Source organism: Camelus ferus, chromosome 18 (assembly GCF_009834535.1).
Source record: "Camelus ferus isolate YT-003-E chromosome 18, BCGSAC_Cfer_1.0, whole genome shotgun sequence".
Classification (NCBI taxonomy): domain Eukaryota; kingdom Metazoa; phylum Chordata; class Mammalia; order Artiodactyla; family Camelidae; genus Camelus; species Camelus ferus.
Genome location: NC_045713.1, coordinates 31,173,481 through 31,234,428, shown reverse-complemented (window position 1 = coordinate 31,234,428; position 60,948 = coordinate 31,173,481). Strand labels below are relative to the sequence as shown.

General features: G+C 44.8%; 1 protein-coding gene across 2 annotated transcripts; it reads left to right on the top strand.

The window, feature by feature from the left end:
• The first annotated feature begins 13,220 nt into the window (after window positions 1-13,220).
• SCNN1G (sodium channel epithelial 1 subunit gamma) lies at window positions 13,221-39,664 on the top strand. Of its 2 annotated transcripts, none has more exons than XR_004312771.1 (13): window positions 13,221-13,353; window positions 16,735-17,071; window positions 18,962-19,271; window positions 20,705-20,895; window positions 21,898-22,001; window positions 24,518-24,681; window positions 32,385-32,483; window positions 34,068-34,185; window positions 34,762-34,840; window positions 34,926-34,983; window positions 35,171-35,232; window positions 37,146-37,367; window positions 37,506-37,630. XR_004312771.1 is itself a non-coding variant. In XM_006193121.3 (13 exons), exons 2-13 carry the CDS (start codon window positions 16,755-16,757, stop codon window positions 37,896-37,898), a joined length of 1,971 nt encoding a protein of 656 aa, XP_006193183.1. In that variant the 5' UTR covers window positions 13,221-13,353; window positions 16,735-16,754; the 3' UTR covers window positions 37,899-39,664. The 2 variants fall into 2 exon arrangements, 1 of the variants encoding a protein (XP_006193183.1); XM_006193121.3 differs by having other exon boundaries at window positions 37,146-37,221; window positions 37,506-39,664.
• Window positions 39,665-60,948: the final 21,284 nt, after the last annotated feature.

Here is a 60,948-nt window from a genome sequence, read left to right as displayed (position 1 = left end):
AAGGTACACACCTTCCATTTCTCTCTCTCCCTCTCTCTCTCTCTTTCTCTCTCTCTCAGTATTCACCCTTGGGACCCAGCCACCGTACTGTGAGGAAGCCCAAGCCACACTGGCAGGGCCACGTGGAAAAGAATTAAGCCTGAGGACCCCAACCCTAGGCCCTAGCTGAGCTCCTGCTGACAATCAGCACCAACTCATTAGCCATACAGGTGAGCAATCTTGGAAGTGGGTCCCCTAGCCTTCTGTCAGTCCACCCCAGTGATGCCCACGGAGCAGGGACAAGCCTTCCTTGCCAAGCCCTGCCCAGGCTGCAGATTCAGACAAAGCAAACTGTTGCATGATTTTAACCCATTAAGTTGTGGGGTAATTTGTTACAACTGGATAACAGAACAAGTATCTAGATTGATTTTAATCACATTATTTTGATTTCCTCTATTCATTTTTACATTCCCCCTCTATTTAGAGCAAGACAGATTTTCTACTTGCTGCTATGATACAAACTTTCATTTTTAAATGCCCCTTGAGTGTGGTCTCCACTTGTTTCTAAAGAACAAAAAGTATGGGAGGGGAAAAATAGTTTGTGATGGAGAGACCTGCCTTAACCAACTGATAGAAGTTAACACCACTCAGAGATAAGTCATGTTGAGGTCAAGTGATGCCTTGTGTTAGTGAGGGTTCTACAGAGAAACAGAACCAATAGGTTGGGGGGGTGTATGATGAGCATAAAAGAAAAAAAAGATATAAATCTGAAAAACAGATATCAAGAAAGGGGACTACAGTCGATGAAAGACTATATAAACGATCAGAAAAACGGAAGCCACTGTGTATTTGGAGTTACAAAGGGGGGAATTTGGGACTTACCCCACCAATGTAAGGTTGGGGCATGCAGGGCAGACAAGCCACTATCACCAATCTCAGCCTGTAGCGCCAAAGTGAATGAATTTCCAGGAGCAACCTAGGAGCTCTGTGCATCCCAAGGGCAGGGCCAGGTCTAGGTTAGCAAGGCAGTCGCTTTGGACACGAACTTTAAGAGGGTACCAAAACACTCAGGTATTAAGGGGTCTCCAGAGAAAGAGAACCAACAGAATTGATATATACATAAAAGGAGGTTTATTATAGGACTTGCCTCACATGGTTGCGGAGACTGAGAAGTCCTGCAACCTGCTGTCTGTGAGCCAGAGATCTAGGAAAGCTGCTGGTATAATTCCGAAGGCCTGAGAATCGCAGGGCCAGTGGTGTCTGAATCAGAACCCAGGTGCTGATGTCCAAGAGCAGTAGACAAATGGCCCAGCTTAAGCAAAAAAAGGAAAAAGAAAAAAAACCAAATTCACCCTTCCTCTGCCTTTTTGCTCCATTCAGGTCCTCAGTGGAATGAGTGATGCCCATCTGCACTGGCAAAGGACATCTTCATTACTTAGTCTGATTCAAATGCTAATCTCTTCCAGAAACATCTTCACAGACACACCCAGAAATCCTGTTTTACCAGTTTTCTGGGCATTCCTTAGCCCAGTCAAGTTGACACATAAAATTTACCATCACAACTCACTTATCGAAATGAAGACAATTTTAATACAATACTTAAAAAAAAAAAAACTGAATACAAGAAAAAAATTCACAATGAATAAAATGTCAACATTTTAAAACAGAATTTTTTTAACTTAAATTTTTTTTAATTTAAAAAATTAAAGCAGTCTGATCCTGCATTTGAATGACCTTGCCTGCCTCACTTCGCCCCAATCCCAGCACTGCTCAATAGCTCTGGGGGAACCCCGTGATCTTCTCAGATACCCATAGAACTAAAAGGTGTGACTTATAGCCTTTGCCTGGAAGCTACTGAGAACTTCAGGTTTGCTGTCTGCTCACCAGTCTGCCCACAAATGCCCCCAGAGAGTAACAATTTCTCTTTTATCTTTCAAATTATTTGCCAGTGTCTCTCATTAGCAAACACAAAGAAAGATTCTTGGCTTCTTCCCTGTGATGCAGAGGGAGCTACAAGACGGAGGTAATGCTGTCAAGTTAATAGCAGAAAATCCTTCAGAGAGATGTCAAGATGTTCCAAAAGCTGGAAATCAGGTAAAAATGTGAGCAGCACTGAGAAATACAAATATCAAATAGTTGCAGAGAAGAAGAAAATCACAGGCAAACCAAGTGTAGCATCTCTAAAAGGCCCACGTTTTGAGTTGAAGTGTATCCTCCTCCTCCCCCCAAATTCCTGGGATGAAGTCCTAAACCCAGTACTTTGAATGTGATTGTATTTGGAGACAGAGTCTTTTAGAAGGTAATCAAGTTAAAATGAGGTCATTAGGGTGGGCCCTAGTCCAATACAGTAGTAGCTGATGTCCTTGTAAGAAGAGATTAGGACACAGACGCGCACAAAGGGAAGACTATGTGAAGACACAGGGAGAAGACAGCCATCTATAAGCCAAGGAAAGAGGTCACAGAAGAAACCAACTCTGCCAATAGCTTGTTCTTGGACTTCTAATCTCCAGAACTGTGATAAAATAAGTTTCTGTTTTTCAAGCCCACCAGTCGGTGGTAATTTGTTATGGCAGCCCCAGCAACTAATACAGTCAGGAATTAGAGACATCAGATGCAGCAAAAGATGGGGTAAAACATGGGGCTTATAATAACACATTTACACCTTCGGGTGCCCTCACTTAGCACACACATTCACGGAAATGACACTTCTAGCTCCAACTTCCATCAGGAAGTATAGTCGACAAAGACATTAAACTAGAGAGATTCCAAGCTCTGAGAAACAAGGCCGAGGAAAGGGCAGGCAAGAGTAACTAATCTGAAAACTGGGGAACCAAGTCAGAGACCTAGAGTGAGACACCTTTCCTGACCCAACCCACTTTTGCCATTTTGTCCCACACTGGTATGAACGACCGTCAGCGGGAAATTGGCGTTATTTTCTAGAGAAGTAGGGCTCTGAAAAAATCCGCAGACAGTGACATTTGGCAGTCTGACAAATGGTTGGATTCCTCCTGAACGTCCTACATTGAAGTCCTCTGAGTTAAAAAATCCCATGTCACATCTACAGCTTTTTGTTACCTCACTGTTAAAGCTGGTTAGCTCAGGATCATCAGACATTTGAGAAAAACCCCAAACTTTGAAAGACAAGCAAAGCAAGCAATCAGAAAAGAAGAAAAAGAAGAAGAAGGAGGAGGAGAAGTTTGGAGGAAATTGAGACAAAGCAGAGAGATGAAGAAAACTTTTTTAAAAATTGTACCTAACTTGCTCAAAGAGATAAGAAAAGATATTGCATCTATGAAACAATAACATGATTTAAAAACAAGAGTATAAATAACTTTTGGGAATTAAAGTTTTGATAGAAGAAATTTAAAATTGAACTCAAGAGTAGGACAATCAGTGTTAGCCACTGCATACAAAAATAGATTTTTAAAAAAGTTTCTTTTGTATAGCACAGGGAACAATGCTCAATATCTTGTAATAACCTTTAATGGAAAAAATATGAAAACAAACATATGTATGTATATGCAAGACTGGGACATTGTGCTGCACACCAGAAATTGACACATTGTAATTGACTGTACTTCAATAAATAAAAAAAATGTTGGACAATCAAGTTGAAGAAATCTCAACTTAGAGCAAAATTTAAAAGATAGCAGATGAGAAAAAGGAAAGAAAAGATAATGAAATTAGAGAATTAATTCATTGAAGTTCAATATTCAACTGATAGAAATTCTACAAAGAGAACAGTAATTTCCAGCAAGAAGTAATAGAAGACAATGTCTAGTATTGAAGAACATGAAGGTCCAGATTAAAGGTACACAACACTATCTGAAAAAGATCCCCACCAAGGCATGTAATTGGGAAATTTTAGAACACCAAGTACAAAAATATCATGAAAACTTTCATAGTGAAAAAAAAGTCATGAAAGGAAAACAAAAAGGAAAAAGGGGGGAACAAGTGGAAATCAGAATCCCATCAGACTTCCACAAACAGTACAAGAAACTGAACACAATGAAGTAATGCCTTCAAATTAATGAGAGAATCTTACTTCCAATCTAGAATTCTATTCCCAGGCTAACTATATTAATCACGTGTGAGGATGGGATTAAAGGCAATGCCTCAAAAAATGTACTTCCCATGACTTCTTTATCAAGAGGCTATCAGAAAATATAGTCAGCCTAAATAAGAGATTAAACCATAAAGACTGAAAGCCAGGACACAGAAAACCCAGCACAAAGAGAGGCTGGAGAAAACTCCAGAATGCTAGTGAACAACAAGTGCAGAATGAGTAAGATTACAGAAGACGCCAAAGATGCAAAAAAGGAAAACATGATGTGTCTAACTACATAAAAAAGAATTTTTTTAGTGACATTTTGCAATTCTGTTGAAGGTTTAGGAAGACTTGGAGATATATAAAGCTAAGCAAACAAAGACAAGAAGCCATAACTACAAGGAAAACAAACAAGTTGACCAATGGAGGATACTTAATTACAATGTATGACCCAGATCAGTATGGAATGATATGTACCTCAGTCAAATAACACAAAACACTAAATAAGAACTGTGCTTTAGTCACATTGAGAGGTTGGTAGGAATATGTGGTACTAAGAAAGTGCTAAATCTTTTTATGCACTGTGGCCGTCAGTGCTGGTTACCCACCTAATATCTATTCTCCCTTTATGATTTACCAACAGAACTCTGATTTTCTTTGGGGGCAGCAATGAACCCAGTTTAAAACTTCCATTTTCACTTCCCCTGCATCTAGGAGTAGCCAGACAGAGTTCTAATGTCTGATATGTCTGTAGAGATTTCTTGGAAAGTTTTTCTTTCCCAGTCTAGGTGCTATCCATTTTACCTTGTCACTTGCTTCTTCCTCCCAGGAAAGCATATTCCAGACCAAGTAATGAAGCAGTCATCTTGTGATCCTCAAATGCTAAGGATGCTGCAGCCAAAGAAAACAGGAGACTGGACCTTGACGTCCTTGAACAGCTGCATTAACTTCTAGGGACTGGTAACACCAGCAGAATGTGAAATGTAAGACAAAATCATTTATGATCAACACCAAAACTCATCAGATATCTGGGAATAAATCTGATAAGAAACATGAGACCTCTACACTAAAAACTACAAAATATTGCTGAAAGAAATTAAGAAAATCTCAGTAAATGAAAGGATATACCGTATTCATAGTTAGAAGACTCAATATTGTAAAGACAATATTGTAATGTCAGTTCTAGTAAAATTGGTCTATAGATTCAACATATCCCCTATCAAAACCACAGCAAGCTTTTTTTGTGGAATTTGACAAGCTAATTCTAAACTTTACAAGGACGTGCAAAAGACCTAGAATAGTCTTGAAGAATGAGGACTTGCACTACCAGAGATCAAGACCTTACATAATTAACTTATCTGTATGTCTTTGCTGTTACCGCCTCTTTATCATTGCCTTTCTTCTACTTTCTTTATGTTTTATTTTGACGTTCTTGTTCCAAATTCTTGATACGGCAGCTTAGAGTACTGGTCTTCAAATATTCTTTAAAAAATTCTTTTAATTTTTTATTTTGAAATAATAATATAAGACACACAAGGAGCTGCAAAACTTCTACTTAGAGTTTCCTTGAACCCTTCACCCAGCTTCTGCCTATGATGACGTCTTATACAACTGATGTGCAATGTCAAAACCAGGAAACCAACATTAGTACAATATTGTTAAGTAGGCTACAAACCTTATTCGGTTATCACCAGTTTCAAATGCATTCATCTATCTGTGTATGTGGGAGGAGGAGATTCTGTGCAGTTTGGTCCCATGGATAGATTTACGTAACCACACTACAATCAAAATACGGAATTGATCTATCACCACAAAGCAAGTCCCTCCTGATACCTATCTCTGTTCCCACTCACCCTCTCTTACCTCCATCCCTGTCCCATAGCAACCATCAATCTGTTCTCCATCTCCATAGTTTTGTCTATTTGATAATGTTATATAAATGGCCTCATACAGTGTGTGACCTTTTGAAATTAGCTTTTTGCACTAAACATAATGCCCTTGAGATCCATCCATGTTGTTAAATTTATCAATATTCATTCTTTTTTTTTTTATTGCTGAACTGTATTCCCTTGTACAGATGTATCAGTTCGTTTAACCATTCGCCTACTGAAGAACTTTTGGGTTACTCCCAGTTTTTTACTATTACAAATAAAACTGTTCAGAACATTCACACAGAGGTATTTGTCTAGACATAAATTTTTATTTCTCTGGGAAAAATGCCCAAGGATGTGATTGCTAAGTTTTATGGTAAATGCATGTTTGGTTTTACAAGGAACTGCCAAACTGTTTTCCATAGTACCAGTTTGTACTCTGAATGTACCAGTACATTCCAACCAGAAGCAGTATGAGACATCAAGTTTCTCTGCATCTTTGCCAAGAATTATTCTTTTTTTGGGTGGGGGAGTGTGGTAATTAGGTTGGTTGGTTGGTTTGTTTATTTATCTATCTATCTATCCATCTATTTATTTATTTTAATGGACATACTGGGAATTGAACTCAGGACCTTGTGCATACTAAGCACACACTCTACCACTGAGCTAGACCCTTCCCCCAAGAAATATTCTTTTTAAATGTGTGCATTAGAGTTATAAATTTCCATCTGACGTGCTGTCCTGTGTTCCTAAGCACAAGAAAGCTGCCACGTGCTTTTCAGACAAAGTATGTGTATTAGATAAGCTTCATTCATGCATGAGTCATAATGCCATTGGCCATGAGTTCAATGCTGATGAGCCAAAAATATACATTAAATAAGGTATTTTTAAGCAGAAACACATTTTTAAAAGTTATTTGTTGATCAGTTAACGAATATGTTGTAACCAGAGGCTTGCAGGAACCTAACTCTATAGTTCTTCTAAGAGCAATGGTTCAGTATTTGCTAACTCAGTGTTTGTGGTGACTTCATAGAACGTAACAACCACAAGTGCAAATATCAAGAATCAACTGGTACATTTTGAGTTTTAAAGGTAAATCAACTGTGACATCTCTCATTTGTGCCAACTGAATAACCTGGCTGGAGGGGTTTACTTTCACGACTTCATCCTTCTTAATGTATCCAAAGCTGAAGTGGCGTTCTGTGGGAGAGGAACATACCATTGGAGACCTCCTGCATATAGGAAGAACCCACAGCTGTATCCGTGGCTGCTGTCCGTGGTGCTGATCATCTAAAGCAAGCTTCCTGCAAAAGAAGCACCACAAAGAAAGAAAGAAATTCACACGAGTGAATCTAAGAATCCTGTCTCCTACTCCCCAGGTGATCAAAGAGAGTAGGTTTCCAAAACTGTTTTAATGAGCATGCGTGAAGAGAGAGACTTGACCCCATCCTTGTGGGGCAAGGTAACATCCACAAGAACTGAAGGATATCATTCTAGATCCACAGGAATCCTCCTGGAAAGAGCCAAACTTGGGAGCAAGCTTACTCATTACCACTGGGTTCCCACAATTAGCCAATCCTGTGCCACTGAAGCCAAAGCCCTAGTATCGGTTTAATCAAGCTTTCTAAACTACTTTAGATCTCCTCTGACTTTCCAGAAGATTTAAGATTTCCTGGTATTTTTCATGACTGGCTTCCTGAGTCTCTGAGCTCTGATCCTCTAAAGCCCAGTCTCTACAGACTCTACATTACAAAAAGTTTCAAAAAGCAAAAATAAATTTTAGATAAAGTGATACACCAGAGAAATCAAGGGAAGACAGTGTTTCACTGAGACAACTATCAATTGCAAGTGCCAAAGAAGGCAAAATTGGGGAAATTATGGAAGATTAGCTGTTTTGCAACCCAAAATTTACTCTGATTTTACTTTGGGGGAACGACCCCCTTCTCACTCTCAGACCATGTGTTTTGGGTGATTAATTCCAAACCTAAGCATGTAATCCAAACCTAAGCCAATCAGTGCATTCCTTATTTTAATCACAGCATTCAGTTAGTGGTTTGGACGTGCTTCAGGCAAGGTAATAAAGCCTAATCAGGATCATTCAGAACTCATCTTACAACCTATGCTGGAGTCACCAGTCCTGCTAGACTCAGTTATGTACATATAGGGCCTGGAGCTAATGCAGCCATCTTATGATTGCACTGGATAGAGAATGGCATGAACACTGAGAAAGTAGAGTCAAGACTTAAAGGCAGAGAAAACAAGTCCTGGTAACATCTTTTCAATCTGGGCTTATGCTAGGCTGAAACCAAACTCCTCAGTACACGAGATAATTTGTTCCATTTTAAACCTAAACTAGTTCAGAGTTGTTTGTTTCTGACACTTGCGAAATGTAGAGTTCTACTTGGATTACAAAAAAAAAAAATACTAGAAGTGGAGTGTTTTAGGTGATGCATGGTAAAATGTGGAATTGACAAGGGCCAAGTAGGTTGGATATAAGGCAGTGAAAACCCTTCTGACATAGCTAGGAAGTTGGCAAGACTTTTCATCTGCCTTTTATCAGGGGCACGTATGTCCCTTGGAGAGAAAAGTGTCCTAGAAAATGAACATAACCAAATTTGCATTTCTCTAATATTACAACAATTAATGCTATTGCCCCAAGCTAAGTCTATAGGTAGAAATAATATCCATGTTGTTTGGAGCTAGGGTCTCACTAAGAATAAGAATGATCTTCTGTCATGCCATCACCTCTCATGTGTCTAGCACATCCTGGAAGAAAGCCCTCACTGGTGTCATCTGGCATAGAAAAGTGTTCCCCAGAAAGTTTGTAGGTCTTACATCTGGGACTGGATATAGAAAACACTTACTTTAAGGAGAAGACGATGGCATCACCCTATCCAAGTAGATTGTTATCCTCTATATTATTTTGGACTTTTTAGCCTTCTAGTGAGAGAAACTGAACTCAAAATATCTTAATCACAATAGTAAATTTATTGGCTCACATGACTGAAAAATCCAGGAAGTAGACCCAGCTCTGGGTATTGTTGGGTCCAGAGATTCACTGGGCTGGAACCCTCACTATCTCTCAGTCCTGCTTGTCTTTGTTTTGGCTTTACTCCCAGGTCCTGTGTGATATTATCCACAGCTCTCAGATTACACAGTGCTTTCTACTAGTAGCCCCAACAGTAAGAGAGGTTCTCCTTTGAATCTTTCAGAAAATGTCTTGGGTGGGCCTGAGTCTCATTGGATTGAACTGGAGACTATGCCCAGCCCTAAACAAAACACCTGAATGATAAGATAAGTTAAGACCTAGAACTTGGCTAGACCTAGAGCCAGAGGTGAGGTCAACCCAGCCTGAACCACAGTTCAAGTACTAGGAAAGGAGGATGAATGGTTCTCCAAAGGAAATTCAGGATGTTTCCAGAATAAGAGGAAAAGGATGTTGATAGGAAGGAAGAAAGAAAGAAAACAGATGACCACTACACCATTGCTTTCGGCAAGCTAATCTGTAAAATCTGTGCATTTAGGGGACAGTGTCTCATCTAATATTTTTTCCTAAGTAGCCTAGAAGTAGTCCTGTTAACACAAAAGGATGTGTTGGTTCACTTCATTTTAAGGTTTATTCTTCACTCATAACCACATTTCCTGAGAATTGCCCATCCACCCACAGTGGTGGGCCTCTACCACCATATTTGATCCTACCGTTGTAAGTGCTAGCTGATTGGACCAGCGACAAAAACACCTGACCCCAAAAATCTAGCTCATTGGCAGACTAGTGCCTAATTGAATTTTTCATAGGGATCCACTGAGACGGAGGCAGGGTTTGGGAACTCAAGAAAGTCCACAAAATCCTCCTCCTGAGAGCTCCAGAACGTTCCTGTTTCTCATTCTTCTGAGGCCTTTTTTATGTTTCTTTGGATCCTGTAAAAGACTTCTGTCTGCATCCGTTTAATAATTTCTTGGTTTTGCTTATGCTAATTTGAGTCTATTTCTGTTAATTGAAACCAAATAACTTTACCAAGACTAATTTCATTCCCAAGGTTCCAGTAGTATTGAAGAAGGAGTAGCTGATTTTTAGTGTAAGTGATTTTAATTATCGCAGAACTTGGCCCCTGTGGTTGCATGTCCTAAGCTCTGAGCTCTTGCTTCTCAGTCTGTCACTAGTCCCAATAGTCCTGAAATGCTTGGGTCTTTTAAGGTTTCTGTTTGAGTGAAGTTGTGTCTGTTATCAATTGCCACAGCAATGCTGCATTACTGGTACACCTGTAATCTTGACTGGGCCTGCCGTACAGAAAAATAACATAGGAAGGAGGGAAGGAAGCATTTGAGATGATAGGAAGCACTGTGATTGTAAATACAACCCGGGTAGTTTTAGCTTAAGAATAGCAATGACTTGAAGGAGGCAAGGGGATGTGATCCATGGGATTATCTGAGTGTGTGTGTGTGTGTGTGTGTGTGTGTGTGTCTGTGTGTGCATGTAGAGAGCAGTCCAGATAGAGTGAACACCTGTAGCAAGCCCTGAAGCCGGAATGTGTTGGTCCTATTCAAGGAAAAACTTGGAGGACAATGAGGAAGAAGCAGAATGAGCCAGAGTAGGAGCAGAAGGAGATAAGGGAAGGGTGATAACAGGGATCAGGTCATAAAAGGCCTTATAGGTGACATAAAGACTTTGGCTTTTACTCTAAATGAGGTAAAAAGCCACTGAATGAGTTTAAATGGAAGGACATGATCCAACTAATTTAACAGGATCCCTTTGGCTAGTGTATCGACAACAGGTTGCAGAGGACAGACTCAGTGAGACTAGCGGGAAGCTATGGCAATGATCCAGGTGAGAGAGAGGGTGAATTGGAGCCCGGTGGTGGCCCCAGAGGTAATGAGAAATAGATTGTAGGTGTATTTCATAAATATGGACCTGATGCTTCCAGAAGGAAAAGAAGTTGTCTATGGTTGAATGATGACAGGGATGGTTCTGAGACAACACCACTCTGTACCAAAGACAGTTTTTACAACTTTGATCGATCATGCCTTATGCAAGCACCTTGATAGAAGGCTTGCTGCCCCATGGCCTAGGAAATGAAGGGCTTCTCTCCATCTGAGCCATTCCAAGGATTTTTTGTCATGCTTCATGTGGGACCTGGGAGGGTAAGTGTTGGTCCCACTCTCAGCAAGATTCTTACGCAGCTTTGTGGATAAGTGTGTAGGCTCTTCTACAGAGCAGGCTTGGATGCAAATCTTGGCTTTATCACCTAATTACAAGAGGTAAACTTAAGCTTTCTGTGTCTCAGTCCCTTCATCTGTAAAACTTGGGCAATAATAACTCAATAACCAGAGGCAGTGATGGCATAGTAGAAAAACAAAAGTCAGAACTGAATTCATGAAAGAAAATAGACACAAAAGAGTACATACATTTACATGAGGTTTAAGAACCAAGAAAATGAATCTGTTGTTGCCAAAGGCAATGGTGGTTGCCTATGTGGGTAGTGAAAAGGGGCTGAGGGAACTTTCTGGGGCAATGATCTATATGTTGATTAGGGTGATGGTTATACAGTGTATACATTTACCAAACCTCTTTAAACCCATAAAAAATCTGTACATTTCACTGTATATAAATTTTAATTGAATTTTAAACAAGAAGCCAATCCAACACAGATTCACTATATCCTATAGTGACATAGATCTGATTTTAAGTCTTATTCCTGACTTCAACTAGGTTGCCATTTGTAAACACATTCTTATTTTTATGGCACAGGTGATATATACATTTATATTTATGGAAATCAAGAAAACACAAATAAGTAAAAATTATTTGTAAGCCTAGCCCAAGAGATAATCTCTCTCTCTCTCTCTCTTTTTTTTTTTTTTTTTTTTTTTGGTGGTGGGGGCAGGTAATTAGGTGTCTTGGAAGAGGTACTGGGGGTTGAACCCAGGAACTTGTGCATGCTAAGCATGTGCTCAACCACTTGTGCTATACCTCCCCAAGATAACATCTCTTTAAACATGTTTGTATATATTCAATTATTCTGTATATTGTTTCATAGCCTGCTCTTTTCTCTTAACTGTTCTTTTGTTGTGCCAATTAAACTGGATAATTACATTGACAGAAAAAAAAAATCACTAGTAGGAATTTATCCAAATGAAATAATCAGAGATGGACATAAAGATATTTTACAGAATAATTTACATTTGAAAAACTAGAGACAATCTTAAAATATATCAATAGATTGATTAAATAAGCTATGTGAATGAAATACTTAGGTAAATGTAGTTATTGTCAAGGAAAGTTACACATAATATATCACGAAGTGAAAAGGCTGGCTCTATTTTACAATGAGAATCTAACTGCATATTGTATTGTCATTAAAACAAACCTTAAGAACAGTGTGTATGTGATTACATATATGTACAGTTAACTATGCTTATTTAGTGGTGGTCACAGATTATGGAAAGACTTCCATTTTCTCTTTAGCTTTTGAATTCTTTACTATGAGCATGTATTGTTAGAAAAAACAGTTGAAATTTTTAAAGAGGATTTTTCTTAAATTGCCCTCCCCAAATACTGAACTTGTTTCCACTTACTAGGGCAAGTAAGCCTTGTTACTCAAAGTGTGGTCCTTGGACCAGCAGCAAAGGCATCAACTGAGAAGTTAGAAATGCCAATTCCCAAGCCCCATCCCACCCCTACTGAATTAGAATCTGCATTTGAACGTGAAATTCTGAGAAACTGAACGAGAGCAGAGGGCTTCCCCTCTCTGCGCCTTTTCCTTCCCTAATCAACGAGGCTGCGACAGAGGTGTCCCTACGGCCCCTCCCAGTTGCAATTTTCTAAGCTCATTTCTTGTAGTATTCAACGTGAGTTCCTATAAAAAGGAGGCAGAAGATACTAAAGGATGAGCGGCCTGCCTGAATAGCCCTATTGCCCACAGCCTGATGAACATGGGCACTGAAGCTGCCTCAGGCTCCATCCAGGTCAGGAAGAGGCGGAGGGCAGGAGGCTGCTTGGGATTTCTCTTGGTGCTGGAGGCCGAGGGGTACCCAACTGAACGAGAGTGTAAGGCGCCTGGCAGTAACAGGGTGGCAGGAGGCACTGCAAGGTTCTTGGAAGAGATGTCACACAGACCCAACAGGAATGCAGAGTGCAGGGTGGCCTCAGGGCGGCAGCAGGCACTGCGCGGTGCCACCTGAAGGCACAATGCAGGACAGGCTAGGAGGCAGAGCGGCCTTAGCGTGGCAGGGGGCGCTGCTGAGTCGTGGCCCGCTTTGGGCTGCCGCACATCCAGGGAAATACACCTGGGCAGGTGAGGGCGGGGCCCGAGGGGGCGGGGCTCCAGGGGGCGGGGCCCGGCCCACAAGAGCCTTGGCCGCTGGGGCTGCGGGATGCTCGCGCTGTGTACGAGGAGCCGAGCAGAGCGTACCGGGATCGCGCAGAAGCGAGCTGCAAACCCATCCAAACTGAGTGAGGTGAGCCCAGACATGTCGGTTCGCACCAGCTTGGGGGTTTCAGGCACCGGAGCGGCTGCTGGGTCCCAGGCTTCCCGGACGCTGGACGCACGGTCGGTGGCCGTGCCAGTATCAGCCCGGGGCTGCCTCCCGGTACCTGAGATGCTGGGACACCTTCCCAAGTCCCCCAGTCCAGCTCTCTGGCATCTGTCCACTCTGTGGCCCAGGACGCAGAGCTGGCGCGAGAGGCGTTGCCGCGTTACTCAGAAACGGGGTCCGGGGGTCCCGGGAGGCGCCCCGCCTAGTCTCTCCACCCAGCACCTGTTCAGTTCTCTTCCTGGCTTTGGTGAGACGCGTGGACCTGACCGCGATTGTTCATTTTCTTCTCTGGAATGTTTTCTCTGGGGTGACTGTGGTTGCAGAAAGTAGCAAACACTTGAAGAGGGTTGGCTGGATTCTCTCCTGCGGCTTCAGCCTGGGCTGCCCTGGGGCAGACGTGGCTTGGGCCGCAGGACAGCACCCGGTCGCTCTGCACGGGGAGAGCAGGGGCTGCGCAGTCGCCCGGGAGGAACTCGGGTTGGGATCCCTCACTGAGGTTTGAGGGATAGGCGAGGTCAAGAATGGGCGATCGTGAAGGACCCCGGAATTCCAGAGAACTATTTTAATCCTTCCTACCTGTGTGGCCTCGGGCAAGTTGCCTTATCTCTGCACCTCAGTTTTCTCCTCTGTGAAATGGGGATAGTACTAGTACCTCATATGATTATACTGAGAATTAAACAAGGTGATGTGTGAAAAGAGCTGAGTAGGAAGCCTGGGAGTAAAGTGTCAATAAATGATAGCTGCTATTATTACTGTTGGTATTATTATTATTATCATTATTATTAGAGGAGCAGCATAGTTTGTAGTTAAAGGCATGGACTCCCAGTTTAAAATCCCAATTCAACCGCTTTCTAGTGTGACCTTGGGCAAGCTACTTAATCTCTCAGTGTCTCAATTTCGTTTGTATAATGGGGACATTATGTACTCTCTCAGAAGATTGTTGTAGAAATTAAATGAGTTAATACCTGTAGAGTGAGTGCTGTGTGTCAGCTGCTAATTCTTCCATAGAGGCACCATGTTTGATTAAGCAGTCTAACCTCGAGGTAGATTTGCTTTGCTTATAAGTTGAAATATTATTTGTGCAAACTTGTATGTTTTGTGATGAGCAAGGTGGATTCCTTTCTTTCACCTGTGGCTTCACTGACATTGGTGGCTGATCCACTGGGCTCCAGGTCAGTCCTGGGGAAGAGGCTGATGGGGCAGAGGAACCCCAGGAGTCATGTTCAGTGAGAAAAAGAAAGGTTGATGACAAGGAGGTTCCAGAATCAGTTTCTACTGAACATTTACAGAAGAGAAAATCTTCCCTGGGTTGTAGTTTTATTTGACAGGAAATTGTACTTGGACCTAGGTTTTATTTTATTTTATTTTATTTTTTATCATTCTTTTTTAAAATTATTTATTTTTTAGAGGAAGTACTGGAAATTGAACCCAGGACCTTGTGTATGCTAAGCATGCACTCTACCCCTTGAGCTATACCCTCTCCCCTGGACCTAGGTTTTTAAAACAAATGCTTGCTAATTTTTGCTATTGGATTGTAGTGAGTGAGGAAGTGGGGATGGGCAATATTTTAAATGATAAACACAATAAATTACATTCCTCTTGCCAAGAGGCTAATAGCATAATTTTGAGGGTCAGAGATCCCAGCAAGATCATACACATCTGTGGAGGGTTAGAGTGGTCTGGCTGCCTCTGGGTGTCTTACCCCACCCCCAACACTCTGTATCCTTGCCATTATAAACCTGAAACCCACCAGCATCGTGAACTTGAAAGCCTCCCAGCTTTGCCCCAGCTCCCGATTTTGGACAGTACCCCACAGGTTCAGGGTGGAGAAAAAATAATTCCTCAAGTCCAAAATTCTGCCTGAAGAACTTGATGGGGCAAACTAAAGTCTTTGTCCCTCTGGGGGAGCTTGGGGACTGCCCTGTAAATCCTCCTCCAAATTAGAGAATATGCTCATTTGCCTCCGTCACCTATGGTAGGCACAGGAGGCAGTTTCTATGTCCCCTCCTCCCTCAATAGCAGTGCTCACCTAACCAGTGTTGGGAAGTTGTCATGTTACCTACTTAGAGTTTGGAAATTAAATAGCTCAAGATCCCATCTCTTTCCACCACCCCCACCACTTTAGTCCAGATACTGTTAATTAATTAATTAACCATGGCATATCCCATGGTGGTGAAGGCTGCAAGGTTCCAATCCAGCACCTCCACTTACTAGCTGTGTGATTTTTTGCACAAGTTATTCCACCTCTCTGAGCTCATTTTCCTCCTTTGTAACATGGAGACAATAATCGTATGCCTATCTTATAGGGTTGTTGACACATGAACTGAAATATATAGAGATTATACATATTTGGAGAGAGATAAATTATATATGGAGAGAGAGATTGTATATATTTGAGACTAATAAGACTGTATATTATTTTAGCTCATTTCTTAAAAGATTTATTATTTCACATTGTAAAGTTTCAGTAATTCAGATGTATCACGTACATGGATGAATGTGGTCATTTGCTTTCCGACGCTCTTCCCTGGACAAAGCTGTTATTAAGTCAAAGTGTATTCTCCAAGTTAGTGGTATCTTAGAATCAAGGAAATATGGCACAGTGCCTGGCAAATATTAAGTGGCCAGTATCTGTAGGCTATTATTATGCTAGATGCTCTAGAAACACTAAAGGCTTGATTGTAAAGAGAAGTGGAACAGAAACAATTCACTTTCAGTCAGACAGCTGAGAAAAGGCCGGGAAAGGACCGAGCATTATCTAGGGTGGCCGCCCGGAAATTCTCTCGGCAGATTTTAGCTGTTGGAATTGATTTGCAAGGTGCTTCCTCTGTACCAGAGACGCAGCGAGGCAGCAGGGGGCAGGACCAGATAGGAATGCTGCCCTCCAGGAGGGCAGGCTAATGGAGATGATGAGATCAGGCCGAGGCGGCAATGTCCTAATCACCGCAGAGTTTGCTAAGAGGGGTGTGGAGGCTGATGGGGTCGGGGTTGCTCAGAGGTCCCCTGCTCCAAGCACCAAGGGGAGCCGTCCTTCAAACCCGTCTGGGGAGTCACAGGTGATAACCTCACCCAACCCCGACACGGCCTGGCCTGGGGGCTGCAAGAGAAAGAGGCAGCTCTTTGGCAGCTGTGGTGGCCAAAAAGCAAATATCCTGGAGGAAGGGCCAAGGCGTCAGAAAGCAGACGGGCCAGCCCACAGCGGGAAAGAGGGAGGCAGCGTCTGAGGGCTCGTGGGCTGGTGCTTCTCAGTGTTCGGCCTCTGGGATGTGCCTGCTCACCTGCTTTTCTTCTCTGCCCCTGCAGCGGGCAGCCCTCGCCTCACCATGGCTCCTGGAGAGAAGATCAAAGCCAAAATCAAGAAGAATCTGCCCGTGAAGGGGCCTCAGGCACCTACCATTAAAGAGCTGATGCGGTGGTACTGTCTCAACACCAACACGCACGGCTGCCGGCGCATCGTGGTGTCCCGGGGCCGCCTCCGGCGCCTGCTCTGGATTCTGTTTACACTGACGGCCGTGGCCCTTATTTTCTGGCAGTGTGCCCTCCTCATCTTATCCTTCTACACCGTCTCTGTCTCCATCAAAGTCCACTTCCAGAAGCTGGATTTTCCTGCAGTCACCATCTGCAACATCAATCCTTACAAGTAAGAGGCAGGACCAGGGACGTGGAGGAGGGGTCACGTCCCCCTTCCGGTGCCAACGCCCCTCCTGAAGGTGACACACTCCAGCCTGCAGACACGCTTTTTAGAAATTTAAATTCGTTGCCAATATTAGTAAACTGCCCTCTCTCAGGTTTTAAATCTGTACCAAGGATTCAGTCCATCAGCTACTTCTGAGGATGGGCTTGCTCAGGCAAGGCAGGAGAGGGTGGCTGTAAGGATCAATTTTGCTTGGAAGTTGGGCCTGGAATGACCTAGCATAACCCCTACCCTGGACACACACACACACACACACACACACACACACACAGAGCCCAGCTTAGCCATTTACTCTGAGCTCTCCAAGCTCACACCCTCACTCTCCCCTGAATGCGAGCTGGAGGCTGACTCAGACATGACACAGGGATGACTTCCAGAAGCATCTCAGCTGCCCCAAGCCCTCACCTGAGTGAACCCAGCCCCACTAATTGAGCACAGCCCTTGGTACTGCCCAGTTGTCTGCTGCAGGACCTGTTCTAAATGGGTCATCGGAGTCCTGCTCAGGTTTATTGAAAACTGATCTGTGAGGCAAATCAGAATCTGGCAGAATTTCTCAGAGCAGGGGTGGGGGTGGGGAGAAGGGAAGAGCCGGGGAGGAGGACCATCAAAGGGAACTAACTGGTCCAGAGTCATAAGTGAGTTGATGGCGAAGCTCAGAATCAAAACCAGGTCTCAACTCCTCCTCCACCTCCAAGTCTTTCTTTCTTCTTTCCTCTCTCCCTGTTTTCCTCCCTCCACCTCTCCCTCCCTCCTTCTACCCTTCTCCTTTCTTCTTTCCATCCATTGTTTGTTCCATTATCTTTTATTCAGCATCTACAAATTGTCATTCACTGTGCTAGGCTCTGAGGCATGGAAGTGAATGACCCAACACATTCTTTGTTCTAGCGCAGCTGATATTGTAGTGGAGGAGTGAAATATTAACAAATACAGTTACACTAATAAAACTAGTAACAGTGACCATTTAACTACACACACACATATAATACATACACACAGAAATATAGATAGATAGATAGATAGATAGATAGATAGATAGATAGATAGATAGATAGAAAGAATAAACTCATCGACTCTTGCCAGTAACCCCACTTTACAAATGGGGAAACTGAGACCCAGAAAGGCTAAATGGCTTGTGTAGGGTCACACATCCAGATCCAGAATGGGGAACTGGAACCCTGACAGCTTGGCCCTGGAGTTTCTATGCTCAATCACGATGCCGTGTGGCCTATGCACAGAGCATGGGGGGCAGAGAGTGGGGAGTGTTCACAGGGAGGCCAGGACCTTTCAGTACTGTGAAAATTAAAAGACGGTGTTGTTATGCTTCCTGTAGCCAACTCCTGGGTCATTCTTCTGTATTCTTGGGGGTTGTCAAGGTAACAGTTCTGCCTCTTCCCTCCCAGCCCAGATTGGAGGAGAATCTGTGCGCTGGGACAAATATGCTAGGTGGAGACAGAGCCTGTCCCCTGGGAAGACTCCCAGTTAGCAGTTATTTACTTGTCTTCACTGTGGCTGGTTTATGGGAAGCACCTGACAGTCACCACTCCAGAAATGCTGGTTGGGGCAAAGTCATCAACACACCCCGAGAGCAAGCAGACAGTTGTGGCAAAGGTGAAGGCGCAGCAAGTCGCACAACGGTGATACGGGAGCCTCTCTCCATTTACCTGAGCCAGTGGTCACACTGGAGAGGGCAAAGTGTAAAAGGCCTGATCTTCTTGGCCAAGAGGGCTGGGGTGATGGGCACAAGGCTGACACCCATGTGGATGGAAGCAGCGCAGGGAAGTGCCAGCTTTCTGCCAGAGGGGTTTCCCCCTTCCTGACTCCTTCCTGCCTTGGCAGGTACAGCGCCGTGCGAGACCTTCTAGCCGACTTGGAACAGGAGACCAGAGAAGCCTTGAAGACGCTGTACGGCTTTCCAGAGATTACGTCTCGGAAACGTCGGGAGTCCGAGTCCTGGAGATCAGCCTCAGAGGGCACTGGGTCGAAATTCCTCAACCTGGTCCCGCTGCTGGCCTTCAATCAGAGTGAGAGGAACAAGGCCAGGGACTTCCTCACAGGGCGGAAGCGGAAAGTCAGCGGGAGCATCATTCACAAGGCATCAGATGTCATGCACGGCCACGAGTCCAAGGAGGTGGTGGGATTCCAGCTGGTGAGATGCATGTCCTTACGGTCCTGGGGCATGGGATGGGCTGGAGATAGAGGGTCCAGGAAAGTTTCTCCTTTGCCATTAGCCCTATAGTCCCACAGGAAGAAACACACTCAGGGTAAATCAGCTACAAGCAACTGAAATGGACCCAGACAAGCCTAAGCAGAAAAAAATGTCTTAGAAGGTGACTGCAGGTCATGGAAGCCTCCCAAAGGACAGAAATTAGGGACGATCCAGGGATCCTGGTGGCAAGAAATGATGGACAGTCATTTCAGATGCTGCTACTGGATTAAATAAGCATCAAGTATTTTCAGTCTTTTTGTTAATCCAACCATAAAGATGGATTCAAGTCCCATGTTGAGACTATCTGATTGGCCAAGTTTGGGTCACATAATGGCTCACAGAGAGTGGGGCATCTTTATGGACAGACTCAGCAGACTGTATCCAAGGGGGAAAGGAAATTCAACCAAAGCAAAATTAGGGTGCAGATACTGGAAGGAAGAGAATAGATAACCCAGTGTTCTCAGCAGTACTTGTTTTTGTGAGATGCTATAGCCTGACTTCTCATCTCTCCTTCTTGGTCCCACTTGAGGCCAGTACCAATGGAAAAATGAGTTCCATTGTCTTCCTAGCCACACTCAATCATTACCCTCGTCTCCCTGCCCACCACCTCTGCAGGACAAGAGCTACTGATACCTTATCTTGGTTGCTGATTATGAGATCTCATGGCTCCAGTCACAAACCAGGGGGGAAAATGACCCTTTTTCTAAATCACTGAGCTTTTTAAAAGTCTTCCTGGGTCCTTACAGAAGATACCCACAAGGTTCTTCTTGATACCAAAGACAGTCCTTTGATGTCTATCTTTTAGGAGAGTTTTCCAGCCCTGCATGATGAGAACATCTAGAATATACCACAATTTCCCTATAAAACTCTCATTATTATATATTTTAAATGCTGGTCCTCCCAACTACCATATGAGGTAGAGAAGGATGGTATTCTGATCGACATTTTGTAGGTGGAATAATGGATGTGTAATGCCTTGCTCATGATCCTGCAAAGAGGTAATGGCAGAGTCTGGGCTAGAACCTAGATTTCTAGACTGTTGATCCAGTAGGAAATGATGAGGATTGTGTGGGAACTCAGTAGCAATAATCGGCCGAAGTCTGGATGTCTGGGGACCCTGAAGAAGCTGGTTTTGCTTCTCACTTAGTAGGGAGTCATGAGAGTGAGACTGTGTCCTTCCTCGCTCAGCCGCCTTTGGTCCTTGAAGCTTGAGGATGGTGTCCCACACCCCAGAAGTGAGAAGAAGCCCATCTTTGCCCCAGAGATGCCTCCTGTCCCCCTGAGCATTTAGTCTAGAGTCTCATCCTTACAGTCCTTCTGAAGGCCTCTGGTAGGACCAATGGCTTCACCCTGGTGTCTCTTCTTATTTATAGTGTTCCAATGACACATCCGACTGTGCCGTCTACACCTTCAGCTCGGGGGTCAATGCCATCCGGGAGTGGTACAAGCTACACTACATGAACATCATGGCACAGGTGTCTCTGGAGAAGAAAATCAACATGAGCTACTCTGCTGAGGAGCTGCTGGTTAACTGCTTCTTTGATGGCGTGTCCTGCGATGCCAGGTCAGTAGAGGAAGGCTGCTCTCTCAGCAACCAAGGACCGGCAGCTCTGAGCACCAGGCTCCTTGCATGCACCTGCAGCTCAGTTATAGGTGAACTCTGCCTTTTGGAAAATGGCTTATACGGGAGCTAGGCTCTGGAGTCAGTGAGGAAGGCGGACATGGCACAGAGTCAAAATATCTTTAAATTCACTAAATTACTCATAAAAACAGAGGAGTTGATGGTGTACACATATAACTTTGTATATTACTGTTAGACATACTAGTGAGAACCACTGATCTAGTACAAGGGAAGGAAGGGAGGAAGAAAGGAAAGGAGGGAGGGAGGAAGGGAGGAAGAAAGACAGGAAGGAGGGAAGGCAGGGAGAGGAAGGGAAGAAAAGTCTATGTTCATACATGTGAGCTTTCAGAACTGTCCACCTTTAAGATAACACTCAGATTCCTGGTGGTGACTGGGCAGTCATGGGACATTCTAAAGTGTGCCTGCTTAACTGAAGGGATTTCTTCATTCTTTTAAAATACCAAGCCTTTCTATATGCTAGTAGATCTATTAATCTTTAAAAAAAAAACTGAGTGATTGGAACCATGTCTCCCTGAAGGCTGGGTTCTAAAGTCAGTGTAAGGGCACCTATGATGTGATTCCTTCTCGGGGATAATTTCTAGGAACTGGAATGGAAAAGCTTCAAGTGTTGGATGAGAAATTCAAGAACAGAGGAATTTGGGGCAGGTTTATTGGCACAGGGAGTGCTAAGTCAGGATGGAGGCAGAGGTGAGGGGATGAAGAGAACAGAAAGCAGAGAGCAGTTCTGCATCAGTGTGTGTCAGCTGAATGAGGGGCCTTGAGGGGCATTTATCGGAGGAAAGATGGAGAAAGTTAAGTCATGGTTAACATCCACTGTCCACAAAAGAGAGCTGGCCCTGTTAGCGCTGTCCAGCCAGACCAAGCTCAGGTGCCTGAGGGGAGTTCCCAGCACAGCCCTCTGTGACCCGTGTTCTTCTCCCATAGGAACTTCACACTTTTCCATCATCCAATGTATGGGAATTGCTACACGTTCAACAACAGACAAAATGAGACCGTCCTCAGCACCTCCATGGGGGGCAGTGAATATGGTAAGGAACTCTGCACTGGGGAGATCCTGGGGTGCTCTAATCATAAGCATGCTTGCAGCAGGACAACTGGGGATGCTTTAAGCCTCCCAGAAATGTGGGTTCTCCCTGCTTGGCCAGAAACTTGACACCACTTTTCCTCTTGCAGTGTTTCTATCAGCATCCATGTCAGCTCCTTCCTTCTTTATCAGAGTCTGTTTTCCTCTTTGACATCTTCTCTTTCCTTCTGAGGGAGCCAGTGGGACATTCCTGGGGTTTCTTCTCCTGGGGAAACCAGTCTGGCTTAAGCTTGTAGCTGGAGTGAGTAATGCTGGACAGGCAGCTTCCAGATGGACTTAAATCCGAACGTGCTGAACAGGAGATTAGGGAGGCAAACACACCTTTATCTTGGTTAAAGTGACAGTTTCTGTATCCAGAACTGAGCTCTGCTACTCACTGTGTGACCCTGTGCCAGTGACTGGCCTTCATCTATAAAGTGGAAATAGTAACAGTATCGATGACACATGCTAATTGAGAAGATGTAAGATATGAAAAGCACTTAGAATAAAACCTGATATGCACTGTCCTGGTTTAGTTGGGCTGCCAGAGCAAAATACGACAGACAGGTGGCTTAAACAACAGACATTTATGTTTTTTACAGTTCTGGAGGCTGGAAATTCATGATCAAGGTGCTGGCAAATTCAGTTTCCGGTGAGGACTCTCTTGCTGGCTTGCAGTCGGCCACCTTCTCTCTGTGTCCTCACATGGCCTTCTGTGGTGTTCAGAGAGAGAGCTCTGTTGTCTCTTCCTCTTCTCATAAGGACACCAGTCCTGTGGGATTAGGGCCCACCCTTATGACCTCATTTAACCTTAATTACTTCCCTAAAGGCTGTATCTCTGCATACAATCACATTGGGTATTAGGACTTCAACATAGGAATAAGGTTGTGGGGGGTGGGGGAGGGCAGAGAGACCCACAGTTCAGCCCATAAGACACACTGAGCACACAATAAATGCTAGTTGTGGTTGTCATGAATATTACTACCATTACTACCTCCAGTATTATTACTGCTACTTCTCTACTGCCATGACTTTTGTAGAGAAGGCAGGAACTCAGCAGAGTGGCCTGGCTTACCCACAGAAGGGACCCTTGAAAGGTACTAGGCAACTTGAACATGATTTGATATACAGATGTGCTCCCACAAGGAAAGGCCAGGTCTCGTCGTGGTGGAAAACCACACTCGGTCTCCTCACCTTTGTTACTAAGCAAACTGTGTTCTTACCAGATCTGCGAGAAACCGTAACTCAGGGTATACACATCCGTGGGAAGAAGTAATCTGGGAACTGGAAATGAAGCATTACACAGTCAGTCCTGGCTCTGTGGCTTGTGCGCTGTGTGACGTTGAGCAAATCACTTCCCTACTCTGGGCTTTGATTCCTTTATTTACAAACAGGAGGAGTCAGAATAATTCTCAAAGTTCTCTTCTTTCAGCTCTTGCTCATTTGCTCATTCAGTTTACCAAGTGTTTATTGAGTATCTGCTGCATGCCAGGCCCTCTTCCAAGTCTTAGGGACACAGCGGTGAACAAAACGGGTGCCATGTCTGCTTTCTGGGAACTTGCATTTTGGTGGAGAGAGACAGATAACAAATGAGCGAACAAGCCCATAGACGTTATCCAGGTAGCAATGCTCATGAGCGCTGTGAGCAGAACAAAGCAGCACAAAGGTAGAGAGAGTGGTTGGGGCCAAGATGGGAGGTCCAGAAAGACCCCTGTGAGGAGGGTTACTTAGACATGAGAAGACACGTGTTAAGGTCCACAGAAGTGCATTATGGGCACCAGCGAGCACAAAGAGCTCCAAGAAGGAAATGGAGGTGGTGTGCTCTAGAAACGGACAGAAGCCCAGAGTACTTGGAGCTTCTTGAGGGGCAGGGACAGTGGGATGAGGAAGGAGGCATCGTCAGCGCCCTGACAGCCACAGTCAGGTTTCTGGACTTTGTTGTATGGCACCCCCGGGTGTGCAGTGAGATACCACTGAAGGGTTTCAGGCAAAGGAGTGATATGACCTAAGTCCCAATTTTAAAAGGTCCCTCTGGCTGTGGGGCACAGATTAGACCGCAGGGGCAAGAATGGGAGAGGGGAGAGAAGTCAGGCCGGTGATCAGATAATGCCCCCACCTCGGGCTGAAGCAGTCACAGCTCCGCACATCCCTCTGGATGCTCAGCAGAACTCTCCATCTCAAAGAACCACACGGAGATTCATATCTGGGGCAGGGGAGCGTTGTTCTCTATGCTTAGCAAAACTGCAGTGGGGACACTTATTTTTTGAGCCCTTGCTTTGGGCGAAGCCCTGAGGACAGAGCAGTGAACAAGTCAGGCATAGCTCCTCCCCTCACAGAGCTTCTAGCCTGCACTGTCCACTTTTCTGTTGTGGGAAATGCCGGGGTCTTGGCTCTGAGATTCCCAAAGCAGTGGGAGAGGGAGGCTACCAGCGGGGAACGTGTTCCCAGCGTTTGACTGCAGTGGGCTGCCTTATCCTCCAGGGCTGCAGGTCATCTTGCACATAAATGAAGAGGAGTATAACCCCTTCCTGGTGTCTTCTACTGGAGCTAAGGTGATTGTCCATCGGCAGGATGAATACCCCTTCATCGAGGACGTGGGAACAGAGATTGAGACAGCCATGGCCACCTCCATAGGGATGCACCTGGTAAGAGAATATTCTGATTTCTGTAGGCTTGGCAAGGAAGACAGATTTTTTTTTTCAAGGCTAACCAGTGAGGTGCAGCTTATGGAAAAGGGTGTTGGTTTCAAAAGGAAATATGGTCTTATATTTTCCAATGGTTACCCCAATGGTCATTTTAGTACTTACACTAAAGGCTGTCTTTGTACCTTCTGTATGGTTGAACAAGGACAGGATGCCATTTTGGATAAGAATTGAAGGGATTTTCCTTGTTCCAGAGACAGACATCAGTGTTTATGGAACCTGTGCTGGTAACAAGGCATCAGATGCTAACTGTGTCTTTGTCAGCAAAATAAATAGAGCAGATTAACACCTTTCTTTCTGGACCACCCAGAGGCCTGTGGGGCATGTAAACCACTATTTAAAGGCTACTGGAAATTCATTGGGCCATCAAAGGTCTATTTAGTCCCAGGCTTCCATCAGTTTCACCCCATTTATTGAGAACCCCCTTCTCTCTCTCGAGTCTTTGACTTTCTCTGACCTCACTCGGTGCTGACAACACTCACACCTGTCAACAGAAGCACATCTGGGCTGCAGACTCCAATCCCTGAGTCAGCCATGCCCAGTGGAGGCAGAAGGGCACAGTGAAGGGTGTGCTGTGACGCCCTTGGCCATGCCACTGCTGATGTGGTTCTTTTGTTCGCAGGACAGGAGATTTTTTATGCCAGTCTCTCTCTCCCTCCCTCACTCTCTCACTCTCTCTCTCTGTCTCTCCCTCTGTCTAGTAGAATAACTATTAAGTACTTATTTAAAGGTGTACATGCACAAAGTAAAAATTCTAAACCATACCAGGGAGCCTACCATGGAGATTTATCTCTCTTCTCTCCCTGGCCTCTCGTCCCCTTCTTCTTCTACATGGAGACCATCGCTGTTGCTTCTGTGTCTCGGCAGGGATCTTATGGTCTTTTTCAATCATATGTGTGTAGGTATAAGCATTTCTCCTTTTACACGAATAAAAATATTGTTCTGCTCTATTTTCCATTTGACACTATAGCTTAGAAATAGTTCCAGATCAATACACACAGATTCTGCCTCATTCTTCCTAAAGACTCATCATATTCCATCATGTGGATAAGTTATTGGTGTAATGCCCTGTTGACAGACTGAGGTTGTTTCCAGGTTCAGCTAAAAGCATTGGTGCAATGCGATGTGTAGAACTTCCTAGAGTATGTGTATGAGCCGAATTGCCCTCCAGTGAGGTTGTAGAATTTTATAACCTCACCAGCAATACGTGAGAGTAGCTGTTTCCTCACGCTCTCATTAACACGGCTAGTAACCAATCTTTACTCTTTGCTGATCTGTCAAGAGAAAAACTGTCTATTATCATTTTAGTTGACAGTCGTTCATAGTGGCGTTTTTTCACCTGTTTTGTGGAGGGAAAAAAAAATCTCCTTGTGGACTCCTTGTTCATGCCTTTGTTTGTATCCATCCTTCATGTTCCAAATTAAACTTAGTCTTCATCCCTCGCAAATCTGTCCTCCAGAACAGTGAGTTCCAAACTTCATTGATCAGTAGACTCAGATCTACTGAATCAATATCTCTGAGAGATGAGCCTAAGGGTCTGTATTTTTTACCAAACTCCAGCAGTCATTCCAAGAGGCAGCTCAATGGAGGAATCTTAGCTTTAGAAACTTGAGTCATTCAGAATGAGAGGAGAAGAAACATATATCTTCCCAAGAGAAAGTAAAGCTAGAATTACACAAAAGCTTGAGCACAGCCATAAATGATGGCTTCGTAACGGGTTATAAAGTGATATGATCAGCCTTGGGGCCTGTGTATCCATCCATTATCTATTCATTCAACGAGCATTTGCAGAGCGACTCCTATGTGCTAGATACTGGGGCTATATCAACGTGGAAGACACGTCCCTATCTTGTTGGAACTTAGGGTCTAGCAGAAAGTATCAATGCAAACAAAAAATTATGCAGATGATTAATTATAATTGTAATAAGTGCTAAGAAGGAGAAATACAGGATGCATGAGAACATATCACAAGGACGCCTAACTGAGGGCTTTTATTGGGGGAAGTGGAGGGTTCAAGGATTGCTTTCCTGAGGAAGTGATTTTAAGTTGAGACAGCAGAGATGGTGAAATGGAGAGGTGGTACTCCAGAGGAAATCTACAGCTTTGATGTCTCCCTGTGTCCCATCGAAGGGCAACCCTGGACAAGAGAAACCATCAGAATTGTCGTCTGGGAAGCCAGGGACTCTAGGGGTGTGTCATTTAGGGGCCTTGTTCAATGTGGGAAGTTTGTTCCAACATGTGAACTATTGTGTACCAGCTTAGGCTGTGTGAATGCTGATTGCCCAAGGGGGAAAAAAAACCAAACCTTGAGCTCCAACCTGCTCAAACTTCAGGGTATCACCTAAGGAGCTGGGTCTCTGATTCCTCTGTTCACTGGGAACTCCCAGATCAGAAGAGTGATCAATTTGATCCAACATTTCCCATGCAGTTTTGTACCAGGAAGAAGGACCTGGAATTTATAGACATCCTTTCATCCTCTCCTTCCCTCCTGCCTCTCCCAATGTCTGTAGACTTAGAGCTTGGGAAGGTAAAGGAACTAAGGAATTACCCTCTGATTTTCTTCTCTGAGCTTAGAAATACTCATCGTATTGTTAAGCAAACGCTCTCTTTAGCAATGTGGGTAAACAAAGACATGGGTGGGTTTTCGGCTACACCTAATTTGAGACATACAAAATCAAAGCCACAGAGCGGGGTCAGTCAGCTCTAGTTATGATTTATGAGCATTTAAAACAACAGAAAACCAGGGATTACTGACAGGTCACCAGGGGGTCACTAAAATAAGTCCAAACAAACTAGACTTCCTTCCTTTCTTATTTATTTTTTATTTAGTTATTTATTTACTTTTGATAGACATGTTAAACTGGTAGACTCAGTCAGTTGGTTAACAAATCTTCCTCCATTCATTGAGGAACCATGTGTCCAAAGCACTGGATATTCAGAGACAGATACAACAGAACACCCTCTTTCAAAAATTTACCTTTAAAAGGAGAAGGTAACACACCTTTGCAATACAGATCCAACCTCTCTGGGAATGGGGACCTTCCCTGTCTTGTTCCCAGTCTCAGTTCTTAGAACATAGTAGATCCTTGGTAAATATTGTTGGATGGGTGGATGAATGGATAGATGGATGGACTGATGGATGGTTGGAAGCCTATACAGAGGCTGTTGGTGAAGGCTTTGTCAAGAAGGCTGGTCCAGACAAAAGGAATAGCGATTATAAAGGAGTCACAGAAAGGGTTTCACCCATATAGTGAATCATTTTGAAAAACCACTTTGGCAGAAGTGCAGTCCAGATACTGAAGGCAGCATGTTTACAGTAATACTAGGAAGAAATGGTGAGGCTGTAGCGGAAGCAGTGGCTGTGGGGATGAGCAGATGTGAATGGATTTGAGAGATATTACAATGTGGAAGCAACTGGGCTTGACAACTGAGGTCAGCCAGGAAAGGCCAGGGGAAGTTCAATTGATCTTTAGATTCTAACTTAGGTAGTGGGGTGGATGGACGTGCCAGGCTCAGAGTTAGGAATATAAGAGGAGGGGGAGGTTTGGGGGAGAAGATGACCACTTCAGGGTGGAAGTTATGTCTTGGGGAAATCAAGGTGAAAACATCCAGTCAATAGATGCTATGTACCTGGAGCTCAGGAGAAAAACTGGGGGGTAGGGGAAGGATTTGCAATTAGTGTAATTCTATACTTAGAAATAAATGCCATCATTCAAGACCTGAGACAGAATGCAAATGCTTAAGGGCTGAGGAGAAAGGAAACGGAGAAATAGAGGCAGAGAAGCAACAGTAGAAGCCAGACATGGTTGGTGTCAGATACATGAAGGAAGAAAGTTTCAAGGAAGATATTAACTAGAGTGCCAAATGCAGGTGAAAGGTCAAGCAAGATAAAGGGCAAAAGCTGTTCTCTGGGTTTAGCAGCCAACAGGTCACCAGTTCTTTGCCAGAGCAGTTTTCAGTAGAAGGAGTGGAACAGAAACCAAAGTGCAATGGGTTGGATCATGAATGGGAGACGAGGAAGCAGGCATGGGCGGACAGTTCACCCAGGAGAGTATGGACCCAGGCCCTGAGAGGGGCGAGACTTCACTGTCATTGCAAACACTACTGTACATTTTTATCTTAAAGCATACACACAATTCTTTTCACAAGCATATGTATAATAGGGATTAAGGGCTCAGACTTGGGAGCCAGACAACTGAGGTCCAAACCCCAGCTTTGCACTTTGGTTTTGTGATCGCTGTGTCTCAGGTTACCTCATCTGTAAAATAGGTGTGATAATAATGTTACTTCTTAGGCTGGTTAGAATTCAGAGGGTTGATTCATGTGAAGCACTGAAAACAGAGCTTGACATATAATAAGTGCTCCAAAAATATCGGCTATTTTACATTTTTTTAAAGAAAAGAGATGTGAAGGGAAGGAAAAATAAGTTGGAAGCAAAACGAGGGGTGAAGGCAGGATTTTCTTGTTCTTTGTGACACCCCCCCTTTATAAGTGAGACATCAATTTCTTCCATATAATATAAAGAATGAGTACGTATTATTTGCCGTACATATTTGCAAATATCTTTCCCAGTTTGTGCTTTCATTTTAGTTTTCATTGTGCTACTTTTTCGCACGCAAAGCCATCAAATATTTACATAGTCAAAATCTTTGTTTTCCTCTTTAGTCATTCTGTTTATTGAGGATTTTTCCCTCCTTTAGATCAGACATGAGCTGAGTTTCCTTCCAGTTATTTTATTATCTCATTTCATACTTTACTCCACTAGACGTTTTTTCCTGCAGGATGTGAAGTAGAGATAGAATGTATTACTTCCTCTAATAGTTAACAAGTACTTCTAACTTCATATATTGAGCAATTCTTTTGTTCCTCCATTGATTAGAAATGTAAGCGTTATCATATACAAATACTTTTATAATTTATTACAATATGAAAGCAGAACAAAAGGAAAAAGAGTTAAACTGCCTGTAATTCCATCTAGGGCCTCATTCTGACACCTGGGCTTTTCCCTGACACAGTTCATACCTTTAAAGAGGTGAGCTAAGAGGAGGGGAGGGTCGAGCTCAGTGATTGAGTGTGTGCTTAGCATGCACCAGGTCCTGGGTTCAATCCCCAGTACCTCCATTTAAATAAATAAATAAATAAACAAACCTAGTTACCTCCCACCCCATCCCCCCCAAAAAAGAGGCACACTGAAGACCCCAGAACAACTGCTGTTCTTCCTTAGGATTCTCAAGGAAGCAGGTAGGACCTGGTTTGATAAAGATGAGTCCTGTTTCCCACACAGACACATGTGCATTCACACACTTAATCACAACTACATATAACTGTGCGTGCACACACACCACACACATATCCCTCTAACTTGCACATACACATATATACATACATATACCCATTCCTATCTTTGTGTCCCTAGGGGTCAGGACAGAAGCCAAAATATTTCCCCACCCTGCACAGATCAGCAGTTCTGGAATGCTGCCAGTGAAGATGGAGAGTGAAAGCGGGGACAGAGTGGCGAAGAGAGAAAGCAAGCACTCTGTTCATCCAGCTGAGGCTTTGAGAAGTTAAAGACCTCTATCCCACTCTAAAAAGGCCATTTGTCCCTACTACCCCAGCCCTAGCTGCCTCAGGAGGCAACCTGAAATAACCCAGCTCTGAGTTTGATAAGCATCGTTGCAGAATAAAGGGCCATCAAGGAATCAAAAAGCATAAAAAGTGAAATATGATTTCTCACAATCAGTTTCCTGAAAGTGGCCCATGGGCTGGTCCTCAAAGGAGAAGGACCCCCAGCCACCTTTGCCGGCTGCACGGGGCTTACCCGTGCGGCCAGACCCTCTTACCTAGACACCAGGGTGTTGTACTGTCTCCCCAGGCAGGTAGCGCCTGTAGCTGACACTCTAGTCTCTGTGGCCAGCTTAGCAGATCCTAGGGGCTCAAAAGGACCCCTGACCAGGGAGCCTGCTGCCTGGAGAAGCTTAGAAGGAAGCACTGAGTTGAGGTGCCCTCCAGGGGAGCCACTGGCATCTTTGTGCCCAGTTGCCAGCCCGGCCCTGGAATGTAGTGGAAGCTTTAAATCTGTCTGCTATGCAGCTATTAGAGGAATGAAGTAAGTCTGTTTATCCTGTCCTGACACGGAAAGACACTATTGTTAGTGAGAAGGGGAGGTTGCAGGGCAAAGGGAATGTGTGAGTCTGTGTGTGACTGTCTGAGATGCAGATCTGACCTGTTGGAGTGGGACCCCTGGGGAAGAGAGGAAACCAGACAGCCGCTTTCCTCTTTGCTTCTTCTGTTTATATGTTTCACGGTGAGCACTGTCTATTGCCCTGGAGGCACTAACAGTTAATTGAGGGAGACTAATGGGGCAGCAGTTGAATTACAAGACAAACAGAAAGAGATTATACCACTTGCGTCGTCTGCAGTTTCTACCTGTGCCAACTTCTTGATTCCTCCCCCACCCACCCACCCCCGCCTCCAATTCTCTCTATCCAGCCACTCTTCAGAGAAAAAAAAATTCTCTTCCTCCCATAAATCTGCCATCCACTTTCCTTTTACCCTCTCTGCTCTCAGAAAAAAAACAAAACAAAACTTTGTACACACACACACACACACACACACACACACAAACACACACACACGTACCCGGGAACCTAGCTATACACTGATCACAGTTTATATTCTATTGTTACTCCTCCTTGGGAGACATTATCCTTTTTTTCCTTAATTGGCTGGTCTGGATTATTTATTGTAGTGACAGATATTAAGCTAGAACCAAACTTAGTAAGCCACAAGAAAACATAATTTAATAAGGCTTTCAAACTGCAAGTTATGATACTCTCACCTCCTCTGATCAGAGTATCATTCTGCTCTGCTGGGCATTCCTTAGTCCTCTCCGAGAAAGTCCATTTTTCCAAGTCAGCTTCTGGGACCCGGAAGACCAGAGGGTAGAAAATGAGTCCTTCACTGGGACAACCATCCCAAGCGGCACAGTCACTGCTCATCCTTCTGATCCCTCCTGCCCACCCCACCCCCCCGGGCGAGGTCTCCAATGGCTTACCACCATCCTGAAAACCAAATCCACACCCAAATCTCTCAGCGCAACATAGGAGGACAGCAGGATTTAGCCTTGGCATCCCTCTCTGACTTCATCTCCAGCGACCGCTCTCCCTTTTCCCACATTCCAGTCACCCTGGGCCCTCCTCTGCCTCCAGTCTTCCTGTTCCCTCCACCTAATCCTTCTCCTCCATTTCTTGGCAAGTCACCGTTCCATGTCGACCAACGTGTCCTTTTCTCAAAGACACCTTCCCTATTCACTTTCGGAAAGACTGCCCCCTCCTCCCAAACCCACCAGTCTCTCTCCCCAGTTCATTGATCACTATCAAAAGCTATCCAAAATTCCTTATTTATTTGCTTTTTGACCTTCTGTCTACCCCACTAGAATGTGCGTTCCACGAGAGGAGGGAACTTGTCTGTTTCAATCACTGCGGATTCCGCACTGCCTAGAATAGCACCAGGCACCTAGGAGGTGCTCAATAAATTTTTGTTTAAGGAAGGACTGGATGGCTGTGCAGCCCCAGAGGCTGCCGGCAATGCCCCCTGCCTGGGTCCGGGGCAAGGGCAGGGCTGAATATGTGCTGCTGTGATTACAGACGGAGTCCTTCAAGCTGAGCGAGCCTTACAGCCAGTGCACAGAGGATGGGAGTGAAGTGCCGATCCAGAACATCTACAATGCTTCATATTCCCTCCAGGTACAGGCTGGAGCCGGCGCTCAGCCCTGGGTTGTGGCCCGGACCCAGGAGACAAAGTTATATATGGGCTGGGTTGTGTTTGGGACCAGGAACCGTGGTGAGAATCCCTGGAGTTCATCCAAGGACCTCAAGAACAAATGATGCCGGCTGGTTCCAGTCCTTTTCCAGCCGTCTGTAACCAGAGCTTAACTGATGCACTGAGGTTTGCGTGGAACACAGTGTACAGCTGAGACAGGCCAGCTTCCTAAATGGGCCTTGGCAAGTGAGGGACAGGAGGAAGCAGTCTGGGAGAGGCGCTGGCTGAGGGGTCAAGGGCTGGGCTCCCAGGCCCATTGGTGACCTTCACTCTCTCATGGCTTTGGGCAAGTTGTGTCATCCACAAGAGATACCGGGGGGAGTTTGGATTGGATCAGGGGCTGCTAATCGGCAGCTCCCAGGCCCCTTCCAGCCTGCTCACCTGGTTTTTCTGGACGGTGTTTAAAAGTCAGAAAATTTCACAAGAAAAACCTAGATTTCTAGCTTCTCTTGAAAAACAAGATCTGGCAACATTGGGCCCATATTCTACAGGATAAAGAGTGGGTGGACTTGTCTCATCAAACGAGACACGTTCTCTGGTTCCGCACAGTCCCCACCACCCCCTAGTGTATTATTACCTACATCAGCGTTTGAGTGTGATCACTTGTTACGCCTTGCCTCACCTGCTGGGAGTCTGCAGTTCACCTCTCACCAGGACACACGGACGGTCACTGAGAATCATCCCAGCAGGCGCCCAAGAGGACCAGGCACTCTCTGCGCTGAGTCCTCTAGCTTAGATCAGAGCTGTGTGGAGAGATGTTGGAGACACTGAATGAAGAGAGACTAGCAGTCAGAAAATGTCTACCTGTAAGAAATATAAATACAATCCAACTGACTTCAAGACCAAAAAAAAAAAAAAAAAAAAAGTCAGTTCATTGATAAGACACTCTGGATAATATTTAGTGAGAGGCTGTCATTTACAAATCCTTTACATATTTTAATTCATTTCATACTCACAACCACCTCATAAAGTAGATCTTATTATTTTATTTCAAAACTGAAGAAAGCAAAGCATCAGAGAGATCAAGTAACTTGTCTGAGGTCAAACAGCTGGGATGTGGCAGAGCTGGGATTTAGACTGGAGTAAGCAGCCTGCCATCAGAGCCCCTGCTGTTAGATTTTATGTTACAAGTTTTGTGGGTGTCATAGTAGTTCATGATCCCCTGGCATCCTACACAGAGGGCTTGGACCTGAGAATCGGAAAGCTGGGCACTGTGTTTCCCACGTGTCTCTGGGTCAACACTCACATGATGGAAAATGACCACCCCAACCCAACTCCAGTTCAATCTGGCCTCTACATCTCAGTTTAAATTCTAAATAAATTTTCTAGCTTTGTCCCTTTAGAGTCAGGGGACCACCCCGGCCCAGTTGGCTGTGACATGAGGGACACATTTATGTAGTCTGCCAAGGCGGTGGGAGGCCGACCCTCTGACTGAGGGACGTAGGGAGGGAGCGCTCCCGCATCCATGTGCAAGGAGGTGAAGAGAATGTCTGGGTCTTGTCTTTTAGATCTGCCTTCACTCGTGCTTCCAGGCGAAGATGGTGGAGAAATGTGGGTGTGCCCAGTACAGCAAGCCTCTACCTCCAAAAGTCAACTATTGCAACTACCAGCAGCACCCCAACTGGAGTGAGTGAGACTCACCCCAGCCTTGCACACCCCAGGAGCAGGCTCAGCCCAGCCCTGGCAACAGCTAGGCCGCTCCAGGGACCCAGCCCCTATGGCCTTTTGCCTGAGGGAGGTATTGATAGAGAGATGTTGACCAGAGTTTCACTCCTGTTGTCAAGTCTGGCTTGAATCATCCTTTTTGATTAAGGACCAAATGCTACACCTCAGCTTGTGCTAAGACCTTGACCACCTCCGTCAACTCCAGGAGATAGGAACTATTATACTACCCTTTCACAGAACAGGTAACTGCCGCTCAGAAAGGTTAAGCAACTTGCCCAAGGTCACACAGCCAGGGAGCAGCAAAGCTAGGCCCAAAGCAAGGACTGCCAGCCACACCCCCCTCCCCCATCTCATGACCTTAACCATGGCAGTATTCTGTCTCTCAAAATCACAGGCAGAAATTACTTCCAGAGAACCAGGGTTTGTAGAAATTGGGAGGTGAAATTATTAAAAGGAGACTGTTGGGGACACCATTGGAAAGCCCTGGGAAGGGCCCTGTGGCCCCAAAGCTCATGCTGCCCTCACCTTGCCCCTCAGTGTACTGCTTCTACCAACTGCACCAGGCCTTCGTACGGGAAGAGCTGGGCTGCCAGTCGGTGTGTCGGGAAGCCTGCAGGTAAGTGGACCTGGAGGGATGGGATGAGTAGGGCTGGACTGGGCCAGGCCAGCCTCGCTCACTCCGTGTGCCCTTCTCTGCTTAGCTTTAAAGAGTGGTCACTGACCACCAGCCTGGCGCAGTGGCCATCTGAGGTTTCCGAGGTAAGTCCTCTGCCCACTCTTCCCACTCAAGCCCTTGGCTTGGAGCATGGTGTCCTGGCTGTGTCCTCTGGCCTCAGGGTGATCCACAGGAGAGGCTGGGGTCAGGGGCTAGGGCTGAGACGGGAGGGCAGACAGGCTGGCTCTGGCCTCTCCAGGCATCCCCAGGCCACTTGTTTCTCCATTTCAGAAATGGTTGCTGTCCGTTCTCACTTGGGACCAAAGCCAGCAAATAAAGAAAAAACTCAACAAGTAAGTTGACCTCCATCCTGCTTTCTCTGCTTCTGCCAGCCCTGGTCCCAACCTCCTCACTTGATTCCTCACTGACAAACCCTCTCCTTTTTATTCATTCATTCACTCATTTACTCCTTTATTCAACAAATATCTATTGAATTCTTACCATGAGCCAGGCCCTGCTCTAGGCCTGGGGCTCTCAAACTTTCTGACCATGACCCACGGTATGAGAATACTTTTTCCACTGTGGCCCATTGAATACATAACCAAAAGTCTCACGAAACAGCACTTCCTTATGATATGCAATGCATTCGGGCTGATTTTCAGATGTTGCACATTCGTGTAACCAAGACAATTGTTTACATCCAATCCGATTGGTCACAGCACAGTTCTGAATGATTTGTGCCCATATCAGTTGATAAAAATTTCAAATCTCTCTGCGGATGCAATCTGATCTTTTCCATTCTATTTCACTTCGTGAAAGGTACTGGTCATGGCCCAGTCAATTTATTTCATGGCTTCCTGATTGATGTATCTTGACCCACTTGGAAAAACACTCCTCTGAGCCATGTAGCTTTTAACTCTACTTGAATTTTCCACGTTGAAATTCACTTTCAAAGGAACTTTAGCAAAAATCAGCCAGGTCAGAGTTCATGGACCTCAGCAGATGGAGACAAAGGTGGGGCAGGATGGAGGGCGGAACTGCCATGTGAACTCACATCTCTTGGGGTCACTACTGCCTCCCCAGTGCCCAACACTGGGCCTGTTCCCTGTGGGAGCCAGTCTGGTCCCCAACATCCATTTAATATCCACTAGGCATGTGGTGCTATGTGAGGTCCTTGGGGGGTACCATGACGACCAGACAGACCTGGTCTCTGCCCCCAAGGAGCTTACAGTCTAATAAGAAAGATAGACTTTGATCAAACAATTGCAAACTGTTAAACCAAGTGTTGCAAAGCCATGACCCCTACACCAAATCTAATTCCACTTAAGTAACCTATTATTTTTTCCAATTTTTCCTGAAAGAGCAAAAACTCTGGCAACAGCAAACCTCCGTTCTTGCAAAACACCAGAGCTCTGAGTAATGGCTGCCCCTTCGGCATAAGCATGAACTTTCCAGCTTGCCACGGTCCTAACAGGAGGCAATTTAGTACAGCAGTTACGAGCACAAACTTTGAAGCCAGATCTAGCTAGGTTTGAATACCAGCTCTGCCAATCATAAGCTGTGTAGTCTTGGGCAAGTTACTTAACCAATCTGTGTCTCAATTTCCATATCTGTAAAATAGGGATGATTAAAACATAACCGACCTCATGGGGTTGTTGTGAGAATCAAATTAGTTAATTCACAGAGGGAGGGTACGGATCAGTGGTAGAGTGCAGGCCTAGCATGCATGAGGTCCAACACCTCCATTAAAATAAATAAATAGAACTTAATTACCACCCCCCCCTAAAAAAACCACAATAAATTAGTTAATTCTCGGAACACTGCTTGGCAACACAGGAAGTGGTCAGTAAGTGCTAGCTGTTGTTGTTATGGTTATCATCATCATTACCTTATACCCAGCCTACCTCAGTCATTTACATTATCTGCCTGTTTCCTGTATGTATTGGAGATTGCAATCAATCACAATGTCAAGGTTTGAGTGCAATGGAAGTGCAACTGGGTTGGGGGTGGGTACTGACTTAGTCTAGAGGTGGGGAAATGGTTTTTGAGTGAATGAATGGCCTAAACAACCAAGTCCACGCTGGGGATGTGCTCTGCGGTGCAGAAGGAACCCTGTGGACTAGGTTCTAAGACCTCTGTGGAGCTCAGGGCCTGGGCCGTGCTGGGGGCAGGGCGGGAGAGTGACAGCCATGCTGAAGGGCTGGCCATCTGGTAGAGTACAGAGGCATTCAATTCACCTTGGCCCTGTCCGTTGGAACTCTTACAGGACAGACTTGGCCAAACTCTTGATATTCTACAAAGACCTGAACCAGAGATCCATCATGGAGAGCCCCGCCAACAGCGTGAGTGACTTCCGTCTGAGACCTGTCCTTGGTCTGGGAATGTGCCCTTCTGCCTGGCCTTGGGGAGCAGAGTCAGATTGTGGGGATCCAGCCTGAGCTATGAGGGCCACCAAAGGTCAACCAAGCTTCGGATCAGAGAGGGCAGAGTAAGAGGGGAAAGGAAACCTGCTCCCAACTGCCTCCAGACCTGTTCAGGACCTGTTCAGGGCTAACCAGTGGTTCCCTTGGGAACCAGGGTCTTTGCAGATGTCACTCTTGATGGTTTGACCTGGCCTCCCTTGCAGATCGAGATGCTTCTGTCCAACATCGGTGGCCAGCTGGGCCTGTGGATGAGCTGCTCCGTGGTCTGTGTCATTGAGATCATCGAGGTCTTCTTCATCGACTCCCTCTCCATCATTGCCCGCCACCAGTGGCACAAAGCCAAGGAGTGGTGGGCCCGGAGACAGGCGCCTGCCTGCCCCGAGGCTCCTCCCTGCAGCCCTCAGGGCCAGGTCAACCCCGTCCTTGAGCCAGATGATGACCTGCCTACTTTCACCTCGGCCTTGTGTCTACCTCCAGCCCCAGGGGCCCAGGTGCCCGGCACGCCGCCCCCCAAATACAACACCTTGCGCTTGGAAAGGACCTTCTCCAGCCAACTCACAGATACCCAGGTGCCACCTGAGTCACCTGAGTCCTGAGACAAGGTGGGGGAGAAAGATCGAGCCAGGATCACCAGCCCTGGTCTGAGAACGCAGACCCTGTCTCTTGCACCCAGAGGGGACCCTCTGCACACCCTCTGGGCTCTTCAGAGACATTGACTACAAGTCTGCTTTGAACAAGATGGGGCCTGGGTGTGTGCAGGGGACCTGTTGGACCCTGCCCAGCCACGCTCACAGCTGCCCAAGACGAGGTAGATCCTGCAGCCTAAACCCTTGGCACATCTGCTATGGAGAGAGATGGGACCAGAGAAATGCAGTTGGCCTGGGCAGAGGCCAGGAGTGAAGCCGGACAGAATTCTTCACCAGATCTGGAGTGGGAAAAACTCCTTCAAAGCCCCAAGCTGGGGGTTTCAGCCACTCCCCCAGCCTAGGCCGGGGCCCAAGGATGTGACCTTAGGTATCAAGGCCAGACAAGCACTGCCTGGTGCCAAAGATAGGAGGAAGCTGTAGGCCTGGAGCTGGAGTTGTTTGTGATTGACACTGGGGCGAGGTCTGCCCTGTGCCTTTAGGCAAGGAGCTGGCCCAAGGTTCTTGGGGTGTGTAGAGGGGAGGGGTGTGCTGGACGGAGATCTAGGGGTGGGACCGGAGGTCCTCACTCTGGGGTGGGGCATCTTCCGGGCAGCTAAGCCAGCGCTCTGGGCCCCTTCCCCAGGTAGAGAAGGACCAGTTAAAGGACATTGTGGACACTCCTGTCCAGCGGTAGCCCAAGGCATAACAGATCATCTCCTTACCTCAGTGGCTCTTCCTCCAAGACAGTCTCCCTACCCCAACCAACGGCCTGCCCCTCCCCCACCAGCCAGCCACCTCCGATAACCATCTCCTCCCAGACTCACACCTTCCAAGGTGATAAGAGTTAACAAGCATTAAGCACAGAGCAGGTGCTCAGTGTCAGCTCAAGGACAATACGCTGGGTGCTGTTCTAAGCACTTACAGAGATCAGCCCAGGGAACTGCAAGGTACAACCCACATGCCAACTCGTTTTAGCCTGTGACTGAAGAATGGGTTGGGTTGAGTTTTTTTTGTTTTTTTTTTTTTCCACTTTTAAATGGTTAAAAATATCAGAAGAATAACATTTTGTGACTCATGAAAATGATACGCAATTCAAATTTCAGTGTCCATAAATAAAGTTTTATTGGAACACAGTCACGCGCACGGACCCACCAATCGTCTCTGGCTGCGTCTGCGCTCTCACAGCTGGCAGAGTTGAGTAGCCCCAGGAGAGGCTCTCTGACCCCCCAAAGCCTAAAGCATTTATTCTCTGGCTGCTGCCAGGAAAAACCTGCCAGCCCCTGGATTAGCACATTAAGTAGATGTAAGTAGATCTCCATCCATCGTACAGATAAAGGAACTGAGGCATAGAAAGGTGGAGTGACTCGCCCAGGGTGACACGGCTAGGAAGTCGCAGGGCTGGGATTCAGACCCAGGCAGTGTGACTTCAGATCCCATGCACTTTATGACTCCACCATTTTGCATCCAGACGGTGTCTGTGCCTTTTAAGGGTGAGGCTCAGGTCAGTGCGGATGGAAAGAGGGGAACCCAAGGACGACTGCTAGTGGAGGCAGGAGTCTTGGTGAAAGAACAGAGATTGGGGGACACTACCTGGGACCAGGGACACCTCTCTGCCCTGTGGAGTGTTCCTCTGGCCCTCACAGGAGGGGTGCGGCTTGGAGGCGGGGCAGCCAGCAGGGAGAAGGTCACTGTGACCCCAGGCTGGCTGTAGCTCCCCTGAGGAGTGGGCTCAGAAGCCAGGGCTGATGCAGGCAAGCATCAGATTACAGAAGGCGAGAGCCTGGCTCCTGTCCATGCTGGGCTGGGGTGGCTGCAGCCAGCGCCGACAGGGAGGGAAATTGCAATGGATGCCTGCCTGGGCATCGCCCAGAGAGAGCTTCCTCCTCCTCCCCCAAGCCAGGAGGGGTGGGGGCTGTACCCTCAGGTTCGTGGAATTGACCCGCCTCAGCCTGACGTCACGGGCAGGAACATTTTCAGCGAGGCTGGGGTTTTGCTGGCTTTGTCAAAGGCGAGGCCAAAAGCATCTGGAGGCAACAGCCGCCCATTTCTCTGCCAGTACACGTGTGCACACCCGACAGCTCCAGCCATCTCCTTCCTGCTGCCGGTACCCTACCTCGGGACTTGTGCACCTGCAATGCCAAATGTTGTCCTCTCTCCTGCCCTACTCCTCCTCCCAGGTACAAGCGTCACCACCTCTGTGAAGTCCTCCCATACCTTCCCTTACCCCAGGAAGTTGGAATTTCCTCTGTTATAGAATTTGCATTCCCGAATATAATTTTTATCCATCTGTCAGTCTCTCTCATTAAACAGCGAATGCTTTGAGGGCAGGAGTTGTGCCTTATCTCTTTGTCCCCAGACTGGGGCAGGGGTGAGTACAGAGATGGAGTTCAGTAAAAGTTTATGGAGCTAATAAAAACAATAACCATCGTAATAATGGCTCATATTTGTTGAGCACTTACTGTGGGCCCGGGAGTCTGCCGAGAACTTCACACGCATGTTTGCGGATTTCTCACAGCGCAGGCGTTCTTGCAAAGAAGGAAACTGAAGCACAGAGAGTTCTCCTCATGGCCTCACTGCTAGTAACCGGTGGACCCAGGCCTGCCCCCAGAGCTGGTGTGTTTAACCACCGTGTGGACTGCCTTTCAGATGGAAGCTTTTCCCCAGAGGCCAAGTCCATCTGTCCCTGGGCAAGTCCCCTCTGGTCCTCTCTGGCTTCAGGTCCAGCCTGCTCAGCCGAAGGGCATTCTTGTGCTTGGACAGAGGTGGGGGCAGGGGAGAAATGCTTCATTCCAGGCCCCTTGGGAAGCAACCACGTGGCCAGGTGTTACTGACTCCAAGAGACCACGGCTCCGTGTGTAGGGCTTGGAGATGTTTGTCCTTGATGCGCCCTTGTTCTCAAACTGAGCTACTGAACTCACTGCCTTGCTGACTTCCCTTCTGGGCCCCTGAGTCCCAGACCCAAGTGTCCCACAGCCCAGAGGACATCTCCCTAATGACAGAGATGCCTCAAACTCAACATGTCTCCCCTGAGCCTGCACCCCAACAGGTGAGATCGGATAAAGACTCCAACCTCTCCTGCGGTTGAAGACTCAGGAGAAAGGTCTGGGCCAGAGGGAGATATGTGGGATTCAAGGGTGTGGGTGAGGTCACCACGGAAGAAAAGCAAGTCAAAGAGGAGGAGACGTCGAGGACGGAGGCCGTGGGACCTCTACGTTTAAGATGCAGCTGGAGCATAAGACAGAGCCCAGACAAAAGATGAGGCTGCAGGAGGCTTCCCTCCCAGGTCTCCCAGTCTCCCAGCTCTCCTCCCTCCCATCTTGACTCCAAGATATGCCAGGAGGATGTCCCCACAGGGCAAGCCGTCACAGACGTCACACTTAGATGTCCCTGATGGCTTCCCATCACCTCAGCTACATTCTCAGGTCACAGGGTTTACCGCACGGTGGTGACTTTAGGTGACCCACAAACTTAACTGCTATGCCAAACTCTGCACTCATGCTTGGAGACAAGGTACAGGTGGGTGTCACCACCTCAGTGAAGTCTGCCTTGATTCCTTCCCTTGCCCCAGCAAGCTGGAGCATTATGTACCATTGACTGACAGAAGAAAACCATCTCATTCTTCAATGTGCAAAGACATCAAGTCCCAGTTTGGGGCTTGTGGGCTTCTCTCTCATGCTCTCTGACACATGCTAAGCTCTCTTTTCTAACAGAGAGCTTCCCCAGGGGCTGCAACTTTCTGGCTATCAGAGCTGAAGTTGACTGCATCATTGTGTTTTTCCTGTCTGTGTTGTCCCAGTTACCTTCTGCTTCTAAGAAGCAATACTGGTGCTTCCTTTAGTTTCTACTGGTTTGACAAGTGTTTATTCACTTAACAGCTGTTTACTGAGCACTGCATTCATTTCCTATGGACGCTGTACCAAATTACCACAAACTAAATGGCTTAAAACCACAGAAATTTGTTCTCTTACAGTTCTGGAGGTCAGAACTATGAAAAGAGTCATGGGGCTAAATGCAAGGTGTTGGCTGGGCTATGCTTGCTCTGGAGGCTTTAGGGGAGAATCCATTTCTTTGCCTTTCCTGGCTTCTAAAACTGCATTCCTTGGCACCTGCCTTCTTGGTCCATCTTTAAAGCCAGCAGAGTAGCATCTTGCTTCAGTTGTTGTATTATCTTCTTCTGCTGCGGCTGCAGCCAAATCTCCTTCTGCCTCTTTTTTATAAGGACACTTGTGATTACAATTAGGGCCACCCAGATAACCCAGGGTAGACTTTCCATCTCTAGATTCCCAACTTTATCATATTTGCAAAGACTCTTCATGCGCCATAGAAGCTAACATTCACAAATTCCAGGGATTTTGGTGTGGATATCTTGGGGCTCCGTCATCCAGCTTCCCACAAGTGCCTAGCAGCACGTGCCAGGCAAGCAGACAAATCTCGCTGCCCAGGTGGAACTCATACCCTGCTAGAGGGAGAGGCAGACACAGAAACTATCAGTGTGAGAAATGAGTAAGCTGGACAGCATGTCAGAAGACGAGAAGTACTGTGGAAAGAAGAAAGTGTAGAGTAAGATAGAGAAGGTCCGGGAGTTCTAGGGCAGACGGAGGGACCAGTCTAAGGGTTATATGGTCAGAGGACACCTTCATGCAAGGGCATTATCTGATCAGCTTGAGGGAGTCAGTCATGCAGACATATCTGGGAGAAGAATGTTCCAGACAGAAGGAAAAGTCAGAGGTAACGAAACAGTCTTCTTTTAAAATAAATTTATTTGCAATGGAATAGTATTCAGCCATAAAAAGGAGTGAAGCACTGATACAATTACAACACGAATGAAACCCAAAACCGCCCTGCTAAGTGAAAGCAGCCAGCCACCAGGGCCATGTGTTGTGTACTTCCATTTATGTGAAACACTCAGAATAAGTAAATCTGTAGACATAAAGTAGATCAGTCTTTGCCGGGGCAGGGAGGGGAAAGTGGTGAGCGATGATGGGGGTCTCCTTTGGAGGTGATGAAATGCTTTGGAACTAGACAGAGGTGAATACACTGAGTACCACTGAAGTGTCCCCTTTAAAATGGTGAATTTTATGTTATGTGAATTTTACCTCAATACAAAATTTTTTAAAAAAATATATTTGAATTAATATTAAGTGAGTTGACAAAGAAAAATGGTAAGAGAAACTATAAGGAAAAACAAAATGCTCTGACCATAGAAGTCAGGCTAGCAGAAACTTCTCTGGGGTGGGGTGGACGGAAGTGGAGGGGCTCAGAAGTCCACGGCCCATGGAGAACTGGCTGGCAGTGACCTATTTCTCATCTTCATGGTGGGTACAAACATGGTTTGCATTCCTGTTTTTTAAACCACACACATGTTCTATGCACACCTCTCTAGTATTTGATTTTGCACAATTTAAAAAGTCTCAGAAAATAAGGAAAATGATGAAGTGGTAACTTAGGTATTGAATGGAGGTTAGTAGCGTCCTAAAAGCAATGTGATGTTCCTGGAAATGTCCCCCAGGGGCAAATATCTCTCTGGCTCTGTCCCCTCCCTCCTCCACTGAGGCAACCCCAGAGATGGCTGGTGAGGTATCCCCTGGGATGGGTGTCCTGGGAAGACCCCTGGCACGCCCAGCTCTGGCCCACCCAGCCACTGCCACCTCCCAGCAAGCTGAGGAAATCTTCCAGCCCCTTCTTTCCAGAGGCAGGACCAGCGCAGGGTGGAGAAAGGCCTGCACGAGCAGGATTCCTGAGACATGTGCTTTAATGGCAGGCCACGGACTGAAGAAGCCTCATTGTACCCAGCTGGAGCTGGAAGGTGCAGGAGAGGAGGTGGAACAAGACTGATGGTTAACATGCTCCTCCCCTCCCCAAGGAACACTCCCGGAGGAATCTTCCCAGCTGGGTCTGCTCACATCTCTGGCCAGACCTGTAGGTCTATGCTGGACAAATCTTGTTGTTTGACAGCTCTGTTTGTTGACTACATGTACTTAGAAACCTGATAGTTGCCTTTTGTTCTTTTTTTTAATAACATTATTAAAAACACAAATTCGTATTTGTATTTATATAAAAGAAATAAATATTGGGTGAGGAATCTTTTCTGCAAGTGTCAAAAACCTCCCTCACATCGGATTAAGAAGAAAATAAAAAGTTTTGGCACACATAACCGGAAATGTGTCTTCAGCTTCAGGTACGGTTGGATCCAGAAACTCAGGCGATAAGATCAAAACTCTGACTTCCCACGCCTCCTCTGTGCTTTCCTTTATGTTAGCTCCATTCGCAGACACATTCCTGCTACAGGGTGTCAAAGATGGATGGTGGAAGGCCCATCTCTCACACTCCCAAAAGGAAGAGAGCTTTTCTCTTACAATTCTTCCAAGAACAAATTATCTAATGGTCTTGCATTGGACATACTTGAGTCCAGTGTCTTTTCTTGGACTAATCACTGTGGCCAAAGAGATGAAACACTGGGACTGTTCAGACCTGGATTGTGTACTTAGTTCTGCAGTAAGGGGAGCAGCCTCCCCGCAGAAAAATTACAGTGAAAGAGGGCGGGGTAAGGAGTGATCTCCCCAAGAGCCACCAGGGTGCTGCCATCACAAGAAGAAAGAATGTATAGTGGATCAGCACGAGCAACCCGCTACACATTGTAGAAAACTGGAAAGTTTCAGAAAAGCACAGAGGAAAACAGAAACTGGCCATTATTCCGCCAGGACAGGCTTCCTTGACAGATCCTCTGGGCTATCTTTTCCTACGCGAGGGAATTCAGTCAAGCTCACAGGATGCCCCAACCCAGCAACATGACAGTGATACAAGTAAGAACATATGAAAGAGATGAAAAGCAAAGGGAGCTTTGGTGAGACAGTGAGGCTGGGTACGCATGGTTCTCTGCCAGTCTCCTCCAGCCAGTCCCCTCCAGCCAGTCCATCCCCAGGTCCCCAGCAACCTCAGAAGAAATTTCTGCCTTTTTCAATAACTCCCTTCACCCATCCATCCACCATCAATTCATTCATTCATTTAACCATCTACTCACACATCCATCCATCCATCCTATCACCATCTATCCACCAATCATCTTTCAAGCTCGGAAGTCAAGACTGGATGCCTGAGAAATCACCACACTGGACCACTGAGGCACCTCCAATTTGATGTAGGTCTGGGGGACAGGACAGACAAGTGCCAGCCCCACCTTCATATCCTTGACTGACAGTTTATGGAAATGGACAGACTTACCCAACACAACGGGAGCCAAGGGGTCTCCTCATCACTTCTTCCCCATCTGGGGCAGAGATGTCGGGAACGAGAGGATGATTGGGGAGGTCACTAGCTGGTTCTCCAGGTGGAAAGTGGGATTTGGATTTCTGGACCAAGGTTTGAGATCTTAGAATAATGTTCCAGGCCCTCATGAGTGGTGGGTGCTGCTCATGGAAAAGGGGAGACTATGGTTGCCCTGAGCCAGCCAGCTGGCTTCAGAGTTTTTACAATGAGTCCCAGAAAAAAAGGAAAAAGTATAGGATCAGGGCTTGGCGTGGGGTCTGAGTCAAGGATCAACCCATGGCTGGAGGAGGGGTTCACCCACAGTCAAGGTCAGGAGCCAACCTGTGATCAGGATCAGATTAGGGCCAGGCCCAGTGCACGACCAGATCCCTGGTCCTGCTGACCTCACGTTGCTCTCAGGCTTTTGATGGCAGCTACTTCCTTGCCTGCAGGCATCTCTCATTCATTCTCCTGGGTCCTCTCCACCACTTCCATGCCACTCTTTCCAGCCTTCTTCCTGTGAAGCTCTTGCCACCCCCTTCATCCTTATCCACACCACCCAGTATCATCCAGAGCCCTTGTTCACGTCCCCTGGAAGACTTCAGCGCCTGATGCCTTGTGTTCTTCTTGAATTTATGCTTTTCCAGCCATGGCAGATACCCCAGCTCCCACTGGCTTTGGCAAAGGAGGGGGTGGGGAATATTTTGACTCATTTAAATGAGACGTGTAAATGCATCTAGTGTTGGGCAAGAATGGACCCATCTGTTCAGTCAGTCACTGGGGCTTCATCCATCCCTCTTCCCCATTTCCCTGATCAAGTTGCCTTTATTCTCAAGACCATTTCTCTCCATAGAGTGGCAAGGTGGCCTCTGAAACCCACCCCCACCACCCAAGCTTATATTGCTTTGACAGTCCATTCACATTGGAGAAAATGAGATCTTTTTCCCCAGCATACCTAAATCAAACTCGCTAAGGGACTCTGATTGGTCCTACTTGGGTCACATGTCCAGCTCTGAACCAATCACTGTGGCTGCAGGATGGTGCATTCCAAGTGGCCACAGCTGTGTCACATACCCATCCGTGCGCGATAAGAGTGAGTTCCATCCAAATCACATGGATCCCCAAAGAATGGTGGCTGAGCAAGCAAGCGTAGATCCTCACCTTGAGCAAACTGCATTTGAACTGCGAATGACCCACTCAACCAGGAGACCTTCCTCCACTCCAATGTCTTCATCTCCATCCCTCTGCACCCACTCCCAAGGCTACAGTCTGCATACAAACATACTTCCAATCCCTCCACCTTTCTTACTCTGTACTCCTCCTATCCCGGCTTCTTGATCCAGTGCAGTTCTCCAGACTCATTCATATCTTCCATATCTTCCTTCCGTCCTAGACCCCATGTTCAAACATTGCAACCACCCTCTCAGTACCACCACCTTCATCATCCACACATACAGTGGCCAGTCCAAATGGGAGTTTCCTTCTTCTCTGGACTCACCAGTGGGGACAGCCACGTTTTTGTGTCGATTGTATACATTTATGGTAATAGTGGCTATTTAGCATAATGCTTCTCAAATTTCGATGGGCATATTATTCACTTGGAGACCAAATTTTAAATGCTGATGCTGATTTCTTAACTCTGGAGTGAGGTGTGCAGTTCTAACCAGCTCCCAGTTCTCAGGTGAGGCTGCTGTCTTCCGAGCACGCTTTGAGCAGCCAGAGCTTAACAATCTTCCCAGTGTTCCTCCTACTTCCCCCCAGGGAAGAACCACCTGGGGGCACTTGTTAAATATAAAAAATTTTGAGTCTTTTGGGTTTGGGTTGGAGGCACAGGGACTCTGTGATGCGAACGCATTCCAAGTGACTCTTATCTCCCGGGACGCTTGGGAAATACTGCTGTCTCATGGTCATTTGGTTGTATGACGCATTTTGGCTTCCAGGCACAGGGACTCTGTGATGCGAACGCATTCCAAGTGACTCTTATCTCCCGGGACGCTTGGGAAATACTGCTGTCTCATGGTCATTTGGTTGTATGATGCATTTTGGCTTCCAGACCTCTGCGGCTTCCATCCACAAGCTCGACACTTTTCCCCTCTGCCTCCCTTCCAGCAGGTGAGCCGGCCCCTACCTCCCAGAGAAACCCACCTCCCCAGGTGGATTGGGATCAACCCTCTTGCCAATCAACTTCAGTTATATTCCCTTTTGGCTTTGTTCTTTCCCCTCCAGTCTTGGAGAAAGAGGCCCCTCCCCAAACTGAGCCTGTCCCATCTGCCTTCCTCAGCCCCCTTATTCAATTTCAACTCTCCTCCATGCGTGTCTTCAACCTCTGCCAGTCTCCTGGGCCCTCCTCAGCCTGTGAAAACTCTCCCATCCTAAGATCCCACTCTGCTAATACCCTATCTTCCTCCTCCCTTCACCACCAAACTTTGTTTTTCAGTCAAGTCTATCTTTATAGTCCACAATGCTGTCATTTTTTTTTTATAGAAGTATAGTCGGTTTACAATGTTGTGTCAATTTCTGGTGTACAGCACAGTGCTTCAGTCATATAGGAACATCCATATATTTGTTTTCATATTCTCTTTCACCATAAGTTACTACAAGATATTGAATATAGTTCCCTGTGCTATATGGTATAAACTTATTGTTTATCTATTTTATATATAGTAGTTAGGATCTGGAAATCTCGAACTCCCAGTTTATCCAACAATGCTATCATTTAAAAAGACAATATTTTACAAAACAGAAACAGACTCATAGACACAGAATACAAACTTGTGGTTGCCAGAGGGGAGGAGGGTGGGATGGGACAGACTGGGAATTCGGAATTTGTAGATACTGACAGGTGTATATAGAATAGATAAACAAGATTATACTGTATAGCACAGGGAAATATATACAAGAACTCGTGGTAGCTCACGGTGAAAAAGAATGTGACAATGAATGTATGTGTGTTCATGTATAACTGAAAAATTGTGCTCTACACTGGACATTGACACAACATTGTAAACTGACTATAACAATAAACTAAAATTTTAAAAATTAAAATAAAAAATGGTATTTTTAAGTCAGTTAACATTTAAAAATTTTTTTAAAAACCTTTTTATTTTGAAATTATTTTAGATTTATGAGTGAGCCATGAAATCAGTTTAGATTTCCAAGTGAGCCACAAAAATAGTAGAGTTCCCATATACCCTTCATCCGGCTTCCCCTAATGTTAACGTCTTAGAGAACTTGGCACATTGGTCAAAACTAGGACATTGATGTTGGTACAACACTATGAACTAAACTAAACTAAACACGTTATTTGATTTCACTAGTTTTTCTGCTAATGTCCAGGAAATATATATTTTTAATTATACAAGGCCTACATTCATCATTCTTTTAAAAACTAAGAAGTACAAATATAAAAAGAGAAAAAAATTATGGTCACCAAAACCACCATCCAGACACCACTACAGCTAACATTTTGTTGTCCCTCTTGCAGTGCTTTACCAATATAAATCAATTTTTATTTACAAAAATATGCTCACCCTGCCCTGCAATCTGCTTTTCCCACTAAACGCTATATTGTAAACAGCCTTCCACATTTAGTAATTATCACTCCAGATCATAATTTTTATTTTGTTAAAATTTTTATTTTGAGTTTTTGGTAAGCCATTGATTCACATGATTCTAAATTCAAAAGGTAGAAAAGTGTATTTAACAAACATACATAAACAACAAGTTTATAACTGCATAATGCAGGGTACTACATTCAATATCTTGTAGTAACCTATAATGAAAAAGAACATGAAAATGAATATATGTATTTATATGTATGACTGAACTATTATGCTGTACACCAGAAATTGACACAGCATTGTAAACTGACTACACTTCAATTAAACAAAATATATATATATATCTAAATCTCCCTGTCATCCCCATTTCCGGCTCACTCAATCCCTTCCCCTCCCAAATTATTATGTAGATCAAGAAGTATTAAAGGCTGAAAGCAAATTCTGAGATGACTTAACCATTATTTTACTCAACTAGTCCCCTATTACTGGATTCTTGGGTTGTTTCCATTGATTTACATTATAAATGATACTTTGAATTAACAACTTTATGCCTCCTCCTTTGCCCAGCTGTCCAATTATTTCCTTAGGATAAATTGGTAGTGAAGTGGCCAGGTCAAAGAGTTGAAACTTGTTGGGGGCAAGGGTCTTTTGATTTCAAATTGCTTTCTACAAAGGTTATACACCACTTCCTACACCCAGGCCCCCCATACTGTACCAATCAGGTGGGCCTCAGGGATGTTATTTCAATCTGCATTTCTTGTGTAACCGGAGAGGTTGGGTCTTGTTTATTTGGTACCTCTGTGCAGGTGAATTTCTTGGAAGATGACCACCTCCACTTTTTTCACTCCCCATTTGACTCCTTATAATCTGGGATCCAGCCTCATCCCTCCTCCACCAAAATGCTCCAGCAGAGCCTAGCACATAAGCAGTCAATCAAGTGACCCCTTCCCCTCCGTATTTAATTTCCCTCTGTCACTGAACATTACAGACGAGGCCATCCTTCAAAAAAAAAGAAAAAAGAAAAAGTGTGGTTGTTAGACTGAGTCTGTTTTTTTGTTTTTAATCCAGCAAAAATAAAATAAAATAAAAAATGAAAATTCTAGCTTTGTTTTATAGAATTCTCAATTTTACGAATCTAATCTGAATTTTGACCAACATATACAGTCACATAACCACTGCCGTGATTATAACATAGAATATTTCCATCACTCCAAAAAGTTCCCTTCTGCTTCTCTGTAGTCAATCCCTTCCCAGCCCCAGTCCCTGGCAACCACTAATCTGCTTTTCATTACTATAGTTTTGCCTTTTCTTGAATTTTATATCAGTGGGATCAAATAGCACTCGGGATTTTGTTTCTTTTCACTTAGCATAATGCCTTTAAGATTCATCAGTGCAGCTGCAAGTGTAAGTTGTTCGTTCCTTTTTACTCCATTGTACGGCGATACCACAGTTTGTTTATTCCCAAATTGATGGACTTGAGGAGTTTCCAGTTTGAGGCTATTTGAAATAAAGCTATTAAGAACATTCCAGTATAACTTTTTCTATGAACACAAATTTTCACATTTCTTTGGTAAATTCCTTAGAGTGGCATTCTGAGTCACTGTGCAAGTGTATATTTTACTTTATAAGAAACTGCCTCTGTTTTGCAAAGTGGCTGCACCGTTTTACATTCCCATCAGCAGTGTATGAAAATTTCAGTTGCTACACATCTTCACCAACTCATAAGGCGATTCACAGCCCCACGGTGATTGGTTCAGAGCTGGACATGTGACCCAGGCAGGACCAATCAGAATGCCTTGGTGAGTTTGATCTATGTTCACTGGGGAAGGAGGATCTCGTTTCCTTCGACATGAATGGGCTGTACTTGGTATGGTCGATCCTTATAATTCTAGCCATATGAACCGGTCTGAGGTGACGTCTCAGTGTGGCTTAAAGTGCATTTCCGGGGGGAGGGGGGGAAGTACAGCTCGGTGGCAGAGTGCCTGCTTAGCATGCACCAAGTCCGCGGTTCAGTCTCCAGTACCTCCACCAAAATAAACAAACCAACCAACCTAAAAATAAAAAGTGCATTTCCCTAATGACTAACTAATTTAAGCATCTTTTCCACATGCTTACTTGCTACTCATATACCTTCTTTGTTTAAAATCTTTAATTAAATGAAAATTAGGGTAACACATGCCCCCGGGTTTAAAATGATTCAAAAAGTACAGACGGGAAAAGTGAGTCTCCTTCCTATATCTCTGATAGCCCCAGGAGGGTGACGGCCGAGGAAAACTGAAGCACAGGTACCTTTCCCCCAGTTACACAGCCAGCCAGCGGTGGGGCTGGGGACTGAACCACGGCCATCTGGCTCCAAAGCCGTCTTTATCCATTTTTACATAAATGATAGCACATTCTGTTCTATTCTGCTTCTGACTTTTTTCACGTCAAATATCTTAGATACAGTTCCAAGTTAGTACTTATTAATCCCCATTATTTGTTTTGATAACCCCATATATTCCACTGAGATGATGTGCCATTATTTATTTAAGTCCCCTATTGATGGACGTTTAGCTTGTTGCCAACCCTTCGCTACAACACATAATGCTACAGTGAGTATCCTTGTACAAACCTCTCTGTGGCCATGTATAAGCGTCTCCATCCAGTGGATTCCTAGAAATGGAATTATTAGGCCAAAGGGTGTGTCTCTTTATTATTTTATTTTATTTATTTATGTATTTATTTATTTATTTATGTATTTATTTATTTACTTTTCAAAATTTTTTATTGATTGATTGATTGATTTTTACTATTTTAGAGTGCCTGTTTCCTCACATCGTCTCTAACACTGTGATAAACTTTTCCATTCTTGCCCATCTGGCAGACTTTTAAAAAAAATTTTTTTGGGGGGTGGGCAGGGGGAGGTAATTAGATTTGTTTGTTTGTTTGTTTGTTTGTTTAGAGGAGGTACTAGAGGACCTTGTGCATGCTAAGCATACGCTCTACCACTGGAGCTATACGCTCCCCTTGGTAGATTTTTTTTTTAATGCTCCCCCTTCACTGTCTTATTGTGCCTTTCTTCATTATGAATGAAGTTGAGTGTGTTTTCATGTCTGGAAAATTCAATTACATTTCCTGTGAATCAGAATTCTCCTTAAGATGCCTGGTGGTGTCGCATCTAGCCCCTGGTTCTGCACTTCTCTGATTTTTCTTCTTCTCCACCTTCTTTGCTGACTTTCCTCCCTCCCTTTTTCCTTCCCCAAAGGCATTTCTCTTTGGCTTCCTCCTGAGTCCTCTTCTCACTCTACTTTACCTGCTGGGCTAGCTTGTTCTTGCCCCCAGGGGACATTGTCTCTTTCTCATTTACCATTCTCATTCTATATCTTATATAACTCTTGGTGAGTTCCAGAGCCACATTTTCATTTGCCCTCTGGACATGTCTACCTCAGCATCCTTCAAACACCTCAAAAGTTTCTATGTTCAAAACTGGACTTGGTCTCTTCCCTCTCCAAATCTGTTCATCTTCCCCAAATGTCAGCTGGGGATCACCTCCATCTATGCAGTTAGTCAGGCAAAAACCATGGAAGTTGTTCTGCCTTCGCCCTCAATCCAACCAGTCACCGAGCCCTAAATGTTGGGCTGGTTTTAAAAGTGAGTTGCTTCAGTGCACTGGACGAGACCCATAATTTAGACATCTCAATTTTGAGACAGAGGACTTCATCTATGGCTCTTTCAAACCTCCTTTGGCCTACAGTCTTCTCCACTAGATCCCAGGATAACTTATTGCTAAATCTAGCTTTTTCGATGATAAGCTAGTCACACCTTCTATCATAGGATTTAGTGTGTGTGTGTGTGTGCGCGCGCGCGCGTGCGTGCGTGCTATGATTAGGTCTGGTTAATGAGTGCTGAGGTTTTCCACCTCAGGGCAGCGTTAGGCCTCATTTACAGATGCAGTATGTCAGGGAAGACCCAGCTGCCCTGCGTCCCTGCCACAGGAAAGTCTGTGAAGGCACAGGTCCAAGCAGGGGCCTCTCACTCGCTATCAGCTGCTGTATACCTGAGGCTCTGAGAGATAGCTAAAAATATACCTCCAAACTGGGGCAAAAGTTTTGCTCCTCCTATCTCCCCTAGATGTATTGCAAGTTGAAAAAGCAAGCCTAGCTGATAATAATCGTTAACACTGATTAAACTTTTACTTATGCCAGACACAGCCCGTTGTCTTACATATGTGATCTCACCTCATCCTTGCAATGGCCTACAGAATGGCCTACAACAAGGCTCATGTCTTATTCCCATTTGATGGAGGACACAGAGGCTCCAGGAACTTAAGTAACTTTCATGGACCACAAAGACCATGGGTTTAAACACTTCACTACACTTCAGCAGAGTGGTTTGTTAGCACGGAACTCTAGCCATGGCGAACTCAGGCACAGACACACTGAGATGCCTTAGCGCAACATCAGAGAGTCCGCCCAATCCCCAGCCCCAGCTGCTTGCCTGAACCCCGCAGAGCAGATGCCTGCTGGCCACCTCCAGGTGGTTCCTACTGCAGGCTGACCTCAGGGCACCAGCCCCCGTTAGGAGAGTACAGTTCCCTCTACCCTGGGACTTATCTTGCTCCCTGGAGCGGTCGCAAAGCCCCACCCACTAGTGTTCCAACATTCTTTCTGATCCCCAGCCACCATCTCAGGCCTGGTTCCTCGAAGCCAGCCATTCATTCTTTCAGGGAATATTCACTAACTAAGTTGTGACAGGCACTGAGCGAGAGACAAAAATAGTGCCTAACACTGTGCCGTACATGTGCTTGGCTCCCTGTAAATGTTTTTCAGACAAATGAATAGGCACTGCCCAGTGCTCTGTGGACTATAGGGAAAGACAGATCAGCAAACAGAGGTAGAATTCCAGGTGTGAGTTCAATGACAGACAGACTATGAAAATTTCTAAGAGCACAGCATAGGATATCTACTCCCAGAACACTTCCTGGAGGAAGTGGGGCTTAAGTAGAAGCCTGAGGCATGGCTTGGTTAGCCAAGTGAAGGAGGATGAGGCAAAGGGAGAATGGAAAATAAGAGAGAAAAGGCTCCCTACAGGAGAGTAGAGAAGGGTGCTGTGTACAGCAACTCAGAAGCATTAAGGGATTTCTGCAAGATACACTGAGCTTAAAGCAGATTGAGGGTGATGACTGCCAAGCCACGATTCATTCCAGGCAAGAGAAAAGCCCATTCAAGGAGAAGGTGGAAGGGACAAAAGATCCCCATGATCCCTGTTGGCTCAGAGCACACCAGCTGGGGACAACAATGGTCCACAGGTGCAGCCTGGGGGGATGGTACAGGAGCAAAGCTTGATTCTGCTGAAGTGTCCACCAATGTCTCCCAAACTAGGAGATATGCTAGATTAAACAGGGTCACCCTCAAGCAGAGGTAAAATCCCCTGATGCATCTGCCTGGGCTGAAGCTCTGTCCTTATCTCACAAGTTGCTGACTCTTTAACAGGACAAAGTAAAGGTACAGTAAACTTTTCCCTCCTCTTTGTCTGGGCCAAAAATATTTAAACAGACTTGAATTCATCCTAACGCCCAGTGTTCAACAAATATAGTCCTCCTTCTGTAAGAATGAGCAAATAGAGAATAATGATACACAGATACCTGGCAGGTCAAAAGGATACTGATATGAGGAATGAGAACAAATGTCCCTGGTTAAGTCACCATTATGGCCCAGAGGGCAAAACTTATGGGGGAAAGTTGCTAATTTGTAGACTTACCAACATTAGAGGCTGTTAAATTTCTAAACAATTTCTCTACTTTTAATTGTTACATAATATTAAAAAAAATTTTTTTTATTGAAGTGCCATCAGTTACAATGTGTCAATTTCTGGTATATAGCAGAATGTCCCATTCATGCATATATATACATATATTCATTTTCATTAAAGGTTATTACAAGATATTGAATATAGCTCCTGTGCTGTACAGAAGAAATTTGGGGTTTTTTTACCTATTTTTATATATAGTGGTTAATATTTGCAAATCTCAAACTTCCAAATTTATCCCTTCCCACCCTCTTTCCCTGATAACCATAAAATTGTTTACTATGTCTGTGAGATTTTTCTGTTTTGTAAATGAGTTCATAGTGTCCCCCCCCCCTTTTTTTTTTTAAATTCCACATATGAGTGATATCATATGGTATCTTTCTTTCTCTTTCTGGCTTTCTTCACTTAGAATGACGTTCTCTAGGTTCATCCATGTTGCTGCAAATGGTATTATTTTATTCTTTTTTTATGGCTGAGTAATATTCCGTTTTACACACACACACACACACACACACACACACACACACACACACACACACACACACACCACCCACAACTTCTTTATCCAGTAATCTCTTGATGGACATTTAGGTTGCTTTCATGTCTTGGCTATTGTAAATAGTGCTGCTATGAACATTGAGGTGCATGTGTCTTTTTGAGTTAGAGTTCCCTGCAGATATATACCCAGAAGTGAGACTGCTGGATTACATGGCAAGTCTATTTTTGTTTTCTGAGGAATCTCCATACTGTTTTCCATAATGGCTGCCCCAAACTACGTTCCCACCAGCAGTGTAGGAGGGTGCCCTTTCCTCCACACCTTCTCCAGCATTTATCGTTCATTGACTTTTGAATGATGGCCATTCTGACTGGTGTGAGGTGATACCTCATTATAGTTTTGATTTGCATTTCTCTGATAATTAGTGATATTGAGCATTTTTTCATATGCCTATTGGCCATTTGTATGTCTTCATTGGAGAATTGCTTATTTAGGCCTTCTGCCCATTTTTGGATTGGATTGTTTTTGTTTTTGTTTTTGTTTTTTTGTCATTAAGTAGTATGAGCTGTTTATATATTCTGTCCATTGCATCATTTGCAAATATTTTCTCCCATTCCATAGACTGTCGTTTTGTTTTTCTTATGGTTTCCTTTGCAGTGCAAACGTTTATAAGTTTAATTAGGTCCCATTTGTTTATTTTTGCTCTTATTTCTATTGCCTGGGTAGACTGCCCTAGGAGAACATTGCTAAGATTTATGTCAGAGAATGTTTTGCTTATGTTTTCTTCTAGGAGATTTAGCATGTCTTGTCTTATATTTAAGTCTTTAAGCCATTTTGAGTTTCTTTTTGTGCATGGTGTGAGGGAGTGTTCTGACTTCATTGATTTACATGCTGCTGTCCCATTTTCCCAATACCACTTACTGAAGACACTGTCTTTTCTCCATCATATATTCTTGCCTCCTTTGTTGAAGATTAATTGACCATAGTTCTGTGGGTTTATTTTTGGACTCTCTATTCTGTTCCATTGATCCATATGTTTGTCTTTATGCCAATACCATGTTGTTTTGATTACTGTAGCTCTGTAGTATGGTCTGAAGTCTGGGAGGGTTATGCCTCCAGCTTTGTTCTTTTTCTTCAATATCGCTTTGGCAATACTGGGTCTTCTGTGATTCCACATAAATTTTAGGGTTGTTCTAGTTTTGTGAAAAATGTCCTGGGTAATTTGACAGGGATTGCATTAAATCTGTAGATTGCCTTGGGCAGTATAGTCATTTTAATGATATTGATTCTTCCAATTCAAGAGCATGGGATATCTTTCTATTTCTTTAAGTCATCTTTAATTTCCTTAATCAATGTTTTATAGTTCTTCATGTATAAGTCTTTCACCTCCTTGGTCAGATTTATTTGTAAGTATTTTATTTTTTTTGATGCGATTTTAAAAGGAACTAAAACAATTCTTGTTAAGAAAATAATACAAGAACATAAATCTATTCTGGAGATGAAAACTGTATGTATTGAGTTTTAAAAGACCACAGAGGCAGTTAACAGAAGATTGAAGGTTGCATCAAATCAAGTCAGTGAATCATAAGAATAGGTTAAAAGGTTCTGTAACTCAGAGAGAAAGAATGAGAGGGGAAAAAAGATAAGCAGATTGGAGAAGATATTCAAGGAATAAATGTGCATGCTATTGGATCCTCAGAAAAACAGAACAGAGAAGAAAGATTCAAAGGAAGAACAGAAGAAATTCTCACTGAACAGAGGAAATATTTGAATTCATGAAGTAAGACAATTCCTTGATCAACTGGCAAACATTAATATAAAAATCTCCAAAATATGTATATAGCCTAGTAAAACTTTTTAAAATGTCAAACATACAGAAAAGATCCTACAAGAACCCAGGCTGAAAAAAAAGAAAAACAAAACTAGATTATGTACAAGTTGGGTTACCGGCAGATTTCTAAGATTGAGACATCATAGTAATGCTAGAAAAATGTGTATGATTTTTGTTGGAAAAGATTATGATCCATTTACAGGCAAGTGAAAGAGGAAAAAAAATCTAGCATGCAGGAGTACAGAAAAGATACCACCCATGTATTTTTCCAAAGAAAAATCGATAAAGAATTTCTTTAGCCTAAGAAATAATTCTAAATAAAGATCCCAGGGACAGAAATGGTAAGAAATAAAAACCCTAGTAAAAGAAGAGGTAAGCAATCTGAATGTAAACATCTCAGATCATTTTGATAATACCAATAATGATTCTAAAGCTTTGTTCATTATCTATTGCCACATAACAATTACTCCAAAACTAGTGGTTTGGTAGCATTTGAATGGGTAGACGAGTAAAGCAGATTGCCCTTCCCAATGTGGGTGGGCCTCATCTAATCTGGTGAGAGCCTGAATAGGAAAAAAAAAAGGTGGAGAAAAGGAGAATTCGATATATTCACTAAGAGTGTTGTGGTGGCAAGGAACAGAAACTCAATTAAAGCCAGCATAAGCTAAAAGGGGAATTAATTGTTTTACATAACTGAAAGGTCCAGAGATAATTATGCAGGCTTCAGGCATGTCTTGATCCAGGGACTCAAATGATCTCACCCAGACTGTATCTCTCTCTCTCTCTCTCTCTCTCTCTCATTTTTTCTCTCTCTCTCTCAGTTCTTCAGAAAGGCTCTCTCAATTCTAGTGGGCAAAATGGGCTGAAGCAGCCCAAGATTCATATCCTAAAAGCTTAGCAACCCCAGGAGAAAGATAGACTCTCTAGTACCCAAGTGCTGGGGAGAATTCTGATTGGCCTAAATTGTGTCATATATCCATCCCTGAAGCAATCGCCATAGTCAGGGTGGTAGGGATCTGTGATTGGCCAGGCCTATGTGTATAACGCATCATTTTAAACTAAGTAAAGGATATCAAATCATACACAAGCTAGTTTTAAAATATATCCACAAATTCTTTCACATGCCTTCCTTTGAAAGGTGGAGTCTAATTCTTCTTCCCTTAAATGTGGACCCAACTTAGCAACTTATTTCTAATGAATAGAATGTGGCAGAAGTGATGGTGTCTGACTTCCAAGGCTAGATTATGAAAGACATTGCTGCTGCCACCTTGCACCCTCTTGGATTGCTTGGTCTGGAAGTGGTCAGCTGCCACGCTGTCAGGAGACTGAAGCAGCCCTGTGGGGAGAGCCACACGGAGAGGACCTCAGGCCTCTCACAAACAAGCAGGACGAACTTGACAGCCATGTGAGTAAGTCAGCTTAGAAATGAACCCTCCAGCCCTAATCAAGTCTTCAGATGACTGGAGCCCCAGCTGACATCCTGACCATTAACCTCATGGGACACCCTGAACCAGAACCTCCCGCCTCAGCCCCACTTGAATTCATGACTCACGCAAACTATGAAGATAATAAGTAGGTATTGGTGTTTCAAGCCACTAAGTTTGGGGATGATTTGTTATATGACACTGAGTACTAATACATGTCCATTTTGCATCACATGTTCACTCAATATTGTGTTTTTAGCTCCAGCAGCATTGATACACGTAGATAAGCTTATTTATTTTGATTGCCCCAACCACATTGTATTCATCCTTTTCCTTACTGCTGGGCTTTCTAAGTTGTTTCTGTTTTTGGTTTTGTTTTTGTTTTCCCCATTACAGACCATGCCACTATGAGCAAACTTGTACATGCTTCCTGGTATAAAGGCTTTTTAGGCAATGAACACTAAAATTTTTCTGAAGAGTGCTAATTTTTTCTCCAAGCAAATATCCCAAGGTAGTCTCCCACTTACAGTGTGTGAGAGTACCATCTCCCACCCTCCTGTGCCTGATGCCACTGAAGTTGGCACTTGGAAAAGTGAAAAGAATCTCATTGTCTAATTTTCGTTTCCCTGATATCCAGTGACCATGCCCACTTAGAGCCTCCTGCTTGCTATTGGGCCATCTTCTCTGGGACCCAGGAGGCACACTTGGAGCCAGAGTCCTCAGCAACACAGGACACACTGCTCATCAGATTACTCCCTGGGACGTTCATCTTCCAAGGAACTTCCCATGATCCTCTACCCCGGGGCAAATTCTGTTCTTTGTCACTGGCCTGAGTAAATACCTAGAAAGGCTTCAGTCTGTGGGCCATTTCCAGGAAGGATGCAGGCTTTGGACTAGGGTCTGGACACACCCTGTTCTAGACCTGGGGGTCAGCTCTCCCCACAACCTTCCCCTCAGGATGTGTGGCAGCCTATGGGAAGGGGCAGCAGCCAGCCAGGCCCTGAGCCAGAGAACAGAGCCTTCCCTGAAAAGTACCCAAGAATTCTGCCCTTTGGATGGTGGCCCAATGTGACAAAGGGGAAAAGGAGGGAGGAGACATTAGCAAGTTTCTGTGTGTTTCACGCACTTAGCTGGGCCCCCACCCCTTGGCTTCTGCCCTAAGGACCTGGTCAGTAGGAACACAGGAACAGGGTCATGGCCTAGGATTTACCTCAGGGATGAGCTGTTCTCACTGGTCCCTGAGGACCAGCCTAGGCCTCAAGCACAGTCTGTCTGCGCTCAGCCTGAGTCACATGACTCCATCTCCCGAGACAGCCACCCACCATGCTGCGCTGCTTCCCGCCCACCCCCTCTCCAGGCTGCTGGATGTCTGTAGTAAGGCATGCTCTTTATCAGAGTTCAGCCATCGGCAAAGCACCCTCACAACCGTCATCATACCCACACGCCCCTGCACGATTCTTTAACACCTACCAGCTGTATTGGAAAAGGAGACTTTCTATCTCTAACCAGCAACCATTGTCAAAAAAGAAGTCAACTACAGAACATAATAAGAACAACTGATAGCAGTGAGCACCATTAAACACCATCCTCTGCATTCTCTGTTTAGTAAGAGGCTAGTGAAAGTACAGTCTTGAAGACCCGCAAGAACCAAACTGAGATTTTTTTCCCCAGTGATTCCGTATTATTGGATATCTACAAGTTGCTTTGTCAAAGAGACCTGTACTTTTTCACCCACATTCACTTGGACCTTCCATAGTAATGGGATAGTGGCTATCCTAGCCCCTCTTGCGGGTCAGTGTTCTTCTGAGTAGCAGTGGGTTCTTCTGAGTAGAAGAGCAGATGCCACTTCATAAGACTTCTAAGACTGCAGGTGCCTCCTCTGCGTTCTTCCTGCTTCCCACTCACTGAGCTTCTGAAGCCACACGTTGATGGTGACAGAGTCACACCACTGGAAGGACTTCATGGAAGAGCAGCTCCACCCCTGAACAGCCCCCAAAGACTATTAATTAGGCAAGAAATGCATTTTTTCATCCATATTATTTCATGTCTGGGTCTATTTGTTACAGCCACTTAGCCTACTGTGACACTCACCAAAACCCACAGCCTTTGCTCTCGATGATATTTACTCCACAAAGGGAAAGAATGCATTGCCGTGATCAATGGTGTTAGGTGTGGGACAGATCTGGGTTTCAGTCCTGGCCCTGCCACTTATTAGATGTGCCAACTTGGGACAGTTAAGTTCATCGAGCCTCATACTGTAAAATGGACCTAACAACCATACCCACTACATCATTTTTGTAAGAATTAAGTAAGAGAGTGTCTCATATTTACTTCATTTCTCAAGCATACCTTTGTTTTGTCTTGTTTATGTTATATTTTAATGTTTCTGAAATCTAAGTGCAACTTTTAATAGATTTATATTTACATTTAATATGGTATTATTTCCCTTTTTTTAATTCTTCATTTCCTGGAAAAATGTTGTTATGTAAATGATGTGGGTGACATCTTAGAAGCAAGAAATAAGGTAGATAAAGGTCCCAATAAGTTCCCAATAAAGACTAGCTGTGGTTTTTATTATTATAACTCCAGTATCATTCAAGAGTGATGCAGTCAACCATTTAAACAAGAGGCTGGAAACAGGAGGCCCACTGGCCAAATCTGGCCCAGTGACATGTTT

Bases quoted from the DNA above. Each gene is read 5' to 3' on its own strand.
- SCNN1G (XM_006193121.3), top strand. From the start codon at position 16,755: ATGGCTCCTGGAGAGAAGATCAAAGCCAAAATCAAGAAGAATCTGCCC. The intron at 22,002-24,517 runs GTAAGGAACTCT...CTTATCCTCCAG, and splicing joins CATGGGGGGCAGTGAATATG to GGCTGCAGGTCATCTTGCAC. The intron at 37,222-37,505 runs GTGAGTGACTTC...CCTCCCTTGCAG, and splicing joins TGGAGAGCCCCGCCAACAGC to ATCGAGATGCTTCTGTCCAA.